Source organism: Lactuca sativa, chromosome 1 (assembly GCF_002870075.4).
Source record: "Lactuca sativa cultivar Salinas chromosome 1, Lsat_Salinas_v11, whole genome shotgun sequence".
In the NCBI taxonomy this organism is placed as follows: Eukaryota; Viridiplantae; Streptophyta; class Magnoliopsida; order Asterales; family Asteraceae; genus Lactuca; species Lactuca sativa.
The window spans coordinates 81,590,420-81,662,508 of NC_056623.2; the positions used below are offsets into that span (position 1 = coordinate 81,590,420).

Below are 72,089 nucleotides of genomic sequence, written 5' to 3' on the forward strand. Positions count from 1 at the left end.
TGTTTGACACGGAGCTTTTGGAAGCGTTTGGGAGCTTCTAGCTTTTAGCTTTTAACAGAACGCTCTATTTTAAACAAAAAAATTTCGTTTGTAGTACGAACGTTTAGCTTTTAGTTTAAACAAAACGCTCCAAATCTAAAAGCTACTTCATGTAGCGTTTTATCAAAACGCTACTAAGCTTTTGAAATCAATTTTCATAATTACCTTTAAAAATATATTTATTTATTTTTAATCAATTTTCCTTTTATGTAATTTTATATATTTCAAAAGCTTCCAGCTATTTTTGCCAAACACTCATATAAAAAATAAAAGTTACAGCTTCTTGCTACCAGCTACCTGCTATACGCTACCCGCTACCCGCTTCCAGATAACAACTACTTTTTCCAAGCACGCCCTATATCTGCAGAAGTTTATAAATTAATGTTTGGATACAATTGATACCAACGATTTTCGAAATTGTGCAACTCATTTGTTGTTTTTAATCTGATGCAACTTATTTGCTATCTTAAAGTGCTTCTATTTTTATTCCCTTTGCGTTAATTATTCATTTTGTATATTGAGGGCTTGCGAATCTTTCAGTTATATGTAAGTGTTTGTCCTTTGTTATTAGTTATTTTACATCTCCTAGACCCGAAGTTTCTTTACTAATATATACATTGCACTTGTTGCTTGCTACAACGTTTCACAAGGAAATGGTAATATGTATGTATGATTATTCTTTATTTCTCTTATTCTTCTTGTAGATAATGAAAATCGAAGGAACCTTAGAAGCGATATATTCTCAAAGGTATCAACCAGATACTGTCCTTCCAGTCTATATTCCTCTAATCACTAGTACCAACAATAAGTTTTTTTATTTATTACTTGTACATAATGTATTTGATCTTTACTAATTCTTAAGTTTGTAACAGACCCATCTCCATCAAACATGTTTTATAATGTAGATGGATCTTAAACAACAAACAACAATTAGAGAAACCGAATAAGAAAAACTTCTAAGAGGAGAATGTTCAGTATCTTGATTATGTAGCTACTTATAACTTGTTTTTCTTTTGTTAGTTTTATGAGCTGTAGTTTTCATATGTAGTTTGAATTATTATGTTAAATAGTTATAAATAAAAATGACATTTTGGTATCATATGTTCCTATTTACACCCACGTATTTTTCATTTCTTGGATATTTGAATATTATTACATATATTTATCAAGGTTAATACCAACACATAAATATATTTGACCAACAAATATACCAATCTTATCTACACATAAAAGTATTTATACCCACACATATTTTATGACATGTGTCACCAACATTTTGTAGGAACATGGCATGTCATTTGACACGTCATCCATGTAGTCCATGTCATTATCCATGTTAGCAGTCACGTCATCGATCATCCAAAGAAATCGGATTACTTCTAGCCATACATACTTAGGAGTTTTAGCCACACATACATGTGTAGGTATAACTAGAACTATACCCACACATAATGAATGTGTGGATAATGATCTATATCTACACCTAAGCCAACACATAGCGACACTTAATTTATGTGTGGGTAAACACAACTACCAACACATAAGATGCTTAAATGCCTAAATTTCTTGTAGTGGTTGATGTTTGAGCTTGACCTTGTAAGAATGGTGAGAGTGGTGAGTGTGGAAAGGGGGTGGGCGATCTGTTTAGCGGCTCTTATAGATGTTTTATCCGTTATATTTTCCATTGAAGACTTCAATTAATTCTCTCAACAAATCCTCTTTTATTACTTTTTCTTTGTATGTTTCTTTAACTAAGATCATGAAACGGTTTTTTTTCCAAAATAATACAAATTTGTAGCTTCCTACCAAGTGTTTGTTGAATTACCTGTCAGCCTAAAATGGTATATAAACTTGTCATTTGCATTTTTCACCATAAGCATTTCAAATATTATCTTTCACGTATGTGAATTAACACAAGTATTAGTACAAAATTGGTTTTATCCACATAAAAAACTCTTCATTATAGACATTTTATGTCGGTTTTTTTTTATTCAACATGCAATGAAATGTCGTGTGTCATTGATGATAATATATATTGTTTAATTGTGGTTATTGATGATGCATGTTATTCTTGTGTTGGTTTCATCATTTTAGTAAAAATTATGTTCGCTTCACATCTGGAAACATGTATCAATAGATGTACGAGTTGCACACTTGGTCAGGACCGTGTCAAACATATTTTGGGCTCAGGGCGAAAAAAAAAAATAGGTCTTTAAAATACATAAATTTCATTAAGTTTTTTATAATAACTTAATAATTGAAAAAAAAAAATTATTTGTACTATCTTCTAAATGTAACAATTTTCATAAAAAATTTGGACTCCTATAAAAGATGGGCCCTAAATGGTCGTCCCTATCGCCCACCCTCTGGGTAGGCCTGTGTTGACCTGCTGTTAATTTGACATGTGCTTCCAAACTCAAATTTCACCTGCCAAAACCGAGGAAGAAATCTATTAAAAAACAATTAGACACAAAAAGTTCCAAGTCTTTTACAAGAATTAAATATGGTGTTTTGCCAATATCAAACTCCCGTTTCTTCAAACTCACACGCTCCTCTTGACCCACCCGACCTATTAATCTCCCTCTATATATACATACATACGCAAAGATCGATAATTTATATCCAATAACCTGAAAAGATTTCACGTAACAACTAAGAAATGGATAACAAACACTTACAATATTCTTCAATCTTGATTGTTCTTATCATCGTCTTTTGTGCACCTTTTGCTATCTCTCAAGAAGTTGGTAAGTTCTTGCTAATTTTAATATCAATGCTACACCCTTTCTCTCGGTTGTTTAAAAATATCCATGTTCTTGAAACATGATGTTAATTGATGGTGGTGTAGATGATGAAAGTGAGTTCACTTACGATATGAATAGTCCAAACGGGCCAGATCATTGGGGAGAGATCCATCCTGAATGGAGATTGTGTAAAAAAGGAAAGTTGCAGTCTCCGATTGATCTCACACATAAAAGGGTTCATACGACCTCTAAACTTGGAAAAATTAATAGAGATTATAAACCTGCAAACACAACTCTTATTAATAGAGGCCATGATTTGATGGTATAACTATATGCATGGTTTTTAACGTTTTTATTATTATTAAAATTATAAAGAAACATTTTTATTATAGTTAGATCATATATAGATGGTAATTTTGTAAATTTATTATTTTATTAATAGTTTACTATGAATATATAATAGTTGAGATGGGTCCGAGGAGCAGGACATATTCATATAAACAAAACTAAGTATCAACTTAACCAGCTTCATTGGCACACTCCTACAGAACACACCATCAATGGTCGAAGGTACTTAATTTACTCTTAAAAAAACAAAACAAATATTTTAGTAAGTTGGAAAATATAAAAAAGTATGTATATGTTTCATACAGGTTCAATCTAGAGCTACACTTAGTTCATCAAAGCAAAAATAGAAGAATTGCAGTGGTTGGAATCTTGTATAAGATCGGTCGTCGTGATTCGTTTCTATCAAAGGTATGTAATAAACATATTTTCCTTGCCACTATAAAATTTCGTCTAGTTTTTTGTTCGGTATAAAATCTTGAAATTCGTGTTTTTGAAATATGTGATCAGTTGGAACCATATCTTAAAGCATTATGTTCTAAGAGAAAGGTTGAAAAAAGAGTGGGAATAATTGACCCTCGAAAAATAAAGATTGGAAGCAAAAAATATTACCGATACATTGGCTCGCTTACGACTCCTCCATGCACCGAAAATGTTGTTTGGACCATTGCTAAAAAGGTATAAGAAGTAATTTTTATTTAGTTTTAAATCATTTAATTATGTTTTTTGATCAATATATTTCGTATCATAAGGAATTAAATTACTATACATTGTTTAATATCAGGTTAGAACAGTTTCACGAGCACAAGTTCGTTTAATCCGCAAAGCTGTTCATGATGTAAGTGGTCACATAGTTTAATTATTTTATACCGGGAAAATAACAAAAATGTCCTACGAACTTTCTAGGGTTTTCCCGTTAAGTCCTTAAACTTTTTGTCGGGTTTTATGGGTCCCTAAACTAGGATATGACATGTTCTTTTAGTCCCTATCAACCTATAATAGCCGGTTCAGTGACGTTTTAGACCAAAAAAACGCACCTTGTGCCCCTATAAAGTCAAAAAAATAAGTTCGATGACATTTTAGACCAAAAAAACTCAATTTGTACCCTCTCAAGAAATCGATCGGTGCTCTTCTTTCCGTCTTCACCCTTGATCGTCACACACCCTCACCGAAGATCACAACCCTCTTCCCATTCTAATTGATCCTCGATCACAACCCCCTTCCACTATTTTCTTTGATTCGATTTCAGTTCTTCAAGGAATTGACCCATCCTTCCTTCTTCTTTGTTCAAAATCGCACAAGCTACCTCTCCTTCTCCCTCTGAGTTGCAGGTTTGATGGATGCGATGTGAAGAAGGATGTGTGGGTTTGATGAGGTTCATAGAGAAAACGATATTTAATCTCTTTTTTTCTTCGAATTGAGGATTTAAAAGAAAAGGAGATTTTTTTGGTTCGAATTGGTCCTTGATCTTATTTTTTTGACTTTATAGGGGCACAATGTGAGTTTTTTTGGTTTAAAAGGTCACTTGAACCGGCTATTACAAGTTGATAGGGACTAAAAGAGCAGGTCATATCCTAGTTTAGGGACCCATAAAGGCCGACAAAAACTTTAGGGACTCAATGGGTAAACTCTAAAAAGTTCGTAGGGCATTTTTGTTATTTCCCCTTTTATACTCTTTATATGAATATATGCTATGTGTGCGCTATTATTATTATTATTATTTTTTTGATGGTGTAACAGGATGCTGGGGCTAATGCGAGGCCTCTTCAACCACTGAATAACCGTTTGTTGAAGCTTTATAGACCAGACGACCATTAAAAATATTAAGCGGATTGGCGAATTTTAATTTAATTTATTGTTCAATGTTCATATATGATTTTATTATTTTGTTGTGATATTGTATATGTATAATAAGATTATGGTCGACATAAATCAGTAATAATTCGGTATGTTTCGTTTCCATACGCATCCAATTTAGTTTCCATATATATCATGTGCCACTATACACACACATCACCTAATTATCTTCGTTGAAATCTTGACCGTCATCTGGGATTATTATTATTTTTTAACAAAAATAAATTTAATGATATTTTAGTATAATAACGTGACGTGTATATGTTAAAATATTATTTTGATCTTAATTTATATATGAATTTCTTCCTCTTCCTATGTTTTTTATTTTAGACAAAACTGTAAAATTTGTATTTATGGTATGCAAAAAACTTTGGATAAGATCCAAAAAGTTTATGACTATTGACTAACATGAAAGGTTCAAAATCAAGAATTTCATATAATTTTAGTTCATTTTTGTCCCTGATAAACTTGAAATGACGATTTTACCCTTTTCATTTACTTTTCGTATTTTTTTTCATATAATTGTAAACACTTTATTAAAACAAAAATAAAAAATAAAAACATTGTACCCAAGGTTGTCAAGATCGGGATCCTACATAGGATCGTTTTTGGGTTTGCAAGATCGGGATCGTAAGATCAGGATCGGGATCCTGAGATCCCACAAAATAAAATATAATTTTAATTTATAATTTTCAATCATGAAAAATAGTTCAAACATTCAATTTTTTGTTTAAAAGTTATAAAAACTTCAAAATATTAATCATAAGTTGCAACACAAAATGATAAATACTAAATTGGTAAAGGTAAAATAAAAAAAAAATAAAAAAAAAAAAAGGAGGTAGGATCGGATCGGATCTCGATCCTACGGTCCTACCCCAAATACGATATTTTAACGATCTGGATAATTTTTCATACCTAGGATCGTACGATCCTATGATCAGGATCGCGATTTTGACAACCATGATTGTGCCTATCTACCCCACCCCAGCGGTGACCTCTCTCTCTCTCATACGTCTAGTCTAAAAAACTTTATTAACGATACCATATCCATCAACAGCACCGACCCAACCCTACTCTCTTTAAGAAATCAACTCCATCTTCCTTTCATCTCTCTCGCTCATCTTCATCAAGCACAGATCTGTTAATCGATGATGCTACCAGAGAAGACGAAGCAACGATGGCCACCACTGTAACTAGAGTTTTCAGAGTCGCCACTACTAGGGTCTTGTTTGAAGATGTGTTGTTAGGTGAGGGTTTGATCAACGTTTGAGACGCCGATAGTTGGTCGTTCATCCTCATCAGATCATTCAACAACTATGAGTGTTTCACGGTCGAACCTGCAATTGTTTGTAAGTCTCAACACCAGAATCAAGGTGCAATTGTTTGTGAGTCTCAACTGTAAACATGTGTGTTGAATTTGAAATCAAGGTGCACTAACTTTTTGAGATAATGTCACAACTAACATTTTCAGCTAGGAGATTCTATTTTTATGTAAATATCAAATATTGCAAGGCTTGTACTTCAAGTGAATGTCATGCTATATGCTAAGATAAAAATCAACTATTTGAATACAAACCCTGAGTAAAGTTCAAAATCTAATACAGTACATCTCACATATTCAACTATGGGTCGGAAACCCTAAAAATCCTGGTTCAAGTTATTATGGACTAAGATCCTCTTATTAGGCCTAATGGACCAGTAAATTTTCAACTTGACTATTTTGTGCCAAGAAATTCTACATGGGGACTAATTGGGACCCACGTTCATGAAACTAAATTATTTTGGGCCATATGGGCCAAGAATGATTTATCTTATCTCTAATGGGCCATGATGGGCCATAAATGGTTTCATAAGCCCTAATGGGTCGTAAACTATAATCATGGGCTTCTTTGGGTCGTGAACTCTCATAAGGGCCCAATAGGCCGAAATTTTTTTATTTTGGGCCTCATGACTTCGAACTAGGTCAAGAGAGGGCCCAAACTATCTCATTCCTTTTTTTTCCTTGCCACATTCTCGACCCAATTAAAACAAAAAAAATTCAAAAAAATGGAAAATCCTTAAGAAGACACCTCATTATTAGCTAAAGGACTGTAACACCCGTAGATCTGAGCTAGTCAATTTAGAGACGTTAAGCGTCAAAAATGACTTTCTGATAGAAGATTATTTAGAATGAATAATCTTAACTAAGTTGTAGTATATGTTACAAGGATTCCGTACATATAAAGAACGTTGAAATCCGAGTTATAATGAAGAAGTTATGACCTGTCGAAGTTTCGCGACGGAATCGGCATAACGTTGTGTGACGTAAAAAGTGAAATTACAATAAAGTGCTTTTTAGCCTTAGTGATCTAAACGAAAATTGTAGAGTTCGTTAAACCGAGAGCATGCATAAAAAGAACGCCCAAATCTGACTTCGTATGAGTAAGTTATGATTTTTCTAAGTTTCAGCTTAGCGGTATGCAACCCGAAACTCGAATATGAGATCGAGCGATTTCTAGCCAAAACAATCTAAACGAGAATTGAAGGTCTCGTTGATAGTAGTGCAACGGTAAAAATATAGACGAAAACGGACGTCGGATGAAGGAGTTATGAATTTCTAACGGACATTTCCTGTCCCGGCCTGTTAAAAATATAACTTTAAAATAAAATTCAAAATTAGTTGACGAAGTCTAAATGAAAGTTATAGATCATAGTATCACCTACGCATGCATATAAAGAACATCGAAAACAGAGTTCGTATGAGGAAGATATGAATTTTTGAAGTTTTTAAATAATTAATATATATTTATTTAATTATAAAATCGGATAATACCAAACCCGTGACTCATCCGGCCCCATCCACCCGGTACGCCCAGCGTACATGTTGACGGAGGATTACACCCAGCGTAATTTGGGGTTACACCCAGCGTAACTCGGGGTTTCATCCCTTATAAATAGAAGTCGAGGGCAGCCGAGTTCTTTGCTCATTTTCTTTCCTTCTCTCTCGTTTTTGCATTGTTTTACATGCAAGAAATATCCCGAAGCCCCGAAGCGAGTCTCGAAGCCCAAATATCCTGAGAAGTAAAATTCTCGAGTGAAGCTCTGCCCGCGTGAAGCCCGGCTTTTGGAGAAAACATCCCGGTTTCGTCGGAAAAGAGTATTTCAAGAGACGAGGCGTTGTCCGATCATCTTCTAATCAAGTGAGTGTATAGTCCCTTTTATAACACGATTTTAATACAAGTATTGTTTGAATGTATTAAGTATATGTATTTTATATCTACAAATATGTTGGGTAGAACATGGGTAGATGAGATAGTTGGTGTGTGATAAAAGGATGAGTTGGATAATGAGATAAGAGGTAATATAGATATTGAGATGAGGGTGACAAGTGGAAAATGAGTGAAACCTTTACCCAAACGATGGCCCCCGTCATTCAACAGAGTAGGGATAATGTAATGTTGTTGATTCTGATGGCATGTGCGGAATTTGAAAGATCTAGTGATTCATCATACAAATTCAAGAACACAAGGAGTAAATAAATCTTTGTAAGCTCTTATTAGATCTAGAAAGATTATACAAATAGGTTTGTATACAAATTCTCTCTCTAGTCTAACACTCCAAAATGGACTCTTACATAATGGGAGTCACTCACTTCCTATTTATAGGAAAGACTCAACCCATTTACACATACAAAGAGGAAAGCCTAAAACATTACATCCAAGCATGACTTTGCACCCTAACATTCTCTCCCTCAAAGTTAGGATTGGATGTCCGGATTTAATCTCCAACGAGCTAGCGCGATCAAGACCAAACTCCCCCTCGAAGTAACACCAGTCTTCAAATCCGCAAATGAATATTCAACAAACCCGAGAAGCTTCGAATACCCATCATTCTCCCCCTTTTTATAATCAAAAAATGATTATAAAACCCACTAAGGATGAGAAGCGCCCGAGGAATAAACTTCACGATACTCCCCCTTGATGTGTACCAAAAATGAATCACCAAAAATCTTGCACGGAAAAACAATCATGAAAAAACCACAAAAAATTTCCAATTTATGAAAATTTTTGACTTTTTGGGTGAAAGTTGCAAGATTTTTCAAAATCCGGGTAAATATTGTCACTTTCTGAAACTTGCAGGGACCCGTTGCGCCAAAAACAGTCAAATATGTAAAACTCTATCCCATTTGCGAAACCGGGCATAAAGCGTAAATTCGCACAAACTGCAAGGACCAAAACTGAAAATATTCCAATTTCTCAAAAAATTTACCCCAAATGTGAAACTGGGTAAAATTTGCCATCTTGCGAATACTGCAGGGATGCGAAATGAAAATTCTGCACTTTTGTCTTTTTATTACTCCATTTTGCGAAGTTGGACCACTTATATTATTTCTTAAAAAGAGCAGGGACCAAATGCGAAACTCTTAGCTTTCTTCCCCAATTCGCATTCACCAGTCAAATTCTTCGCATCTTCGCACGTGAAACATGGATGCGAACCATGGATAAGAAAATACTTCGCATCTTAACTCCAAAATTGAACAAAATGCGAACTCACGTGATCTCTGTAACCAAATGCGAACTCAAAATTACCAAATTCAAACTCCATTCACACAAATGCGAATTGAACAAACATTTCAGATGCGAACCCAAACAAGATCAAATGCGAATCCAATGAAGATCCAGATGCGAACTCAAGATTTCAAATGCGAACATTATTCTTGAGATCAGATGCGAACTTGATACAGATCTTGGGCTCCAAACGTGCGAAACCAAACCATCAACATCATTCAGTTTGTTCATCCAAATCCATCCAAACCATCGACAATCAAAATCATTACAACTCCAAACATCTGTTCTTCTCTTTTTAATCTAACCCAAAACGAACGAAATCGATTCTTCGTTTCTTACAGTTCTTCGTCCCAATATCAACCCTTCGTACATTAACGGATCAAAATCATCTTCTCAAAATCAAAATTATCGATCATCACACCAAAGGCTTCGATCGATCGACTCCAACTCATCGAACATTAAATCCAAACAGTCTCCATACATAGAAATCATCGACGTTGAACATCGATTTTGACTTTTCTCAGTTTGACTTTTAGAAATTAACAGTCAATAAACAGCAAATTGATGTTTCTAGTAACAAAATCCAGATTAAAACATGATTGTTTTGCTGTTCTTCATCACTTTCAAGTGTTCTTGAGCAAGATTTAAAAGAACAAAGAATCAATTTCCGATTTCTCAAATACAACTTGAACAAAATTGATTTCGTCATATTCAAAATCGATTTTCAATCTCATATTAACAATCAACAACAAATGATTACTAGAGATAAAGGAATGAAATCGGAAATCAAGAACAGCCAATTAATAAACAATCGATGAATGAGCAACCGACGAAGAACGGACATAGACTTGGAACAAATGTACAACTCCTTTATGCGTATGATGCTGAACTAACAACTGTAAGTAAGTCAAAAGGTTTATAGACTCAATATTGATCAGTTATTGGACTCAAGAAATGAATAGTGATCGAATAAGTCGGACTCAACAAACATTAGATTTTCGATATAATGGGCTAAAAATTAATTGATGAACAGTACAAAAAAAATTGAATTTGATTTTTATTTTTGAACTTTTGATCTAAGAAAAATAATTGGATCAACTATGGGGTTGAAATGAATTAGATCCAATGAAGCAAATCGATCAAAAATTGAAAAACGCAAAGCACGAATCGAAATCATGGACGTTTTGGAATCCATTTGAGAATTTGTGATACCTTTTTGACGAATCGAGATCCATTTTCAACGAACGAATCAAATTTGGAAGATCTTGGTTCTTTTGTCGGAATGAGAAAATCTCCAAATCGAACATTGTACCACCCACCATGCGAGATGTACAACTCGTTCTTTGTGTTCTTCGTGTTCTTCAACGATCCAAGAACATCTTCAAAAGAACCACCAACACTTTTGGGTTTTGACTTCAAATTTAATGCAACCTTTGGAGATTGTTGCTTTGGAACCCAAATTTGCTTCACGGATTTTGGCTTCACAACATATGACGATTTTTGTGAGTAAACCCGCTTATTCTTCCAATTCATCTTCTTCTTCTTTTTCTTTCTCATCTTTTTGCATCTTGAAGATTTGACTTCATAAACAAACCCACTTTCAACAACATGAACATTTTGAGTTTGAATCAAATCTTTTGGAGTTTGATATTTGTGAATTTCTTGAACCACCGGCTTCCGATAAGGAATCATTCCTTCAAACGAATCACAATAACACAAAATATCATCAGTTTGAACTCCAATTGAGCAAAAAACTTTTTCATCTTGAGAATCAACTTGAACTCCTTTTTCTTGAACATCAAGAACATCACATTGAACTCCATTGTCAAGAACTTCAACTACCTTAAGAGCACGAAGATCATTTGGGTCTTCAATAAGAGAAACATATTTCTTATCGAACAAATTTTTTCTTCTCCTCTCTTATCACTACTACGTGATATTATGGAACATGTAATATCAGCCAACCATTTGATCTCACAAAGCGGTTGAAATATCAAGCTTCCATGATCATCCTTCAATCCTCCATAAGAAACCATAGTTCCCCAATATATCTTCTTGTTTAATACAAACCCATAATATTGATCTTTATTGACTTTGTATTTGATACCTTCAATGATCATAATCCAAGAATTGTAAGGCAAATTCACCATGATCACAAAAACTTGAAGAATTCTAGAGAGAGAAAGTGATTTTGAATGGGTTTTCTAGAGAGAGAAAGTAACACAAAGAAGTATTCTAGAGAGAGAAAGTCGAATTATGGATCAAATCAAGAAAAAATTCGACTTCTAGAACATACAACACTCTCTAATCACGAAGATCCATGATCAAAAATTGAATCACTAAATCAAGATCGTCATCAAGGATCAATTCTTGATGAAATCAAGAACACCCGCTCTGATACCAATTGTTGTTGTGTTGATTCTGATGGCATGTGCGGAATTAGAAAGATCTAGTGATTCATCATACAAATTCAAGAACACAAGGAGTAAATAAATCTTTGTAAGCTCTTATTAGATCTAGAAAGATTATACAAATAGGTTTGTATACAAATTCTCTCTCTAGTCTAACACTCCAAAATGGACTCTTACATAATGGGAGTCACTCACTTCCTATTTATAGGAAAGACTCAACCCATTTACACATACAAAGAGGAAAGCCTAAAACATTACATCCAAGCATGTCTTTGCACCCTAACAGATGATGTAACGCCAGTGTTTCCGGGCTTGCCATTTTTAGCAATGTAATAGTCTAGGTTAACCTTTGCAACCCGTTTTGAAATAATAGAAGTATATTATTTGTGTATTATGTGTTTTGTGCTTAATTGCTTAATTATGTGGTTTGATTAATTAAGAATAAAAATAAGCGTCAAAATTTAAGTGTAAAATAAACTTGATATCTTTGGATAATGTTGTAGTAGTTGAAACGAGGTTTCCGAATATATATAGAACGCCCAAATCTGACTTCGTATGAGGAAGTTATGATTTATCGAAGTTTCGGCTTAGCGGTATGCAGCCTGAAATACTCGATTTGAGATCGAGTGGTTTTTAGCCGAAACAATCTAAACGAGAATCGAAGATCTCATTGTTGGTATCGAAGCGATGAAAAGTTAGGCGAGAACGGACGTCAAACGAAGAAGTTATGAATTTATAATGAAGTTTTTCTGTCCCGGCCTATTAAAAATAAATAATAAAAATAAAGTTAAAATTAGCCGACGGATTCTAAATGAAAGTTGTAAAGCGTAGTCTCACCTTCGCGTGGATATAAAGAACATCGAAAACGGAGTTCGTATGAAGAAGATATGAATTTCCGAAGTTTATTAAATAATTTGTATTTAAATTTAATTATAAAATTCGGTATTATCTGAAGGGGAGTCACCGGGCATATCTGAAGTACGCCCAGCATACTGCTGTACGCCCCGCGTACAGCGAAGCATGACGACCTTCACACTCGAGTTCTTCGGATGACGAACGCCATGACGATTTCGGACGAGTACGCCCCGCATACAAGCGTACGCCCAGCATACTCCGAGGCTCCAACCCCCTATAAATAGGATGCGAGGGCAGCCGACTCAATTGCTATTTTTCTCTCTTCTCTCTCCCATTTTACCTCGATTTGCGTGCCAGAAGTACCCCGAAGCCCCGGTAATATTCTCGAGCCCCGAAGCAAGTCCCGAGATCCCAAAGATCCCGAGAAGTGCAATTCCCGAGCCGAAGCTCTGCCCGCGAGAAGTTCGATTTTTGTAGAGATCTTCCAGATCTGCTGAGGATTACTACTTCTGCAAGTTGTAGTGTTGTCCGATCATCTTCTGATCAAGTGAGTGTATACTACCTTTCACAAACACGATAATAATACAAGTATGGTTTGAGTGTATTAAGTATATTGTTGTTTATACGGGTGAGTGTGTAGTTACTTTCTTCTAACGCATAATTATGAAGTATTTTATACGAAATACGTGTTATGTGTATAATTTTGTTGTTATGTGCGTGAATGTATATTCACTCTCTTCTATCTCATAGATCTGATTTATTTTCTATGAAATTCGTGTTAGGTGGGTGTGCCTCGTCTGTTATGTGGAATATGTATTGAATGAAAATGATATGCAGGTTTTAAACTATGTATGAAAATATATATTTTTATCTACTAATATGTTGGGTAGAACATGGGTAGATATTTGGTGTGTAATAAACAGATGAGAGACCTCGATGTTGTTGTTGTTGTTGATCTAGTTATTCAGCGGAGTATGGATAACGACCACAGACTCTTTCTAGATAGTCCTGTGGAACGCTAGCAGGTTCATAACCTGTAGGTGTTGTGAACGATGTGTTCACCGATGTACTCTATCCCCCTCATGGTTGCCTTTAGGATATCTATTGTTGAGGAAACCCCTTAGCAGTAATGTCCGTCCCGATGAAAATCCTAGATTAGGTCCCTTGAGATAGATGTTGTTTTAGGGACGTAAAGTGAGGATAACGGGAATGGGTAATCGGGATAGTGATTGGTTGGTGAAATTAAATATAATTTATTTATTGTGGGTTGAAAACCATATACGCTCACCAGGCTCCCAAGCCTGACCCACTCAGTTTTATTTGTATTACAGGAAGTGGCGCAAGGGCGTAAGATGGATGAATCATCGAGTTGTTTTGTTTACAAGTCTGTATATGTATATATTTGTTGAATGACTTGTAATGTTATCGTTTATGCTTTATAGTCTGTATCGGAACATGACATCCCGAGTTTTGGTTATATAATGAAAATGCATCTCTTGATGAAATGCTTCGATAAATATTATTTTATCATGTTTGGTTTTGGGAACAAATTCCGCAACACTTTTAAATCAAAAGGATTTACTCTGAAATTATTTTAAAAAGCATAAATGAAATCAGTCTTTTCTGACCGTGATTTTGGGGATGTCACAGATGATAACCACGGACTATTCTAGACAGTCAGTAGAACACTAGCAGGCTCGCGACTTCTAGGTGTTTGTGAACGATGTGTTCATCGGTGTACTCTAAAACCCATTGACATGTATTGCGAGAGGGATCTCGAGAATGATACTGTCAATAAACAAGATAAACTTGTTATTAAATTCGGGAGTATGGATCAGATCAAGATTTAGGTATAGTAAATTGTCCTTAGTCCGGGAGTATGGATTGGGCGTAGTTTTAGATCCGAGAGTATGGATCAGACCAAGAGGTTAGTTTTAGATCTGAGAATATGGATCAGGTGAAGAGATTAGTTTTAGATCCATGAGTAGGGATCAAGTAAAGAGGAAAGTTTTAGATACGAGAGTTTAGATCATTTCGTTGTGAGGATCGATGGGGTAGGATAAGAGTTGTTTTTATATGGTGAAATTATATAAGTTTGTAAGTTCTATGTGTGTGTGTGTGTGTATATATATATATATATATATATATATAACATTGTGGGTTGAAAACCCTATATGCTCACCAGGCTCCCAAGCCTGACCCACTCAGTTTTCTTTGTATTACAGGTTATGGCACAAGAGCATAAGTTGGCTGACATAACGAGAGATTTTGGATTATAGGTGTAATGACCCAAATTTCACGTCCAAAATTTTCATTTTTAATCAATACTTTGGAAAACATTTGTAAATAAAACATTGTCTTATCAAATCATTTCATATTCATACATCGTGTTTGAAAACCAAATTACGAATTCAACCAAATGTCAGAGTACAAATCCCAGAACAATCTCGTAAGGCGGAAAATAGTGTGTGTGTGTGTGTGTGTATGATGTGCCACTACTGCGCCAGCTCCTTCCCCTTTGATGAAGAGGTATCTGAAACCAAAACTAAAAACTGTAAGCACGAAACTTAGTGAGTTCCCCCATCGTACCACATACCATACAATCACACAACATACATATATTGTCAGGCATATCTGGGTGCCCGACCTACCCCTTCGGTCCTCTCGACCAGATACTGGCTAACATATCTGGGTGCTGGCCTCACCTTTGGTCATGTCGACCGGATACTGACTAGCATATATGGGTGCTGGTCTCCCCTTCGGTCCTCTCGACCGGATACCGGGGACTATTTCACCCCCTTACTACTACCACATAACACATATCACATAATCTATCTAGCATGGCTGGGCATGACTACCCCTTCGGCCCTATCGACCGGTACTCTAGGGACTATCTCCCCTATTGTCACTAGCACATAGCATCATATCATACTAGCACATAAACATATTGATAGTAGCAAACCTAGATGAATATCACATAGACAATCATCTAATCGTACAACTCCTACTGACGGGCCGGCATTGTAACCGTAGACCCACCGCTACTGGAAGGTAACTCACCTCGAAGTAGTTGTTGATCTGTGCGGGAACTGACTATCTGTTGCTGCTGCTCCGGAAATCCTCCAGTTGTAACTCCCACAAAACACTCAATCAAACACTGCTAACTGTCCTTAGGGTAAAATGACCATCTTACCCCCGACCAAGTCAAAGTCAAAGTCAACTACCAGTTGAACTGACTCGTCGAGTTGGCTCGCCAACTCGTCGAGTCCCTATCCTTCCATTTATCCTTATGCCCATCTCTACTCGTCGAGTTAGGCGATGACTCGACGAGTTTTCCTTCCAAATGAACATCGACTGAATCTTCATCCGACTCGCCGAGTTGTATGAACAACTCGTTGAGTTCATTTTCAACTGATAAACAGGTCCTGTCCTTGACTCGCCGAGTTGTATGAACAAATCGTCAAGTTCATCTTCATCCATATGAAGATTGCCTTGGACTCGCCGAGTCTGCTCATGCAGTCGCCGAGTCCCATGAATATCCCGAACAATGGCTTAGTCCAAATCATTGGGTCACTCCCCGGGACTCCCTAAAACCTTTCCACACTCAACTGGGTCATTTTGACCCTCAACTGATTTGGGGACTCAATCTTGGACTCACCGAGTCCAATGATAGACTCGCCGAGTCTGTCGCATATTCACACTAGATCTTCGATTTCTGATGTACAACTCTTGATCAAAGGATAGATCTATGCTCCTAGGACCGTTCTAGCACGTAAAGTTACAACCTTTACGTGCTTGCATGGGACTTTAAGCTCAAAAGGTCCTAAAACAAGCCCTTGAGTTACATGGAGCCTTTCTTGGGTGGAAAAGCACCCCCTTTCTGTTTAGTGACCCCTCAAGGGTCCTAGATTCGTACCCTCATCCCCAACCATGCTTACATTCATGGTTGGCTAGCTAAAATGGCTCATAAATCCCTAAAACTACACAAAATGGGATCTAACATTTGGAAGAAGAAGGTACAGACTTTTTACCTTGAATGAGCTGCAAATGATGCACAAATTCGGATCCCCTTTAGTCCCTTCTTGCTCCTTCAAGCTTCTCTTCCTTCCTTGGATCACAAGAACACCAAACTCACTTCAAATGCTCTATTTTGCTTCAACAACGACTAGGGTTTGCTATGGGGGTCCTCTGGGAGTAAATGGGATGAAGGAGGTCAGGTTAAAGTGTTTAAATAGGGTGCAAACCCTCGGATTAGGGTTTTTGTCCAGACAAGGTCTACTCGCCGAGTCCACAGCTTAGACCCTGCGTCTTATCCCGCTTCTACTCGGCGATTTGGTCCTTCAACTCGCCGAGTCCAAGGCCAAAAATTCAAATATATATAAAGAGTTAATTACAAGAATACGTACCAAGAACCATATGCTACCATAGGCCAGTAGTTATGAATAACTGTTGTAAGGTCTATTTGTTCTGTTTATGTTTTTGGTCTGTATTGAACATGACATCCCGAGATTTTGTTATATAATGAAAATACATTTTATAAAGAAATGCTTTGATAAATTCTTATCATATTTTGTTTTGGGAACAAATTCCGCAACAGATTTCTTTAAAAGATTACTCTGATTTTAAAAACAAAGCATAAACAAATCGGTCTTTTCTGGCCGTGAAATTGGGGATGTCACAAGGACTCCCAAGTTAATTACATCCCATATAACCAAGTTCATACCCTTTAATCTCTCATGCAATAACCAATCTTCTCTCTCCCCCTCTCTTCTTCCAGTCTCGGCCGAAACCACCACCTCCCCACCATCACTTTTTCTCTCTAACTCACCCAATAAATTCTCTCTAGGGCTCTCAAGAAAAATCTCACTTCCCTCTCCAAGTTAGTGTGTGTGCCTGTGTAGTGTTCAAGAACTTTTCATCAAAGCTCATCATTTTGGTAAGTTTTGTTTGACTCCATAGTTTTAACTTCAATTTTACACCAAAAACTTCTTCTTAACCCACCTCATTTCATGGTCTATGTTCTTACAACAACTTAAAGCTCGAAAATCATCTCAAGAACACATCTAGGGCCGAGATCTCTTCATTTCTTCATCAAAAACAGAAATCTTCAAACAAAGGTGAGTTCATACCCTTTATTTTCGGTTTTTACTTTGTTTTGAGGGAGAATACTAATGGGTTTTAGGTAAAACAAATAACCTAGAAAACAATTCCTAAGTTCACATGCAACCTACTTTGGATCTATGTTTTAACTATTGAACATACAACTTTGAATTGCAAAACAAGAACCCTAGAGGAGGTCACTATTTTCGAAAATAATAAACTAGGGTTAGGAGTTATATACCTTTCAATTGTTATAGCAAACAATTGACAATTCCCTTGATCTTGATCTTGATCTTCTTGTAAGCTTAGCACCACAAGTGTAATGCCTCTAATGGAATCACACCCAAACTAGCAAGAAGGAAAGTAGAAGAGAGAGGGGAGAGGGAGTATGCAAGATCTTGGCCTTAGGTTTTCTTCAAAAGAAAGAGTGACCAAAATATGAACCAGGAGGCTCCTTATATAGCTGAGGGATCTAGGGTTTAGGGGGAACCCTAGTTATCCTTTGCTTAGGGCCTAAGCAAGCCAAAGGGCCTTATCCAAGCCCCTATGGACGAAATCATTAGGGTTTCCCCTATAGATTTCGTCCACCCTCTTCCAAGGGGGTTCTAGAGCCTTCCACTCAATTATTAGATAATTGCAAACTAGTCCCTGCACCTTACAATTAATACTTTTAACCCCAAAATTAATTCTGATTAATTTATGGCTAACTATTAATTAAACTTAATGATTTCTAATTAATATATTAATCTTTTAACATATTAATAAATTCATTTATATTAATTTATTAATCTTATAATAAATTAATATCTCTCCTTTCATAATTTCCTTTTTGGTTGCTAGGTTTGAGGGCAACCCAAAAGGACTGTGCTGCTATCAATTCAAGCACATATCAATTATAGTTATGGGCTTAGACACCTAATCCAACAAATACAAGTTGTTTTGTGTAGATCTATGTGTGTATGCATGATTTTGTGTGTTTTCTTTAGTTACATGTGTGTTTATGTGTTGTAACTTCATAAAGTTAAACATCTACTAAAAGATGATGATATTGGTATAACATAATACTTATTTCAACATATCACACAAGAAAAAGGATTAAAACACTCTTGTGATACTTAAATCTAAGAAAAACTTCATGAAAGGGGCTAAAATCAACAAAATAACAAAGTTTGGGCTAATTATGTAACTTATGGCTAGTATGGGGTTCAAAAGGAAATTTTATTAAAACAATGGCTAAACTCGACATTTGAGACCTTATAGGGATCAAAAATGTAAATATTTTCATAAATGGGCCTTATTGGGCTTCTCACGGTTTTGGGACAAAAAATTGTAATTTTTGACTTTTTTGGGTTTAATTGTCATTTTCAATAAAGTTGTGTCAAAAATATAAGTTTTTGATAAAAAGGGGTTAAATTTGCGAAAATTATGAACATTTGGGTAAAAAGATGAAATTTTCTATAAATGGGCCGAAAATGTATATTTTCACAAAAACCAAGCCAAAAATGATATTTTTGACAAGAATGAGTTAAAAATGTTATTTTTATAAATACTAGCCTTAAATACAAGTTGTGTCCAAAAGATGGCCTAAAATGTTAGTTTTACTAAACTTGGGCCTTAATTGTAAATTTTTGGCTTAATGGGCCAAGAATGTCAATTTTTATAAAAGTGGGCTTTTTATGCCGTTTTAGTAAATAATTGAGCCACTACTAGCAAAATAATAACAAATGGGCTAATTTTGATGATCTCAAGTTATTGGGCCTTAGTGGCCCATTTATATGTTTGATAGGTCTTGAATATTATTTATATGTTTATTGGGTCTCATTGACCCACTAATATGCACGACGGACCTTGGATACTATTTACATGCTATTTGGGCCCGTAAATACCTTACATGTGAAATGGGCATCGGTTGTCCTTTTACATATATTTTGGGCCCATGTTATATAATCGTGTTCCTTTCGGGCCTGGAAATGACTTATATGTTTAGCGAGCCTCCGTGGTTCGTTTACATGGTTTAATGAGCCAAGAATGAGTTTTATATGTTTCTTTTCATGTAAATTCGATTAAGGATCTAGTGAGACATGTCCGTTGACACCTATTGAGTGTACGATCGTAGCCTGTAGTTATAACCAGAGTCTCTTGGAATGAGAGCGGAGGGTTTGTGTATAGATCTATACGGGGATGACACCCCACACCTGAGTTGTTCGCTACAGTTAGACTACACCAGTCTAGGATGACGAAAACCTTATTCTATTTTCCATCGGCATTTAACGACGCCAAGACATGCGAAATTGTCATTAATTAGTATGGTTATAACGACTCACTTAGAGGAATTAATGTTATGAAATTTATGGAAGACCATTCTTTTTTCTCTGTGGATTACTTAAGAACATACTCACACTGGTACTCGACCTCGGGGGTTGATGTACCGACATTCTATTTTACAGGCAACATAGGGTTGTCTGGGGACATTCTCTTTACAATCTCTTCATTTACTTTTGGAATTCTTTCAAACAAAACACACATGCATTAATACAGGATCGGACACAAACATACTAAACTATTTTAATAAAATACAGGATTTTCTTGTGATTACAAAGCTATACAAATCATTTTCTCAAACATACTTATGAACTCACCAACATTTTTATGTTGACCTTTTTAAATTGACTTGTATTCTCAGGAAACCGTTGAAACAGGTTGGGCTGAATATTCTAACGGATGTTTTGCTATATTTTGTTTCATCACACTTTAATCATTTTGGCATGTAATATTCAAACACAATACTTAATGCAAACAATGTATGTTGTATTATTACATGTGTGATGATGATGATGTTATGTTTCATTTATATACTATATGATGATACTACAAGGATGAAGTCACGCGCAATCCCCCGGACGTTTCCACCATCTGGTTCGAGGGTGTGACAAATAATCTTTTCCTTCTTCAACACATAAACAAATATACACACTCAAACATTGTTGATTTCGTAAGTATGTGAGGAAGGGAGACAAATCGAGATTCAAGATCAACAATATAGATGTTTTTTGTTGATGATTTGTTATCATTACGAAGTTTGTTTAAGTTTATATTTCTAACGAACAATTCACTGGTGGTTTGATTTTAATTAAAATGTCAATTTGATTTGGTGGCAAAATGAAATGAAAGATTGAAGATCTCTTGTTTTTGTATGATTCTTTATCAGAAGTGGATATGCAACTTTGAATATTTATAACGATTATTTTATCAACAAGTTTTATCAAATATTGATTTGTATTTTGATCAAGTTTATCGATCAAATGAATAAGTCACCATGAAGCTGAATCGAAAGTGTGTATGTGTGAGAGTATGTGTTTATTGTGGTGGCCAGAGAGAGATGCATGGGTCAATTATTATTTTTTTAATTAATTAAAGATTAAAAAAATATGAAAAATACAAAAAAGAAATTAAAATGGCAAAATGGCCATTTCAAGTATTTTTAGACCTAAACCACAAGAAATTCTTGATTTTGAACCTATCCAAAGTTTTTTACATACCACACAGTTATATCTCTATTTTACTTTCATACCTAATTCATATAGACATATACATATACATTATTTTAGTTTTATGCAACGGCTTACCAAATATTTGGCATGTTTGTTATTCCACCATACAAACAAACGTATTAAAACTCAAATTTTTGTAATTGAAAACGAAATAAAACCACAACAAACAAAACCTTTATTTTTGGAAATATAATAATGGCATGTTGGATTATTAAAATTTCTTTTAAGTTTAGACAAGGACATGAGCTTTTTATACATATATCAATAATAGTAAAACCGAATATTTAGTAAACACACAACTTACCGTACAAAACAAGCATTTCAAACAAAGTAGTATCCGTGACTAAGATGATATCTTCAATCACCCATACACATATACATATGCATATACGTATGTAAACATAACATGTATATATACCAAAAGGGGTTATGTCTAAAATACCCCTCCAAAGTCCAAATCATACCATTCTAGCAAGGACTTTAAGGATATCCTCCACAGATGTGATTGCATAAAGTTGGATGATTGGGACTCTTTGGACCTCTCAAGGTCTAGATCTAAGGTTTATTCCTCAATGGGACTTCACATGCTCCATATTCCAACTAAAGAAAGGGGGTAAAGAAACCCTAGATTCATGAGATCTACTATATACACGAAAATAGGCATGGATTCATACATCAAACAGCAACCTTTGATGAAGTGATAGTAGATCTGAGCTCCTTAATCAGCCTAGCTTGAATCCCCTCCTTCCTTCTTGCAAGAATGCACTAATGGTGATGAAATTAGCTCCTTCCCTCACTCTCTATGCTCTCTGGTTCGTTAGGGTTTCTCAGGTGTGTGTGTGGCCGCAAATGAAGGCCATAAGGACCCTTAAATAGGGCGCAGGCCCAAAGATTTATGGTTTTTGTCCACAGCGCGGACTCGTCGACTCGACTTGCCGACTCGTTGAGTCCACTCATTAATCCGAGTCATCAGTCGCAATCCTACTCGACAAGTTTAGGCGTCAACTTGTCTAGTCCTTCTTCTTAACTCAAAAATAAATACTTAAATTATGATATCTGGAAATCTGGATGTTACATCAAAATTACTAGGTTTTTAACTGTGAGTATTATTTTCCACAATAAAATGCTTTAATTCAAATCCTTATTATGATAAAGTTTCAACTAGTAAAATATCAATCCTCAATGGTAGTCTCAGGTTCGAACTTTCAGTTTCCTTACTTCATACATCATGTCAATCTTCATTTTTAAACGATAATTTAGTCATAAACTACACATTTACTTTAAAGGTTAATGACTTAAAAGGGTAACATAATTTGTTTTGTGTTCATATTTAATTAGCAATGTTTTTATACATATTCGACCATTGAACAACGATTACCCCAACTTAACTCAGAATGTTTACCATTGAACAGTGACCGCACCAACTTTAATCATAAATCAAACTTAAAATGGTTACATATTTTGTTTCGTGTTCACATTTAACCAACGATATTTTTTGTACACATTTGTTATAGGTAATATTACCTTTTTTGAAAATGTGAAACAAGTTCAATTGTCAAATGTATATAAAAAAAAATATTGTTTACTAAATGTGAACACGAACAAAATATGTTATCATTTTTAGTCATTAACACTTATTTCAAAAGAGACTTGAACCCTTAAATATTATATTTGATGATACATTTAATACCCGTTTTTTGTAACAAGTATGATCTAAAAGAGTATAATTTGTTTATAAGACTAGCAAGTGAAATAAAGCATGGAGTTTATTTAAGTTGTGTATTTGTATTTAGCGAAATATTGTTGAAGAAAGTTTCAGAACACCCGAAGACAATTATGTGGATATAAATTTTGTCAAAAACGGATTTTGTATGAAGAAGTTATGGTCATTCGAAAAGTATGTTGCTATTTATGGAAAGGTGCAAAGCAACTATGCAGATGGCATGGTGCGAGGGAGGATTTGTGCTCAACGGTCAGGTCATGACACGAGTATTAGTTATCACGACCTGGTGAAGTGTACGGTGTTAGACACATGTTGAGTGGGTGAGACACATATCAAGAGGATGGGACACATGGCAAATCGTCGAGCCGTGCAACATTTATCACGACAGGATAGCCTATTGGTCACGACTCGATTCTCAAAATTATTGGAGTATATAAACAGGTTTGTGTTGTTCATTTAAAGAGTTTTGGAACTGAAATCAGAGAGAGAACTAAAGAGAGATGGTTCTCGGGAAAGTGATTGGTGAGTCGGTGCTAGAATATGAGGGTACGAACCATCGATCGGGTTGAGATATCTTCTTGTTATGTTATTACGTTGTCGTGTTTTATAGCATAATTATAATGAATTATTAGAACCCAATCTAGTTTTTAGAAGTCATAATATGGTGTTGTTGGATTAGTGTCTAAGTCCATAACTATTTTGGTATGTACTTGACCCGATGGTGCATGGTCCTTTTGGGTTGCCTTCACCAAAGCAACTTGATTGGAGAAATAAATAGAAAGAGAGGATAATATGATTTATTAATATGTTATAAGGATAATATATTAAAGGAGAAATCATATTTGTTTAATTAATATTGGTCAATAATTAATTGAGAATTAATTTTGTGATCAAGTGTAATTAATTAAACTAGAGGGGCTGAATTGTAATTATGTGATAGTTACAAAATAAGGTAAGAATTATCTTATAAGTATGGTGAACGAATTTAAGGTTGGAAAGCCTTAGAATTCGAGTATGATAAGGATACAAGGATTATCTTATTGGTTGCTTAATGGATAATCAACTAGATAAGGATAATGACTGAAACCCTATCTCTACACCTATATAAACACCCCTAGGGTTATGAATTCGTGTATCCCTTCCCAAGAAGTCCTAAACACGAATTCTAACCTCCCTCCTCTCTCTATATATCTTCTCCACTTGCTTATGGTGTTTGTGAGCCATTAGAGGAGTGACACTTGTGACTCTCTGCTTTCCAAGGTCAATTCAAGGAGGAATTGGATTGTTATTGCTATATAACAATCAAGGTATGTTCTTAAACCTATTTACATGTGAATTCTGATTTCCATATGCTAGAATTAGGGTTCAAGTCTTGGATTCAAAGTATGTACAATAGAGAAACCTAGATCCGAGCTTTAGGGTTTGTATGAGCACATAGGATGTCTTATGACCAAAACCCATCAGTGGTATCAGAGCCTTGATTGGTTTCTATTGTATTGATGCTTGTTGTAACTGAAAAATTCGATTTTTTGCATTCTGGAGGCTGGACTCGCCGAGTCCATGGCTGAACTCGCCGAGTCCAAGGTGACTCGACGAGTCCAAGGCTGACTCGACGAGTCAACTCGTCAGAAGGAGGGTACTTCGGGATTTCTTGCTGTTTTTGCTTATGGATAATTACCTTATCATGTTAGATTAATATTAATCCGATTATATGATATATTTGACTATATTTTTAATCTAATTGAAGATATTTATCAATTAATAGGATAATTGTTTCCTTATAAGATAATTGATTAATTATTTTAAGTAAATTGATAAATTATTTTGCAAGAAATCATCAAATATGGATAATTATGTGATTAAATGTTAATTTGAATTATTTGTTATTTGATCCTTGTTGTTGTGAAAAGTTTCATATTTGTCCCTTTAGGTTTTATAGTTTAAATTTGAACCCCAAAAGTTTTGTTGTTTTGAAATTTAAATAGTTGAAACCCTAATGTTTTGAAAAAGGTTTCAAAACTTGCCCTCAAGTTTTGGAATTTAAATTTTGATTAAATAGTTTAATTTTGATGCATATTTAAATTCTAAACCCTTATGGTTTGAAATGTTTCAAAACTTACCCTCAAGTTTTGGAATTTAAAAGTTGATTAAAAGTTTAATTAGGAATGTTAAATTCTAAAACATCTAAGTAATTTTGAAAAGGTTCAAATCACACCCTTATGGTTTTATTAATTAATTAAGGTGTATAATTAAAAGAGATTTAATAAATCCATTAAAGTTTAGGTTAACCATTTAATAGAATTAAAAGTGTAATTGTTAGAGTTAACCACATAGTATTTTAAAAGTTATAAAATACACCCTATACTATATATAACATTAAAAGTCTAACATTATATATATGTATAACTAAAAGTCAGTCTTACCGTTAGTAGGCCTCATTCACGAAGCTGGTCTATAAGGGGTGTTTAAGGAAATTGCCTATAAAATGGCGATTGAATGGGTATCCACTCTTACCCACCGCACTCTTGACTAGTGGAGGGTCGTTAGCCGAAAGGGTAGGATAGGACGAAACCTTCCATTATAAGTATAATGAATTATTAAAGTAACTAAATGTTTTCATAAAATTCCCAATCTTAGTTACTTAGGCAAAAGTGAATTGATGCAATTCCATGAAATTACACTTTGTGCCCTTGCGAAGACGTTAGTGGAGCGTGTGTGGTTAACCGGCACACTAAATAGGTCTAAGCAAAGGTAGCAAAGGGTGACTCAATGTTTGTCATAGTTTGGTGGAGCGTGTGTGGTTTACCGGCACATCGAATAGGTGACTGTAACATGTGAGGGCACCATGTAGTTTGCATGGTTATTCACACCCGCTTTGTGATCCTCGGCATCCCAGTCACAAACAAGAGGGGCATATCGAGATATAAACATGCCATTGAAAGTTCAATGTATCTCAAAGGATCTAGGAGTTTTCATAGATTTAAAACTTAAATTTCTTTTTCGTTTTTCATGGTGGAAATTAGTGAATCGTCATTCACTTACCTTCAAATATTCTGCAACTAGATTACGGCATCCCTTTTCTAGGTTGTAGCGTATTGTGTTGGGTCCTAGCCTTGGAATTTCATTTGGGTGATCTACCAAGGACTCAATCTATCAACTAACTTGAATTCGTTTTTCTCCCGTTTTGTAGATGTCAAAGTTCGACAACTATGGTATTCCCAAATCCTGTGGAACAAGCATTCCACATGAAGATGATATTCCACGATCAAGAAATCATGCTTCACTTCCTCCTCCTCCTCCAATTATTCTCCCTAACCCACAAGATTGTAAAATTGAAAGGTTCAATATCACTAAAGCCCTATTGGAAATGAAACATGAAGATGGTAAACCCGTGTGTGCCCACGTTCTAGGAATGAAATCACACATTGATAGGTTGAAAATGTTGGGTGTGTCATTCCCGAATGAGTTGGCTGTGAATTGGGTTTTGCAGTCACTTCCAGAATCGTATAATGAATTCAAAAGAAAGTATTATATGATGAATCATGATGACAACCTCATTGACCTAACTTACATGCTCATTGCTACTGAATCAGAAATGATTTGGCGAAGCAATGGAGCGTATTTGTTGGGAGAGTCAACCAACCATACTTCCGAGGACGTTCTAGGAGAACCGACCTACGTTTGCTGCCAAAAGAAAGGGCGTTGGATACAAGTCTGCCCAAAAAGCCTGAAGAGTCCAGAAGCTGGGAGAGTCAAAGAGTATGGCTGCGCTTCAGGTAAAATCCACTATCTAACTCCATTAAGTTCCTATTCATTAATTCTTAATACATAATGTAATAAGATTGCATTTGAATGTTTTACAGGATCGGTGAAAAGAAAGGAAGCTTGGTGAAAGAGCAAGATGAATCTAATCACAAGAAATGGATCTTGATCGCATGGACTTGAAGATTAGATTTTGATCTTAGATAGTTATGATAGAGTTGTTAGAAAATTTTCTTTTGAAATACATAGTTTTCAATGGATTTTGCATTGTAAGGACATATGTTTTCCGCTGCTTTTATAAATAAAAATAAATTTTGTTTGACTTATTTATTTATTTGTTTATTTCCTTACAATGAAATTGTTATGAAAATTGATGTTCGAATATTTCTACAACGAATGGATATGATTCTTAGTTATGTTATTTATGGAAATGTCAAGAATTTACCAAATAGGGAGAGTTTCTCATCGCCCAAAGTTTCAATTGGACAGAAATTTGGAATCATGCAACTTGGTTGCATGATGAATGAGAAATTCATATTTGGAAATTAGACCAATTCGTTGACAAAGTGTCAAGTGAAGGACTAGGAGATCGAATACACAAAGTTGCGTGTTGATCAAGACCACCATAAGAGTAACAATTATATTCGTCATGATTTACTAAAGATTTAGTAAATATGATTATACTTACAAGATTAAGTGTAATTTTGAATTGATTAAAGGGTTTAGATCAATAGCAGAACGAATAAGAAGAATCAAGTAGGCAGAAAGATAAAAGTTTCTCCATTCTAAGAAGATGGGAGAGTACCTTTTATGCTTTATGATAGGTCTTAATGATTAAGAACCATATCTCAATTGATCCTCTAAGTGAGTCTTAATACAATTGTATGTCTAAGAAGAGGAATCAAGAATTGAAGAAATGGTTAAATCAAGAAGTCAATCATACTTCGTTCCAATGATAAATCTTAAAGTTAAGATTGTGACAATGAGTGATAAGTATTAAGAAGGTTTGTAACTTTCATTAAATGTGGTAAGATTGTGATGTCTTGGATAAGACAAAGACCAACTAGGACCAATTTATGAAGTGTTTTGATAAGAGCTACACTAACTCTTGAATATTTGTTTGTCAAGAAATGGTTTTTGACAAGAGAATCATATATGTCAAGGAGTCAGTGGGAGTCTTAATAGTCTTGAAAGGGTTCAAGAACAAATCAAATAAGCCTTATCGATCATCACTAGCACACGAGTTGAGGTTTGCAACCTATCGTATTGACATTATTTGATTATGAGCTGTTCCAATTGAGTTAATTATGCATATGAGTTCTATGAGTTCTCATCTTGAATGCATAAAAGGCAAGGCACCTTAATCAATGAAAGGTACATTGATAAGAAAGGGTGAGATGCTTAACTACTTGGAAGACGTGGTGGGCAGCTGTGCTACCATGAGGCAAGAAATCAAGATTAAGAAAGTTCGATCCATATGAGTTTGAATTTGTCGTAAACGTTGGTTTTGACAAATTCACATGGATAGGAACATTTACACCGTTTAAAATCTAAGTGTCATAAGATTTCCTCCTTCATGAAAATGATTGTGAGGAAATGCTTTCACTAAGAAAGATTTTAAGAAGATAGTGAAATTGCATTCTCGAATTCAATTATGGTTACGGCATCCCTTTCCATAATTTGAATTGTGAGGTTTGGCAATTAGTCTTAATTGTTTAGACACACATATGAACTATCGAAGGCAAAGGTGTATAAAGAATACTTGATAAAAGATTATCAAAGCACTAAGTATTAGAAACATGAACTTAAGAAATTCAATAAGCATTGTTTTCTGAAAGTTAAGATGTTTATGAATACATGTCGAAGCTAGTGGGAGCATAAGTGTTATGTTTTATAATAATCATCAAAGATAGTGGGAGCATAAAAGTTATGATTGTATGATTATTAAGGAAAGTATTGCAAGGTTAGCAATATTAATTATAGAAAACAAGAGTCATACTTTGCAAAGTCGCAATAGTTGAAGAGTTGTTTTGCTATAATTAAGGGAGAGAATATTATGCTTCATTTCAAATCTAAAGGATTAGGTTGAGAAATGTTAATAAATTTAGTCAAAGGTACATAGTGTGTTCTTAAAATTTCGATTATGATTACGGCATCCCTCTTCACAATTCGAATTTTGAGAACATAGCAAATAAAACATTATGCGTCGTGTCCCATACGCTTCGGGTATAGGATCGATTGCAAATGCTTTAATGTTTGACCATTCTAAAATTTTCCAAATGTATAGCGCATTTTGAGGGAAAAAGGACAAGAATTGGTTTTGACTAAAACAATTAAACAACTATCAAAGGACAATCCAAAGTTCGACGAGGATTAGTCGCTTGTGAGTAGTTGGAAGTATAGTATTGGAAGATATGGAAATGTTCTTATATTGAATGGACCATATCGACATCATTACGAATAGATAAGATTCTATTAAAAATGAGTTGTCATATGGAACATATGGAAGTGTGTCTATATTGGAAATTGATTATTGAGAAATCTATGACTAGATTAGAAACTTCTATGCAAAAGGATGTTCAAAGAATGTACTTTGAGTGAGAGACATCACATCTATGGAATTGTCTTGTAACAATCTCCGATAGAAGACTTTGTAATATCATTGGCAATGTCTTTGTGACTTTGGTGCAGTGACATTACGAAAGGATAGTTGCATAGAATGTTAGAATCTAGCATATTCTATAAGTAGCAAGAATTTGATATTCTTTCACTTATGAAAAGGATTTGGAGTTGTGAAATGAGAATGATTGGAAATGTGTTCAATGTGATCTATTTCACAAAGTAAGAACCATAGGTAAACATTGTGTGCATGCTAGGAGCATGGGATAAGTGTGTAATTCAAGTAAGAAGTTGATTACCCGAAACGACAAATAATGAGTAATCGATATGGTGATAAATAAAAGGAGTTTTATTTATGCTCAAAGGGTTGAGGCCATATGGGATTAGTATTATTCTTGTGTTTCACATTTGCATGTTTTGACTTCCAGAATAATTGAGTTTATTAAGAATAATCGAATTATTCAAACGGGCCACAGTCGTTCATATGTTGGAAGTAGGTATGAATGAAGACTGTCGTGAATTGGTGTGTGGAATGTCTAGAAAAGTATTAGACATAAGCAAATGTTTGCTGCAACGTTCATGAGTGCTTATGAATATGATTTGAGCATTGGATTAAACCCACGCTCACTTGGATCACCCCATGAATTGTATCACGAGTGATTGGTGAGACGATAACATCTTATATTCTTGAAACCGAGATGTGTGAGTTGTATCTTGCGAATCGGTTGCACATTGATAATATGTAAACGCACCAGTAACTTGGTGTTATAAAACGTATTGTTGTGTGTAATTCGGTGCGTGAGTACAAGCGAGCATTGTATCAAAGTTTATCCGTTCCTTTTATTCAAAGTAGGATAAAAGCGATATCTTTGGGCCCCTCGATGGTTTAGTGATGACAAACGTAAATGCTCGGCCGGGCTAGGGCTAATTTGATTTGTTCAATTAGTCAGTCGTCATAAATCGGGAATCGAGATATAGTACAAAGAGAATGATTTGAAATCATTTCTCATATGATATCTAGAATGGAGGAATATGTGATCCCTTATCTAAGGACACGCGTATTTGATATGATCAGAGTTGACAGCGGCTTTGGAAAGCTACGATTGCAGATCGGGATCCGAAGTCATACTCATAATAGTTATTAGACTTATCCAAGTGGGAGACTGTTGGATTAGTGTCTAAGTCCATAACTATTTTGGTATGTACTTGACCCGATGGTGCATGGTCCTTTTGGGTTGCCTTCACCAAAGCAACTTGATTGGAGAAATAAATAGAAAGAGAGGATAATATGATTTATTAATATGTTATAAGGATAATATATTAAAGGAGAAATCATATTTGTTTAATTAATATTGGTCAATAATTAATTGAGAATTAATTTTGTAATCAAGTGTAATTAATTAAACTAGAGGGGCTGAATTGTAATTATGTGATAGTTACAAAATAAGGTAAGAATTATCTTATAAGTATGGTGAACGAATTTAAGGTTGGAAAGCCTTAGAATTCGAGTATGATAAGGATACAAGGATTATCTTATTGGTTGCTTAATGGATAATCAACTAGATAAGGATAATGACTGAAACCCTATCTCTACACCTATATAAACACCCCTAGGGTTATGAATTCGTGTATCCCTTCCCAAGAAGTCCTAAACACGAATTCTAACCTCCCTCCTCTCTCTATATATCTTCTCCACTTGCTTATGGTGTTTGTGAGCCATTAGAGGAGTGACACTTGTGACTCTCTGCTTTCCAAGGTCAATTCAAGGAGGAATTGGATTGTTATTGCTATATAACAATCAAGGTATGTTCTTAAACCTATTTACATGTGAATTCTGATTTCCATATGCTAGAATTAGGGTTCAAGTCTTGGATTCAAAGTATGTACAATAGAGAAACCTAGATCCGAGCTTTAGGGTTTGTATGAGCACATAGGATGTCTTATGACCAAAACCCATCAGGTGTAATTATGAACTTCATTGTAAACCTAACATGTGAATTATATGGATTGGTTGATATAGGTTATAAACTCTAATTAGTAGAATTGTTAGAAATATAAGATTTAGATAATAGCTTGTGGGTTTAAGTTATTTAGCAGTTTTATTATAGAGTTTAATTAGTCTGGTGATAATTAGTCACGGAGTTTAGCTCGTAGTGATAGGTTTTGACGAACTTCTTAATTGTTGAATAGGTGTTATTATGTGGCAAGTTGAAAGGCAACGAACATCAGGAACCAAAATTAGAGTTAGTCTACTACCTAACCCGGTGAGTAACTCTACTCTAACACTTATTGTTGTTAGTGTGTGTTGTTACATAATATGTGGATTAGTTGTATTGTAATGATTTTATATTGCATTTCAGTGAGAGGTGATAATATACAGTGATGTGGTGTATTTACTTTAGACGGAGTATATCTGTAGGTATGTATATATATATTTTAGTGGTGAATTATTGGCTAGCTACAAAGGTGTTATAAGGCAATAACCAATTAATTTATATACCAATTCATGTACTTTAATTAGTATATTTGATGTAGCGTACTTTACTTTGTTGACGATAAGTTGATTTATATATGACGATAATTGTTGTTATGTTATTGTAGTAGCTATTTACTAAGCTTTATAGTTTATGATGTTTATTGATGTTGTGTTGCAGGTTAGATTGATTGTAACCCCTATTTCGGATCTTATATTTGATGTCAGTATGGTTCCTCCGGGTGATAATTTATTGTATTCTAGTATGCTAGTGTATACCAAAATCTTTTATATGGTTGTAAATAAATAATTTTTTAGGATGTATCTAGTGTAAAATATATGGACGTTAATACACCCTTCCAAGTTTTGATTTTATTAGGTTGCAAGTCTTGGGTTATCAGGTACGTCAATCTTCTTTTGGAAAGAGTTTTTCCTAATTCGAGTGTACTTGGTGTCATAAACGTAATTGGACAAAATATTGGATAGTGATGTCACTAAGTAAAAGTAGCATTAATTATTATAAGGTAGAGTCAAGATCAAATAAGAAGTAAAATTTTTGTAGAAAGATAAGAAGTGTTTTTTTCTACATATTTTTTTAGCGAACAAACAAAATGAATCATTAGATGATCCACAAGAAAATTTTCTCAAAAAAACATGTTCATGATTCATTTATAAGTAAATTAAGAAAAATTCACGTTTATGACAATTTTAGTGAATAACAACAAAATTGCTATATAAATGAATCATCGAGATGTTTTTTGAGATTTTTTTTTTTGTGAATCATGTTATTTTTGATTCATCTAGTGATTCATTTGTTTTATTCATCAAAAAAATATGTAGAAAAAAAAATTATACCTTCCTACCAAAAAAATTCGTACCATATCTATATCTTTACAAGATAAGCAATGTATTTTAAAAGCTAAAGCCATCTAAAAACGTATAATATAAAATATTGTTTCAATCTTAATTTATATGTGAATTTCTTCCTCTTCCTTTTCTATTTTATTATCATACCTAATTCATATACATTCTTTTAGTTTTATGCAACGGCTTACCAAATATTTGGCATGTTTGTTATTCCACCATACAAACAAACGTATTAAAACTCTAAATTTTATAACTGAAAATGAAATAAAACCACAACAAACAAAATCTTTATTTTGGAAATATAATAATAGCACGTTGGAATATTAAAAGTTCTTTTAAGTTTAGACAAGGACATGACATGACCTTTTTTATACATATATCAATAATAATAAAATTGAATATTTAGTAAACAAACAACTTATCGTAACAAAACAAGCATTTCAAACAAAATAATATACATGACTATGATGATATCTTCAATCACTCATACACATATACATACGTAAATATAACATGTATATATACCAAAAAGGGTTATGTCTAAAATACCCCTCGAAATCATACCATTCTAGCAAGGACTTTAAGGATATCCTCCACAGATGGCCTATGCAAAGGGTCAAATTCCACACAAGCTTTAGCCAAGACCCCTAAACATAATGCCTCAGCCAAAGGGTAATCCTCGTTCAAGCAAGGGTCCATAAAACCTCTTAAATGCTCAAAACAACCTCCTCCACTACCCTCTCCTCCCAAAAACCCGATGGAATCTCGTAACGATTTCTTGTCAGTGTTCACTTTCCCTGATAAAATTTCAAGCAAAATCATCCCGAATTCCAAAATATTTTCATACTCTGAACCAGATGACCCCACGTTGCATGGATTCGTGTTCCCTGACAAAACTGCCAATTTCGCCCTCCATGTTGATGTCACAAATATACTTTCATTACAAAGTCCTGTTTGCATGTAAGGATTAGCTATGCAATAATGTAGGTAGTGCAACCCCATTGCGACATCAAACGCGATTTGAGTTCTTCGAGTCCAAGTCAAACTCGAGGAATTAATCAAACAATCCCTTAAACTCCCATTTGATGGATGCTCCAAAACAAGATATGACCATGAAGACTCATTGTAACATACACCAAGCAATTTCATGATGTTGACATGGTTAATTTTCGAATGGAGATCAATGACATGGCGTATTTCGGAGAATTCAATCTCTTTGATTAGTACTTGAACATCATCGAATGACCCTCTATAAATATCTTCACTCACAATACAATCTTCACTAAAATCTCTTGTCGCTCTTCTAATTTCCTCGATTTTGAAATTATACAAAGAATATTTTATTCCCGCAAGCAAATCAGGTGACAAACATGAACTCGGTGAGCTTCTTGTGATCGGGCTTTTTGGTGAGCTAATTGGAGGTGTTGAAAACGAGTTAAAAGAGCTTCTAAGGGTTGATGGTATTATAAAAATATCGCGTCTGCATTTATTTAACGCATTTATATACAAACATGTCACAATTAGTATGGCCACCACCAAACCCGACCCGATGACCGAAACAACAATGTACACTTTCTTTAGTTTCATGGATTTGACATTTCCTTCTGTCGGATTTGTCGGGTAAAATCCGGGTGTCGGTGGTTGAAAACTAGGGACATTAAAGTTAATCATAGGTTTTGAATGCAATGGTACCAAAATTGTTGTTTCAGGATAAACAGTCGTATCACTATTTAAATTGTTAACTGCGAAAATGTCATCTTTAGAAATACCAAATTTTGTACTTATCGGCTTTACAGAATCTCTTGAAACCAAAGGATACGCGACCAAATATTTATAACCATTATTAGGACAAGCACATTTTAAAGGCACATTAAGAACAAAACCAACCTTATAAACTTCTTGATTTTGATTTTCCTCAAGAAGCGTGACTGTTTTCACCAAACCTTCAAAGACCCCACATGCAATATCTGAAAGTGTCGTGTTTTCCATGATTGTATAATTTATTTTTGCTTGAAAAAAGTTATCAGAGCAAGAACATCTAAGAGGAACAAGTACTTCTCTATCCATAAGGAGAACTTCTGAACTAGAATCTATGTGGTTTAATTCAAGCAAGGTGTTGGGTGGCAATCCAAACAAGGTGGCTATGGTGGAAATGGTCGGAAACTGACGGTTTGACCGGAAAATCAAGAAAGTTTGGCATGACATCTTGGTCAACGTCGTGTTGGTGCAAGTGTACCTTGTCCCTGGAGCATTGCCATCTTTGCGACAAGATGTTGCGTCATAGAATGCTTGTTCGTGGCTTGAGATGATCGAGCTCATGAGAATTAGCAACAAGATATAAATCATAGTATTGTTGCTATTTAATATTTTATTATCTTTGCATCGAAAAAACAAGTAACAAAAAACATAAAAGTTTGAAATTTATAAGAAGTGATAAATGGTTAGAGGGATGATAGTCAATGGAGTTATGCTTTTTCAAATGAATAATTTTAATGTAAATATAAACTAGAAATAATTGATTAGCTTTATGGTAGCATCAATAGCCGGCTGGTGAACTAAAATACAAAAACATTTGCAATTATTCTTGGGATACTATGTGTTTGTATTTTACTGATGAGAATTTTTTAAATTTTAATTACTTTCTTTATTGGGTTAAATGTATACATGTAGTAATGCATTTCATATTAAAGTTTATTATTACCAAATATATTATTGATTTACTGTACTAGTTCTATGTAAAATAAGAACAAAATCTATTTTATGCATTTTTGCTATAAAAGGAAGCTAATACGACTAACTTGACTATGAAATTGTAATACAACACAATAGTTTTTTTCTAGTATTTTTTTTAACAAGAGAGTTAGTATATGCCTAGAATTAAACATATAGATTCCTTCTCAGAAAACTTTTAGTTAGACAGTTAGTCAAAGCTAAACCCAACTTGTACAACACAAGCGCTAAAAAGTCGTTATCAATAAGAGAAATTAGAAGTATGTTGAAATTGCATTATTAAAAGTAATAATGATATGTAATAACAAATTTTGTTTTATGTATATATTTAATCATTTAAGTTTTTTTATATGTTTACCATTCAACTTAGAGGGTGTTTTGTGTTCATTTAAAAACTTTTTACTTAACTTATTTACTTTTGGAAAAGTCAATAAACTTAAAAAAAAATATTTGGATGTTCGTGTGTTCATCTAATACTAAAAGTTATTAACTTATGGACCTTCTTTTTTTTTTTTTTTGTCATGTCAACCCAATATACACCCAATATACAGTTTAAAAGTTTGGTTAATATTCATTGTTCTTTAATAACCGGGAAAAATACAATAAAATTAAATCAAAAGACCAATATACCCAAATTGCCCATGTAGCTTCCATTTATGTTTACTTTAAAATTTTAATATTGAGGTCACAAAAAGTTTGAATTTTTTTAAATACGTCTCATTTTGCTTCCTAAACTCTTAAGTTGAAGAAATTTGGAGTCAAAATAACCTTATTTTGATTCAAAAATACATTTTCATAATTTGTCAACTTAAACATAAAAATAAAAGTACATTGATATGAAATATATATATATATATATATATATATATATATATATATATATATATATATATATATATATATATATATATATATATATATATATATATATATATTGCTCAAAATTGTCATTTTGACCCTTTCATTTCCCCTTTAATTCATGTCAACCCAATGTAAATTTAAAAGTTAGCCTAATGTTTGTTGTTCTTTAATAACATGAAAAATAGGATTAAATAAAAACAATATACCAATATACCTAAATTGCCCCTGTATTCTCCATTTTCGTTTATTTTAAAATTTAATATTGAGAGTACGTTGCTATTTCTTGACAGCACCGGTTATAGCGGCCATCTGTGATAAAATCAAATGGTATTTCAGATAACCACCAACTCAAATAGGAACATAGATTACAAAAATGTAGAAGAATGTGAGATAGAAAACTTGAAGGCTTTGTCACACTACCTAGCCAAAGCATACACAAACATACGGTCACATCAGATGTACACCAATTCACTATTTTCTTCTAAATGACCATTATACCCCTCCACCCTCCAATTCATAAAAAGTTATTATGATTAAAAACTGAAATAACATTGTACTTATGTTTCTTTGACAATATTTGCAACCGATTAAAGTACAATGCTATAATCTAAGGAAACCTCATAAAAATGCTTTATGTTTCTTCTTGTCCCGAAGTTTATATTTCTTTGTCTTTCTTTTAGTCATTATGATCCATCATTAATTTATAAGTAATGAATTTATATTTACAAAAGCAGTAAACGTGATAGAAGTTGATTAAAACCCAAATAAGATTATAATGAAATTATAAAAAATAATAAATTATCCAATGCATTTATTGCTACTGCCCATTATTACCTCGCCAATATACATGTATAAACATTAACATCATTCACTCACTAATCTTGTAACTTTTAATAAAAGTAAAATCGTTACCCTTCACAAAAATTTATCTAGTTGCAAGATTCGTTTATTATCGACCCTTGATACACAAAACTTCTTCTTGGTGCATCATCAGCTTCTAACTGAACTGAATCTCATATATCACTAACCATCAATCTGTAAACGAAAACATAAATCCAAAAAATCAAAAGTAAGCTTTCATGAGAATCAGAATCTAATCAATTTCACTCAAAGCGAGTTGGGTGAAAGCCACAACGTGTGGGAGAACTTCAACATGGAGACAAAAGCTTCAAGTGGATTGGAAACACAAAACACAATCATACCTGATGCCAGAAAGAGGATTGGAGGTCTGATGATAAGCATATCTAAAAATATTAAGGATTAGAGAAGAGAAAGCAAGTCTGATGATGATATTGAGCAAAATAGTAGATTCGAAACACGAAACATAATCACCCCTGATGTCAGATAGAGGATTGGAGAAGAGAAAGGAGGTCTAATGATAAGCATATCTAAAAATTAGGGTTGAAACCTGTAGGATTACTTTCAGCAAATCGACCAAATAGGGAAATTGACAAAAAAAATTGGAATGAATTACCTTTATAATGCTAATTTATTCAGGAGCTTCGGTGATCCCTCCTTGATTTCTCCTTCCCTGAAGTTCATTGTGACAGAATCTACACCTTGTTACAATGAATAATATAACCATTTGGGAAAAAAATAACTTGAGTAGTGTGACATCCCCAATTTCTCGGCCAGAAAAGACCGGTTTGTTTATGCTTTATTTTAAAATCAGAGTAATCGTTTAAAGAAAACGGTTGCGGAATTTGTTCCCAAACAAAATATGATAAAATTTATCAAAACGTTCTTCAAAGAGAATGTATTTTCATTAAATAATAAAACCTCGGGATGTCATGTTCCGATACAGACCAAAAGCATAAACAATATAAAATAGACCTTACAACAGTTATTTGTAACTACTGATCTATAATCCAAAATCTCTCATCAAGTCCACCAATTTATACTCTTGTGCCATTACCTGTAATGCAAAGAAAACTGAGTGGGTCAGGCTTGGGAGCCTGGTGAGCATGTAGGGTTTTCAACCCACAATAATACATTTATTATATTGAATTATCAAACAATCAACCCAAATACTCATTCCCATTATCTCCTTTATTTCTTAAGGATTTACCCTAAGAATCAACTATCCTTTAACCATTTATTCCTAAGGATTGACCTAAGGAATTGACACAAAGTCCACCACTGCCAAGGTCCACAAATTACGATTGGTAAACACTTAGTTCAACATACTTAACAAACACCTAGTTCTAACACTCCTAGTGAACCATTAATTCAAAACATCTGGTGAATACTTAGTTCTAAAACACTTAGTGAACACACTCAGTTCAACAACACCAAGTGAACACATCTAGTTCAAAAAGACTTAATGAACACATTGAGTCCAAAAATACCAAGTGAACACATAGTGTTCGGAAATAACTAATGAACACATTGAGTTCAAACACCAAGTGAACACGTAGAGTTCAAAAATACCTAATGAACACACTGAGTTCTAAAATACTTAATGAACACATATAGTTCAAAATACCTAATGAACACATTGAGTTCAAGGACACCAAGTGAACACATATAGTTCAAAATACCTAATGAACACATTAAGTTCAAAACACCTATTATTTCGTCTCACATCAACTATTTCATCTACCCATGTTCTACCCAACATATTTGTAGATGCAAACACATATAAAGTTTAAATCTTTTAAAACATGTATAACACATTATTTCAACATTTATCTCAAGTAAACAAACAATGTATAAACACCTAGCACATACTTCATAGCAAATACTTCATATCTATGCGGTAGAAGAAAGTGAATATACATTCACACATATAACAGCAAAATATACACATAACACGTATTTCGTATAAAATACTTCGTATTTATGCGTTAGAAGAAAGTAACCACACACTCACTTGATCTGAAGATGATCGGACAGCACTACAACTTGCAGAAGTAGTAATCCACAGCAGATCTGGAAGATCTCCACAAAAATCGAACTTCTTGCGGGCAGAGCTTCGGCTCGGGAACCGCACTTCTCGGGATCTTCGGGATCTCGGGACTTGCCTCGGGGCTAGAGAATAATACCGGGGCTTCGGGGTATTTCTGGCACGCAAAACGATGCAAAACGGGAGAGAGAAGAGAAGAAATTGGCAACCCTAAACGGCTGGCCCTTCAAATCTATTTATAGGGCAAATTTGGCCCTTGCCACGTCGTGGCAACCTTGTTCCACGTCGTGGGCTTGGTCGTCACTGCATGCGTCATCCCAAGTTGCATCTAGGGGCCTCCCGGAGGTGTCAGGACACTTGCCACGTCGTGGCAACCTTGTTCCACGTCGTGGGCTCTGACAGTTTTGGGGTTTCGCGCCCCGAACTTCAGAAATTCATAACTTTCACATACGAACTCCGTTTTCGATGTTCTTTATATCGACGCGAAGGTGAGATTATGATCTACAACTCTCGTTTAGACTCCATTGGCTAGTTTTGAATTTATTTTTAATATATTATAAGTATATTAGTTATATATTATCTTTAGTAGATCAGGACAGGAAAACTCCGCTCGAAATTCATAACTCCTTCATCTGAACTCCGTTTTCGTCTGTCTTTTTATCGATGGACTACTATCGAATAAATCTTCAACTCTTGTTTAGATCACTAAGGATAAATATCTATCTACATTAAGTTCACTATTTACATCGCGCTGGGTCGCGCTGGGTCGTGCCGGTTCTGTCGCAAAACTTCGACAGGTCATAACTTCTTCGTTATAACTCGGATTTTGGCGTTCTTTATATGCACGGAAACCTTGTGACATATACTACAACTTGGTTAAGATTAATCCTTCTAAATAATATTCCATCAAAAAGTCATTTTTGATGCTTATCGTCTCTAAATTGACTAGCCCTGATCTACGGGCGTTACAAGTAGAGGTAAATGAATTAAACCCGGTGTGGATCTTCCGACTGTTCTTTGATCCTGAGAATTTTGGTATGCTTATATACGAATAACCCTTCGTATGGATCTACTTCTTCGTCATATTGAGGAATCAGACTGTGTAGGTAAAGCACAAAACGACGACTGAATAATTGAAAAACCCCCAAACATCCAGTCCTGAAATCGAAAAAATTGACCAAAATTCATCCAAACCCATTCTATGTTCTCTAAAACCACGCACACATACACACATCTACAATACCCCCTGAAGCTTCCGATCGTTAAAAAAATCAAACAGAGATAAAGAGAGGAGCATCACCGGTTATTGTGATTTAATTGTTGATTTGGAGATGATACTGTTTCCTGATTTGTTGCTATGTAATTGTTGATTCTTTGGAATGTTAGGTTTTTAGAATTAATGATTTCTTGATATAAATCACGTAGTTGATTCCCAAAAAAATTGAATTTCAAAAGAGAATAAGAGGAATTAACAATACATGCAATTATATAGTGGCACAAGGGTAGAATTGGAATTTCAGATTGATAATATGGGTGGGAAAAAAAGCTGGAGGAGAGCTAAGAAAATGCCACGTGGCGAAAATGTATTGTTTTATTAGAATAGAGGATGTCTTTAGATGTGCTTAGTAATCACATTTCGGTCTCCTCGTTAGTCAATGCTTGCCTACATGTTCTCTTCCTCTGCTATGGATTTTACTCTTTTGGACACGATGTGCTCCTCCCATCGATTCATCACCTCATCTTCCAATCAAACGCACTCACCTCCTCTAAACTGACCTCTAGACTCCACAAAGCAAGATTGATCCAGCCGCCACAAATGCTAATTACTTTCAACCATCGTCTCTTTCCCCCTTCAATCTCCTTCTTCTGTGTGTTCTTCCCAATCTCACTCACTGACGATTGCGACAAATGTGACATCCCCAAAATCACAGCTAGAAAAGACCGGTTTCATTTATGCTTTTAAAATAATTTCAGAGTAAATCCATTGATTTTAAAGAGTTATGGAATTTGTCCCCAAAACAATACATGATAAAATAAGGTTTATCAAAGCATTTCTTAAAGAAATGTATTTTCATTATATATCAAAAATCGGTATGTCATGTTCCGATACAGACACAAAAGCACAAACAATAAAACATAGACCTTACACAGTTATATACAACTACTGGTCTATAAAAAAAACATCTTCATAATTTCTCCAGCTTATGCTCTTGTGCCACTACCTGTAATACAAAGAAACTGAGTGGGTCAGGCTTGGGAGCATGGTGAGCATATAGGGTTTTCAACCCACAATAAATAGTTATATTTAATTTCACCAACCAACAATAACCCGATTTCCCATTCCTGTTATCCTCACTTTACGTCCCTATGACAACAACTATTACAAGGGACCTAATCTAGGATTTTCATCGAGACGGACACTACTGCAAAGGGGTTTCCTCAGCAATGAATGTCCCAAGGCAACCATGCGGGAGATAGAATACAACAAATGAACACCCAAGTTCACTACACCTACAGGTTATGAGTCTGCCAACGTTCCACTGAACTGTCTAGAAAAGTCTGTGGCCATCATCCATATTTTGTTGGATGACTAGATCACAATCACATCAAGGCCTCTCATCATTTTTATTTCATCACACATCGCTATCTACCCATGTTCTACCCAACATATTTGTAGATAAAATGTACTTGTTTATATACAGCTTAAAACCTGTATAACATATTCATTCAATACTCATAGTACCACATAACAAATAGTATATAGTCACATAGCACGTATTTCATAGAGTATAATTCATATATGTGTATTATCAGAAAGCAACTACATACTTACTCATATCATATATCTAATACAGTCATCAATACTTGTATTAAAATCGTGTATGTGAAAGGGACTATGCACTTACTTGATAAGATGATTATCGGACAGAACTACGGCTCTAAAAGCAGTAACTCTTCGATAAATCTGTGATATCTTCACACACCGGGCTTCTCGCGAGCAGAGCTTCGGCTCGGAAACTCTTTTCTTCTCGGGATCTTCGGAGCTTTGAAACTTGCTTCGGGTTTCGAGATGATACCAGGGCTTCGGGGGTATAACTTGCACGTAAATCGAGGTAATATGGAGTGAGAGAGAAGAGATTTGGCAACCCTAAACGGATGACCTTGCTTTCTATTTGTAACAGCGTAAATTTCAAAACAAATTTTTCATTTTTTATCAACCAAGTTCATATAAAAACATTCTCAAATATTTCCAACAGTAGTTTTTGAAACATAACATATCCCAAGATCATAAAAATCAAACTCTCTCTAGTGTGTACGAGTCACGTCGGTGCCTTCCCACGGTCCTCGCTAGTACCTGAAACACATAACACAACAACTATAAGCATAAATGCTTAGTGAGTTCCCCAAAATACCACATACAACACATACACCACTCGAGGCTATAATACGACCATCCGGTCGACGTGTCTCAACGGGACCCTCCAGTCCCGTAGCTCGTTGGACCCTCTAGTCCGGTCATAGCTCGTTGGACCCTCCGGTCCGGTCTATAATATCATACAACATACATATATCACATAGCACATAATCTCATACGTAACACATAAGACCCTCTGGTCAACACATAATACCACTCTAGGTAATGTATAGTGAGAAGACTTACCTCAGGTGTCCCAATAAGTCTCTGACTCGGTAGAAATGTGATCTAGCCTCCGCTTAATCACGTAAAATAAATACTCTCATAAATATAACTATACTCAAACCTTTCTTAACACCCTCAGAAGGGTAAAAAACCATTTTACCCCTCTCTTGGCTCAAAGGCCTCACTGTTGACCAAACCCTAAAAGTCAACCACAAGTCAACAGTCAAACTTTGACCCGACTCGTTGAGTGCACTTGGGCGACTCGGTGAGTCTACACGTGTCTACTGACTCTCTTAGTCCCTTTTGGCACGTCGAGTCCTTCTCCTTACTCGACGAGTCACTCCTGGCAACTGGCATGAATCGCGGAGCCACCCCGACTCAACTCGCCGAGTCTCAAGAACAACTCGGCGAGTTCCACTTTGAACTCCAGTCCCCTAGCTCTCCCTGACTCACCAAGTTATTTCCCCAACTCGGCAAGTCTACTCACTGAGTGATTTACGGGAAACCCTCATCCTACTCGCCGAGTCTGATCTTCGGACTCGGCGAGTTCATGCCATGCACAAACTCCATAGACCTCCTGAGGTCAGATCTGTTTTAATCCATAGATCTGACCTTCCCAAGCATGATAATCACGTAAAAGTTCAGACCTTGACACTCAAATAGCATCAAGATGGTCTTACTTGGTGATTTAGTCTCAAAATAACATCCTAAATTCATGACTCCCAAAATAACTCCAAAAATCCCCAAGGGTTAAGGTCTCTGGACTCCTTTGAGTCCAGATCCAAAGCATGAACTCGAGAAGGGACCAATTGCTCCATAATCTATCCCCTAAAAGGGGTTAGAAAACCCTAACTCTAGGAAATCAACACCACAACTGAAGAAGGTCTGAAAAATACCTCAAGATGAAGTCTATGAGCTCTAAAATCACCAGAATCACACCTCCTTCAGCCTCCTCTTGGCTTGGTTTCCTCCTTCTTGCAATTTCACCAACAAAATGATCACAAATGGCCTCTCCTTCCTCACAAATGCTCTAGATCTCTTAGGGTTTCTCTCTGGGGTTTGGTAGCCGCAAATGACGGCCCTAAGGTCCTTTAAATAGGTCCCAAACACAGGAAATTAGGGTTTCATTAAACAGCGTGGACTCGCCGAGTCTGGCTGTGAACCCGGATACGAATCCGCGACCATACTCGGCGAGTTTAAACACCAACTCGCCGAGTCCCCTCACAACTTCCAAAAATAATAAATAAAATATTATACCTGGGAATCCGGATGTTACACTATTTATAGGAGGCTGAAAAACCATGCTCACGTCGTGAGCTCGAATATGTCATTGCGTTCGCCATGGCCATTATCCCTAGAAGACGTCCATCACCTGCTCACGTCGTGAACACTGTGCTCACGTCGTGAGCTTTGACACAAGTGGAAGTTCGTGCCCCAAACTGCAGAAATTCATATCTTTCGCATACGAGTTTGGTTTTCGATGTTCTTTATATTTACGCGTAGGTGAAATTATGCTCTACAACTCTCATTTAGACTCCGTCGACTAATTTTGACTTTAACTTTTATTATATTATTTTTAGTAGGCCGGGACAGAAAAACTCCGTTAGAAATTCATAACTCCTTCATCTGACGTCCGTTTTCGTCTGTCTTTTTACCTTTGCATTACTATCAACGAGATCTTCGATTCTCGTTTAGATTGTTTCAGCTATTCGAACTTTGGGTTGCATACTGCTAAGTCGAAACTTCAAAAAATCATAACTTCCTCATACGACGTAAGATTTAGACGTTCTTCTTATGCACGCTCTCAGTTTAACGTATTCTACGACTTTCATTTAGATCACTAAGGCTAAATATTGCTCTATCGTAAACTCGCTATTTACATCATGTAGTGTCGTACCGCTTCTGTCGCAAAACTTTGACAGGTCATAACTTCTTCGTTATAACTCGGATTTCGGCATTCTTTATATATCTGGAACCCTTGCCACGACCACTACAACTTCCTTCATAGATATTGGGCTTATCTAATATTTCATTATTACGCTTATTTTTATTCTTAATTCATTTAAGCCACACAATTAAGCATAAAACACATAATACTCAAATAATACATTTCTATTATTTCAAAATGAGTTACAAAGGTTAACCTACACTATTACATCAATATTAATGCCTAGCCTATAAACACAGGCGTTACAACAAAACACCACAAATGGTTCGATTCCTTATACCCCTTTTCTTAATTTCACACCCCGACTCTTCTTTTGTAATGGTATGTAGTCAATCGGGTGAGAAACAATAATTCCCTATCCTTCTACCATTTTTTGTTTCACTGTCATCGACCATAGTGTTTTCGAATCCACTATCCAACTATCTCTCTAGGAAAACAACATAGATGAAGCTTGGAAGTGTTTTAAATCTCTTTCATCGCCATCTTCATTACTACCAAGTAGGCCTCTCATTAACTCATTGATTACTCATTTGTGTTCGGTCAGGAACGACACTTACAATCTCAAAAGGGCATTTGTTACTTTGATGTTTATGTTAGAGACAAAACCATATGTATTAGAGCATAAATCGGTCGAGTCATTCTTAATTTCAATCAAGGGTACAAATGGTGGATTGTCGGACCACTCACCACCACCATCGAATCAAGAGAGCTGATGTTCAGCTTTGACGGTAATTTCTCTCCTATTTTCTATCGCATCAAATTCCTTGCAAAACTCAAAATTAATAAGGTTCTTGCTTTCAAGGTTTGTTAATAGCCCTAATTTCCATCATCAATTATTTTTCTCGTGATTCTTTATGTGTGACAAAAGAAATCAATTCTTTGAAGGTTTGGCATTAACGTTATTTTCAAGGTATCAGTTCTTTTATTTTTTAAATACTTCGTATAAAAAAAAGTTTGTTGATTTCTAGATGAATTTTATGTTGTAAAAAGGGAACTTTACTAGTGGAATAATGAACATACCACAAACGGATAAATGAGTAATATCAAAAGTTGGACTTCCTGCTGTATAGTTTACAATGCTTATATTTGAGACAAATTGAACAAGATTTTTCTATTTCATGAAGGTTCCATCGGAATTCGCAAAATCCATTTACAAGTAGATTTCAAAATCAATCAAAAAATATGTACGTCTGCTTTCTCTCTTCCACTCATGAGCGCTCACAAATTCTAGTTTATTTCCACAACCAGATGTGTGATAAAATTCTATTTCTTTAAATAATGTACCAACTTCATTTTGTTCATTTATTTTTTATTTTTTCAAATCATGTAATTTTTGAGTATACATGATCTAATATGTGTTGTTTCTATAGGAAAAGTATCACACATTAAGTGGATGTTTTCGGAACTATTTTAGTATGGATTAGCATTTTAAATTTCTCTATTTTCACCCCCATTAGCTCTTTCTTTTAAAAAATTCTAATGAACTTTTATATACATTAGATGTTTGGTCCATGAGTGTGGCATGTTTGTATTTATTTATCACTACATTACAACTTTGCATTTATGTTGGAGACACTAGGCTACTACTACGAGTTATACCATCCATGTAAACTTGGTCTCTGAACATGAATCTCCATATGATATGTTACTCTAACATCCTTTCTTGCAAATTCGTTATACTTTTTGGGAGGCCGAAGGTAATCATGCTCGGAGTTTTGGGTTTTCTATCTAATGGATTTGCCACCACAAGCTTTGGATTGAAGGTGATGGAAGAATGAGGAGTAGACGTGAACGGATTCTGGAAGACATTAGACGGGCTACAAGGTGTGTGTTTTAAACCACTTTTCTTCTCCACCTTCTTTTTTTGTTCTTTTAGCTAAATGATTAATTATGTAGCAAATGGGTTATAGATCTCATAAACCTTTATTGTGTTTAGTAGTTATTTTTGTTTTTCAATTATTCTTGATGCTTTAATCTTCAATTTTATACAGGATGCCGAGGATAATGATGTATACTTCAATATTTACTAGGGAAAGGTTTTACTTATTATTAATGTTGCCTCCAAATGTCTACAATTGTTTTATGCTTTTATGAGTTTTGGGTAATAATTTCAGTTTATTTATGTTTTTATCAACTTTATATACCAAAAAATGACAAAGAATTGGACGGTTTATACCGATGGAAAAACGACATTACTTCACTTTGTACTCCAAGAAATCATAAGATCCGAAGGCAACGAACCGAAGGGCATGTTAAGAAACTGATGTGTTTTACATGTAATAATACAGAAAAATCCTTATACTCGTAAAGGTACATGTAACCTAATAGATTTGTGTCATAACACTATTGAATAAACATATTGTTGAACAACAAAACTTATAAACCCCAGATGAAATCGAAATTCACATTAAATGGAGGGTTACATACCTTTTGTAGATCCCAATGAAGCTGATCAAAATCTTCATGTCTCTTGGAAAACCTAGCTCCAATAGTATGCGAGCCACTAATGGTTCACACTCAAAACGCAAGAAACCCTCGGATTGAAGGAGAGGGAAGAGATGAGGAGAATTTCGCTCTCCCCCTTAAGGTATGAGAGAGCCACAGATTTTGGATGCCTAAGGGATCTATGTATAATCCAAGGTAACTTACACCCCGTTCCCAAGTTCAACTTAACGAGAGAAAGGAAAGGAAATGAGTAGAAATGAGAAGAAAATAAAAGAAATTGCTGTTCCCGGGTTTCATTAAAGGAGGGAAATGGAAAGAAGTGGAGGGAAATGGGAGGATCACTTTCCCTCCTAACTTTCCTTCCAATTTGGGAGGATTTGGAAAGAAAGAACAAAGTGATTCATTTTCCTTCCACTTCTCTCCAACTCGGGAACACAAAAGAAAATTTTGTTTTCCATTCCTTTCTCTTCTTTTCTCTCATGAATTTCCTTTCTCTTCTCTTCTTTTCTTTTGTTAAACTCAGGAACGAGGCGTTAGAGACAAAGAGAGATCTAAATGATTAAATAATATATTAATCCCAATCTAAATCATTTCCTTATTTACCATTAGGAGGCTTTTGAAACCCTAAGAATGGATCCAAAACCATCATGATATGGACCATTATAGAATTGTCTCTTTTGTTCAACTATTGAACAATTACCATTCATCCCTTGCACCTTTAATTAATTCTAATTAATCCCGAATTAATTTCAGATTAATTCTGATTAATAATTAATCAATTATTACCTTTTTCTAATTAATTTATTATTCATATAATAAATTAACAAATCATCAACTAACAATTTCTAATTAATATGTAAACACAGAATTATTAACAAATCATTTTATCTCTCTCTCTTTTGATCAATCCAAGCCATTTCTTGGTAATGAGGGCAACCCAAAAGGACTTTACTTTTATTCATCAAAATTATACCAATTTAGTTAGGATCATAGACACTTAATCCAACGGTCTCCCAATTGGATAAGTTGCTAACTATAATTACAAGTACAACTCCGAATAACCAGTAAAGAGTGTTTTCCAAAGACACTTCCAAACTCTGATTAGACATTGGTCCTAAGATAAGTGATCATCTATTCCTTCGTTCTACAAGATATTGTATAGACACGAGACATGGATTATGTGACATCCCCAAATTCACGGCCAGAAAAGACCGGTTTAATTTATGCTTTTAAAATAATTTCAGAGTAATCCTTTGATTAAAAGAGTTGCGGAATTTGTTCCCAAAACGAAATATGATAAAAATAAGATTTACCAAAGCATTTCTTAAAGAAATGTATTTTCATTATATAACAAAACTCGGGATGTCATATTCCGATACAGACCAAAAGCATAAACGGCACATTATAAGCCTTACAACAGTTATTTACAACTACTGGCCTATAATCCAAAATATCATGATAAGTCATCCAACTTATGCTCTGGTGCCACTACCTGTAATACAATGAAAATCTGAGTGGTTCAGGCTTGGGAGCTTGGTGAGCATATAGGGATTTCAACCCACAATAAAAAATTATATAAATTTCATCAACCAACAATAACCCAATTACCCATTCCCGTTATCCTCACTTTACGTCCCTAAAACAACTATCACAAGGGACCTAGCCTAAGGATTTTCATCGGGGCGACAACACATGCTTCGAGGGTTCCTCAGCAATATATGTCAAACAAGGCAACCATGTGGAGGATGGAGTACAGTAAATGAACACTCAAGTTCATTAACACCTATAGGTGGCGAGCCTGCCAGCGTTCCACTAGACTGTCTAGAAAAGTTTGTGGTCGTCATTTAAACTCCACTAGATGACTGAATCAGCAACAACATCGAGGCCTCTCATTGTTTTATCACAAGCCAACTATCTACCCATGTTTTACCCAACATTTTAGTAGATAACAATATACTTATACATTCATATACAGCTTAAAACCTGTACAAAATATTCATTCAATACTCACTCCAAATACACAGATAATATATATACACATAGCACGTATTCTATAGAGGATACTTTATACCTATGTGTTAGAAGAAAGGGATTATACACTCTCTCAAACATATACTTAATACATTCAAACAATACTTGTATTAAAATCGTGTTTATGAAAGAGACTATGCTATCACATGATAAGATGATTGTCGGACAGCACTACGAATCTTCAAGTAGTAATTCTTCGATGAATCTGGGATATCTTCACACACCGGGCTTCTCGCGAGCAGAGCTTCGGGTCGAAAACTATTTTCTTCTCGGGATCTTAGGAGCATCGGGACTTGCCTCGTGTGTCGGGATGATACCGGGGCTTCAGGGGTGCTTCAAGAGGGCTAGAGAGAGTATTGGGAGTGAGAGAGTAAGAAAGTAGCAACCAAAATCGGTTGTCCTTCGATTTCTATTTATAGGGCTGATTTTCTGGATTCACGTCGTGAATCTCAAAACTTCACGTCATGAATCTCAAAAATTCACGTCGTGAGTTTGATCTGGCATAGGTCATTGCGTTCGTCATTAGTCCACTTGCTCTGGAATATGTCTAGCACCTGTTCACGTCGTGAACTCTGACACAGTGTTGGGGTTCGTGCCCCAAACTTTAGAAATTCATATCTCTCGCATACGAGTTCCGTTTTCGACGTTCTTTATATCCATGCGTAGGTGAGATTATGCTCTACAATTCTCATTTAGACTCCATTGGCTAATTTTGATTTTAACTTTTATTATATTATTTTTAGTAGGTCGGGACAGGAAAACTCAGTTAGAAATTCATAACTTCTTCATCTGATGTCCATTTTCGTCTGTCTTTTTACCGTTGGACTACTATCGACGAGATCTTTGATTCTTGTTTAGATTGTTTTTGCTAGAAATCACTTGATCTCATATTCGAACTTTGGGTTGCATATTACTAAGTCGAAACTTAGAAAAATCATAACTTCCTCATACGAAGTCAGATTTAGACGTTCTTTTTATGTACGTTCTCAGTTTAACGTATTCTATGATTTTTGTTTAGATCCCTAAGACTTAATATCATTCTATTGTAAACTCACTATTTACATCACGTAATGTCGTATCGGTTCTGTCGTGAAACTTCGACAAGTCATAACTTCTTCGTTATAACTCGGATTTCGGCATTCGTTATATATATCTGGAACCCTTGTCACAACCACTACAACTTCCTTCACAGATATTGGGTTTATCTAATATTTTACTTTAATGCTTATTTTATTCTTAATTCATTTAAGCCACACAATTATGCATAAAACAAAAAAATACTCAAATAATACATTTCTATTATTTCAAAATGAGTTACAAAGGTTAACCTAGACTATTACATCAATATTAATGCTTAGCCTAGAAACACGGGCGTTACAATTCTCTCCCTTGTAGGATGATTCCGTCCCCGAAATCACACGTCAACAAACAAATGCGGGTAGTGACTCATTCAGCTCTCTGTAATCAATGCACATTCTCATACTCCCGTCCTTTTTCTTCACGAATAACACCGGAGCTCCCCAGGGTGATGAACTAGGTCTAATGAAACCTTTGTCCAATAACTCCTGAAGTTGCATCATCAGTTCCTTCATATCCGTTGGTGCTAGTCGATACGGTGCTTTTGCTATTGGCGTGCTTCCTGGTAATAAGTATATTCTGAACTCCACTTGTCTATCAGACGGTAATCCAGGAAGATCTTTGGGAAATACTTCCAGATAATCACACACCACAAGAATGCTCTTCATCTCTTTTTTCTCCTTCTTTGCATCAATTACGAATGCCAAATATGATGTACATCCTTGGACCAAACATTTTCTAGCTTTCATTAGAGAAATGATTCCAGAATTTACCCTGCGTTTGTCCCCATACACCATAAATGACTCTTTCCCTGGTGGGTTTACTTTTACTATCTTCTTCTTGCATGATATCTTGGCATCCTTGGCGCTAAGCCAATCCATTCCCAGCACGATGTCAAAACCGTTTAGCTCGATAGGCAATAATTCCTTGTGGAACTTATTCCCATTCAAATCAATGAAGATGTTTTTCATAAGATGGCTGATAGGTATAAACTTGCCACTAGCAACCTCGACTATTAAAGCATTATCTAGTATATCAACAGGCAAAGCTAGTTTCCTACCAAATTCATGCGAAATAAAAGGAGTAGTTGGCTCCAGAATCAAATAAAGTTTGGGCAGACAATTCGTTTACTAGAAAGGTACCTAAAGCGACATCAGCTTCATCTTTCATAGCTTCAAGTGTCATCTGAAAGGCTCTCGCCTTCGGTTTTGGTGGAATATTGGGTTTTGCTGCCTCCTTCTTTTTAGGACAGTCTTTCAAAATGTGCCCCTCTTCGTTACATCCAAAGCACATCCTCTTGTTGGACGGACACTCATTGGCATAATGCCCATTTTTTCCACATTTGTAGCAGGTCGCCTCCTCACTACACTTCCCAGAGTGCTTTTTCTTGCACTTTTCACACCATTTCACTTCGCCTCCAAACTTCTTCGAATTAGACTTCGAAATTTTGTTTTTCTTGCTACAACCCGAAGTTCCTTTAAACTTTCTCTTATCACCAACTTTAACCTTGTTGGCAGTTCTTCCCTTGATCATGTCCTCAACAGACTTGGCAACCCAAATAGTTGCCTCCAGAGTAGGTGTCTGACGTACTAGCACCGCGTACTCCCATGGGAGTCCCTTTGCGTACCGGTCGACCTTTGTCAGCTCGTCTAGGACGATGTGCAAGGCAAACTCCATTATTTCGGTGAAGAAATTTGTGTATTCATCAACTGACATGTTGTCTTTTGTCAATGTCAGAAACTTGTTCTCCAACTCCAATAGATTTTGGGCCGAGAAGAACTTGCGCTTGAATTGCACCAAGAACTCTACCCAAGTCAGTTGCACTGGCTCATCAGGGCTTAGGGTCTTCCCCAGAGTGTTCAACCGATGAACAGCACCACCCATGAACTGACGTTCTGCGAATGTGGTCTGCAACTTGCCTCTGCAACCACACGTCATGAAGGCTAGCTCCATTTCTGAGATCCAATCCATAACTCCGATCGGATCCTCCTTTCCAGTGAAGGTCGATGGTTTGGAAGTCAAAAAGTCTTTGTACTTGCGTCCAAGTCCATCAATTCCTCCCTCTTGGTTGTTTTGTCTAACCAACGGTGGGTTGGCTTGACCATCAATCCCACTGATGTTACCTTCTTCTGAATGCCCTTCATTCAACTCAGGCTGTTCAATCGACATTGAAAGTTCTTCACGATTCTGCTGAAACAGGCGTCTCGTTTCTTCCATCTGATGATCCAACATCGTTTGAATCATCAATTTTACCCCAGCCATTGTCATTGGCTCAGGTGTTGCTGCTGCAATAACCACTTGTTCAATCACAGGTGGTTGATTATTGTTTTCATTCACGTTTCCAACTCCACTTCTGGTTCTTACCATTTTTTGATCTACACACTGAATAAAGTGAATTTAGATCCTCAATCACGATAGATAATTAAATCATCCTTATCACTCTGAAATGTTTACATGCTAGTTCTAATACCGTAATCATGAGCTTAGAATCCTAAACACATAAGGTTTCCAGATCCGGTTGGCAACAAATCGTAGATCCGAACAAATAATATCATATATGGAAAACATATAACATTTAGCACATAAAACCATTTTAGGCAACTTTCCTAAAATAAACTAGTGCTCGTGTATTAAATATAACAGACACTCATCTCACAATCTTCACTTAGCATTCTAAGTTTAAGTCTAGAAATCCTACAAATTCCTAGTTCGCTTAAACTAATGCTCTGATACCAACTGTGACATCCCCAAAATCACGACCAGAAAAGACCGGTTTAATTTATGCTTTTAAAATAGTTTTAGAGTAATCATTTGATTAAAAGAGTTGCATAATTTGTTCCCAAAATGAGATATGATAAAATAATATTTACCAAAGCATTTCTTAAAGAAATGTATTTTCATTATATAACAAAACTCGAGATGTCATGTTCCGATACATACAAAAGCATAAACGGCACATTATAAGCCTTACAACAGTTATATACACTACAGGCCTATAATCAAAATATCTTAATAAGTCGTCCAACTTATGCTCTCGCGCCACTACCTGTAATACAAAGAAAACTTTAATACATCGATCCTTCGACATGTGAGTTGTTGAATTGATGATCTGTCTGTTCCGATTAAGAGTTATAGTTCTATGCCATGAGCCGAGTGGCTTAAGGATTTGGAGTTGTATCAAGGGAAGCACTTGGTATTATTGAGCTCATTGAGAATTCGGGAAGTGTTCATTTGGTTTTGGAATATGCGTGAATGGATATTCACTTTATTCTATCTCATAGATCTGATTTGTTTTCTATGAAATACGTGTTATGTGGTATGCCTCATCTGTTATGTGGAATATATATTGAATGAAAATGATATACAGGTTTTAAACTATGTATGAAAATATATATTCTTATCTACTAATATGTTGGGTAGAACATGGGTAGATAGTTGGTGTGTAATAAACAGATGAGAGGCCTCGATGTTGTTGTTGTTGTTGATCTAGTTATTCAGCAGAGTATGGATAACGACCACGGACTCTTTCTAGACAGTCCAGTGGAACGCTAGCAGGTTCATAACCTGTAGGTGTTGTGAACGATGTGTTCACCTGTGTACTCTATCCCCCTCATGGTTGCCTTTAGGATATCTATTATTGAGGAAACCCCTTAGCAGTAATATCTGTCCCGATGAAAATCCTAGGTTAGGTCCCTTGAGATAGATGTTGTTTTAGGGACATAAAGTGAGGATAACGGGAATGGGTAATCGGGATAGTGATTGGTTAGTGAAATTAAATATAACTTATTTATTGTGGGTTGAAAACCCTATATGCTCACCAGGCTCCCAAGCTTGACCCACTCAGTTTTATTTGTATTACAGGAAGTGGCGCAAGGGCGTAAGATGGATGAATCATCTTGTTGTTTTGTTTACAAGTCTGTATATGTAAATATTTGTTGAATGACTTGTAATGTTTATCGTTTATGCTTTATGGTCTGTATCGGAACATGACATCCCGAGTTTTGATTATATAATGAAAATGCATCTCTTGATGAAATGCTTTGATAAATATTATTTTATCATGTTTTGTTTTGGGAACAAATTCCGCAACTCTTTCAAATCAAAAGGATTTACTCTGAAATTATTTAAAAGCATAAATGAAAATCGGTCTTTTCTGGCCGTGATTTTGGGGATGTCACAACAGCCTTTTACGACGCACAATTTATGATACGCATGGATTTACGATACGCAAAAGCGTGTGACCTAAAAATAATGTCATCTCTCTATAAATTTTAAGGATTTAGGACGTGCATTTTTGCGTGCCCTTAAATTAGTGTCTAAAAAAAGAAAAAAACATGGACGGCGCCTATAGTAAAATGTGTGTCGTCTGAAGATGTCGCTTTATAAATTTTAATGGAAACGCGCGTTCCATCATTTAATAGTTGGGGGAAATCCTTTAATAGTTGTATGTCACCAGTCGGCAACCTTCACTCTCTCCTTTTCCTTTTCTCTGTAAACCCTAATCCGCCTCCACCACTACCGAATCTACCTCAACTTACCTCTGACCTTGGCTCATCTCTTTCCAATCGCTGCTAATGAACTTATTTTGTGTTTAATTTGGGATCAAATCGCGATTTTGTACACCGGAAGCCTAGATGACAGGTCCGACGCGGCGGCGGCGCTTGAGCTTGAAAATGGATTGTAGATATTTTCATGTTTCTTTTGGATAAAATAAGATACCTTACCATGTCAACCACAGCTTGACTAGAGAGAAATTCAAACACTCCATCACTAGCAATCACAAAGAAATTAAAGATGATCTGGAGTAAGATCCAATGCAACAATTTCTGGATTTGCTACAACACCAATTATCTCAGCAATTGAATCACCAATGCTTCTTGTAAAAGTTGTTCCAGGGTACATCCATTTGGGACCCACAACCTGGGAGGATCACCATCATCACCTTCTTCAGTGTCCCAACATTGCACATCTGGATTCTTTAAACCTTCAATCTGATCCAATGTAAGAACTCTTGCCCCACATAATCTAACGCTTTCAAGCTCATCTTCTCTAAATGGAGTTTGATCTATTGACAAATCAATTGCCACAATTTCTGTGCCCCCTTTTTTCAGCTATAATAGCTCTTGAATCACCTGAATTAACAACATTTTCCAGTGGAACAAAATCATAAATGACAAGGTTAACCAATTTTTAAACAACCTAAAGAAAGAAAACCTAATATGATTCTTGTTAATGATATCCAATTTGAAGCTAACTTTTATGTTTGGATGGAACAGGTGACTAAGCATCCTATGGCCAGCAAGGATGATGAAGTGGCATTTATATATTCTGAACCAGATCCTCCTAGTTTCCTTTGGCAGGTAGTAATTAATTAACACTCTTAATTTTTAAGACCTTAATTTATGAATCTCATCATTATTTGATTCTCTTAAAAACAGGCTTCTACAATGTTTAATGAGTGGTGTCGGATACGTGATCGCCATGGTGTCAACGATGTAGCTAGTGCTCATTTTGTTCATCAAAATGTATTGACAAGAGCTGATGATATGCCAAACTGCTTTTTTCGCCGCCTTATGGTGATTCTGATAACTCATGTCCCTTGTCCTTTACTCTCAAACACACACGCAATTATAAGGAAAAAAACCATATCTTGATCACTTGTGATATTATTAGGAGCTTGGCATGTCACACTATCTATCTTCTTAAGGGACCAATGAAGAAGCAAATTTATCATCTTTCCTTACGACAACCAAATGGCAGCTAGATCTGGTGATGCTAAAGTGTTGCAGCTTCATCATCGCCTTTAAAAAAGCCATCAAATCAATCATTACATCCTCCATCATCCAACACCATAAGACCAATTAGTCAAGACCAAGTAGTACCCAATTCTAGTGGTCATTTAAACACAATGTTACCCCATAATCAATATCAGATGCCACCTATCCGCCAGTCAGCTTCACCCCCTGCTCAGATGCTAACTTAGCAAAAACAAACTATACATGCAGGTTACCAGTCGTCTCAATAAGCCTTCTCACAGCTTCAACAACAACTGCAACTGCAAGTGCAACTTATCGCACCTCAGAAGAATCTTCAACCTACTGTTCCTGCCATCCTTGAAATGTAACTAGACTGAGCAGACGTCACCTGATGGATATAGGTACTACAACAATAGTACAACTAGCGAAAGCAAGGTAAGTTTTATCTATTTATTTATTTATTTTAAATAGATTGATATGTTGAAATACATACATACATACATACATACATACATACATACATACATACATACATACATACATAGCAGTGGGAGAAATCGGAGGAATTGGCTTTGTTTGAACAACAACATATGCCTCAAGAACAACAACAACAACAACAAAAGAAACAAAAACAACACAAAACTCAGAGTCTTTCACACAGTCAAGGACATCAGCAAACACAAACTCTCACTCAAGGTGTGCCACATCAGCAAACTCAGATTCCACAGTTTCGGAATCATATGCAACTCCAAGCACATGGGTGACACCCTCAACACTTGCAAAATCTCGTTTAAGTTATTTTTAAGATCATTTGATTTGAGTTTGTTTGTCTGAACATGTGTACTATTAATAGGGCCACCTCTTGAAATTAAGCTCAGACCTTAAAGCAAGTGAAATCGAATAGCATTAACAGGGTCACCTCTTCAAAATAAACTCCATTATGTTGTTTATTAATATATGATTTTGAAGATATCCTTTACTAAAAGGAAACAACAAGTAAGATCATGATTAATACATATATACACAGTAAAAACATCAAAACTTTCAAAGTTATCACATTCTAGTTTGTTTTTAGTTAGTTTTTCTCATCGGCACAGTAATGGAAGAGAAAATTAATACAATGTTACTATGTATATATGTATTAATCATGATCTTACTTGTTGTTTCCTTTCAGTAACAGATATGAGTTTCAATTTGGTTTCTCCTGAGTTGGGAACTACTTTCCCTTCATGTAGCCAAAGAATTATACCCTTCGTAGTGGGAATTTTGAGATCCAATCCAGCACAGAGCCTCAAATTTTTTGTATTAATCATGATCTTACTTGTTGTTTCCTTTCAGTAACAGATATGCATGGCAGACAGCACTCCAACAGGTTTGACTATATTCTTATACGTTTTGACGTTCACATTCCCATATTGATCTTGATATTATTGTTTCTACTTCCATGCTAAGTTGGCTTTTATTTGTAATATAGGAGGTCCAAAATCTTGAGAAAAAGGCTGCAGAAACTGTAGTGTTGGTAATTGATGATGAATGGACTGAGTATTTGATATCAGAACTTCTCAAGTTGCTTCTATTTCCATGTTGAGTTGGCTTTTTATTTATCTTACTGTTTATTATCATTTTTATATAAAACCTAATCATTTATATTATATATAATACATTACAGGATGCCTAGGAAGCACTGTCTATATTTGTTAATTGTTACAAGATATAATTCAAAATTCAATTTCCACATTCTGTTGCTGAAATGACCAATTAGTTTTGGCCTACCAAAGAATGCATTCGCTGCTCTAATGAAGAACGTGAGTGTTTATTTTTCTTTTCTGTTTGGTGAAAATCATCAAATGACAATCTCATTATATATCTTAGGATCTTATCAATTAATGAACTTGATCGTGGGTTTGATCAAGCACAAGTTTACATTTCTACCCCTGCTTTTATCTTTTATCTATTGTGTTATACAATTGTATTTCCCCTTTTTTATAAGGTTAATTTGGTGGTTAATTATGATATCCCTATAAGACATGATCATCAATCTCAACCTGACCATGAAGTGTACTTGCATTGAATCAGAAGAGCAGGGTGATTTGGGCGTAAAGGTAATTGTTTTTTTAATATATTTTTTTGGAAAGAGGATTCTCCCATAACGGGTGTTGTCTGGGCCAGCTTTGAAGCTAAATGGCCACAAGAGTGTAGTAATAAATGACTATATAAATAGTTTATAATGTATGTGACAGGAGCTGTATTCAACTTGCTATCTGGTGAAAGGTACAACATGATCATGGAAAGAATTGAGACACATTTCAACCATTATGTCACTGAGGTAAAAAAAATTATACACATTCCATGGAAATATATCTAAATAATTTGCAGAATGTGTAGTTAATTTGATTACATAATTGTAGGTGACATCATGGACACATGATGAATAGTTTGAGGATGCGTTAAGAAAAGTTGGTTAGATGTAAAGTTTTAAATTTTGGACCTTTTATGAAGTTGGTTTAAGTTATTTACTAAACTGCAATGGTTTTTGTGTTGTTTGGGTGGGATTTATATTTGTTGCAAAAGTTGGGAGTTATAAAGAGTCAATTATGCTTCATTTCTATCAAAAGCTAAAAATCAGAATTTATCATTTAAAAGGAAATTAAACAATTTCATTGATTTATATTCCAATTTAAAGGTTGAGTTGTGTTTTGTTGCAAGATACCATCTTCATGGTCTAAAGGTTAGTGCACTACTAAAAATGTTTTTAATTTAAAATATTGATTTAGTAAATCACTAAATTGGTGATTTATACCTTTTAATCTATACTTTTTTATAAAATTCAAAACCCTAAAACTGGTATTGGATGTATTTAGGATCATTTTGGATGTTGATTATATATTCCATTATGTACTTGCATATCACATCTCTGAATCCTATGTAGAAGAAGTGTCAATTTTATATGTGGTGTTTATCTCCACATAAAAACCCTAAAATATGGATGTGCTAAAGCTAAAGAAATTACAATGCACATACTGGATTTTAGCAAGTCGGATAAGTTTAAAATTATCTTAATAGGATATTGATTAGATTACACTACATGTAGTGTAGAAAATATGATGAATATTTATGATCAATATTCAACTTTTGAAAATGTATCCAGTTTGATATTTATCTGTTTGACATTTTTTTTGACAGAAAATAAGAACACTGGAGAAGACGAACCACAAATTGACACTGGAATGATCAATGGAATTATTGAAGCCCTTCAGGTATCATCTCATATCACTTGCTTATGAAATTTCTTCATCTATACTTGAAAAGATATATTGATTTTTGTGTTGTCTCCAGGCCATCCCTGATGTAGTTCTCAGCACAACAGTTATGATTTTGTGATGTTAGGCTAAACTATACAGAAAATCATTATTTGTTTTCGGAAACGTTTCAGCGTTTCTTCAGACAGCTTAATGATGAGTTACTGAAACAAGAAGGTGCCTCTTTATAGCAATGTAGTATTAGGTTATACAGTTAGGGAAAACCAATTAGTAACAATGTACAATTAGATCCCCTTAATATCAATGTATTATAATTTTTTGTCATGATGTTATTATATGAAATTGATTGCTTTGGTATATATTTGTTTACATATTTTTGTATTATGCGTAAATGAGTATTGTAAAGACGCATCGTAAATGCATATTGAAAATGGTTACTGAAGTTTATGACACGCAAATGTGTGTCATCTTCATTTATGACAGGTAAGGATGAGCGTAGGCAGGTACCCACCTCATTTGGCGAGAACCGGAACCGGCGGTTCCTAGAAAGTTAGAACCAAAACCGGAACCGCACTAGGCAATTCTTAAATGTTTGGAACCAGTCCCAGAACTGGCGGTTCCGGTTCCGGGAGCGGGTAACCCGGTCGCATTAATTTTGTTAATTTTTTGACAAAACCGCAATTTAGTTCGATCCAAATCAAAACAATTCAGACCAAAGACAGACAAAATTGAACCAATATATTTTAAACTGGTCTAAGAAATACACATTTATATGAAATTATATATATATATATATATATATATATATATATATATATATAAACCGCTTCCGGCGGCTAACCAGCGGGTAGCGATTCCGAAAAAACGAGAACCGGAACCGCTTAAGGCGGTTCCATAACTTTAGGAACCGGAACTGGAACCGTTTAAGGCGGTTCCAGTTCCAAAACCGGCAGTTCCGAGGTGGTTCCGGTTCCAAAAGTGGGTACCCGATTCCGATGCTCATCCCTAATGACAGGGGCCTCCTTGATACGCATTGCGTGTCATAAACACGCGCGTCATCTTCCTTTATGACAAGGCCTTCCTTGATATGCATTGTGTGTCATAACTGCGCGTCGTAAATGCATGTCATAAATGCGCGTCGTAAATGTGCGTCGTAAATAGACGACGCGCAAAAGCGTGTCGTCTCTCGTTATGATAGGGCCTTCCTTGACACGCATTTGCGCGTCGTCTGAGCGTTTTACGACATGCATTGCACGTCGTAAAAGGCTGTTTTTCTAGTAGTGCAGGAGTATGTTGGGCATACTCCATCCATATACAAACCCTAATTTAGGGTCTTGGACTCTATTTAATGGCCTTAAATCAACTCCAAACCCTATTACCTTCAACCTCCATCCCACGAAACCCTAGCCTCCATTGGTGTGATTCTTGAGTTCTTGGGGTGATTTTATGTGTTTTGGTGCTCATTTAAGAAGAAGCAGCTTCTTCAAGGAGTATTAGATTGCTTGAAGCTTGTGGATCCAGACTTTGTGCATCTTGATCTATCTTCTGGAGGTATAAAGCTTCAAACTTTATGGTTCTTTAGTGTAGATCTAGTGATGGGAATGGTTATAAGCATGTTTGGTCCCAAGATTGTGGTTCTTGTGAGTGGAAGCTACTCCAGGACCTTTGACCCTTATATTTGGTCTTGTTAAGGTTATTAAGTCATCAAAATGTCATCTTGATGAGTTATCTTGGCCCATGCATGAGTTAGAGTTATTCTTATGGTTATTTTTTGGGTCTTGGGCCCCATTAAGTCATTAAATGGTGTAAATTTGCCAACTTTACGTGTTAAGACACCATTTAGGATCAGATATGATAGTTTAGCTTAGTGGCTTAACCGATTAAGTGCGTAATGGAAAGTTTGGTTGTCTGTAGGGTATGCTGGGCGTACTGGCCCCAAAAGAAGTATGTTGGGCGTAAGTTTGAGTATGATGGGGGTACTCATCAGCTTGAATTTTGTTGACTTTTACATTTTGGGCCATTTCTGGACTATTAGGGTTTTGGGTCTTGGTGGTCCAATAGTCTTTCCGACTTTGGGACATTATTAGGCTTTGGAACTTCTTCGATTTAGATCCATAATGGGTTTTGGGCCTCAGTTAGGAGTTTGGGGTATATTGGGATTTTGGGAGCTATTGGATTGGGCCTTGGTTTTTGCCAAGTGAGGAAAGGGTCAATGGTCTTTTACCCTGGGAGTGGACAAATGAATCAGATTCCTAGTTATGGTTAAGGCCTAATTATTAATTGGGTTTTATTTTATTGATTAGCGCGGGGATTATCCGGATCAGCAGTGCTGATCCGGGAGGTTATCAGGTTTTTCAGCGGTTTGAGGTGAGTTTCATCACTGTGATTGGCGAATCGAAGGCACCAATGTAGGCCCATGGTTTATTATGATTAGGATGCTAGTTGTCTGCGTGACTCTTGCATGTATGATATTTGATATGTATATCGGACGGGGCCCGATGCTATGCGGGGCCTGATGAGTATATTGTATGTTATTTATCTTTGTGATTCGTGCATGTGTTTATATGTTTATATGTTTGTATGTATATCAGGTGGGGGCCGTTTCCAAGCGGGACCTGGTGAATGTGTTGAGGCGGGACCCATCTCATGTTATCGACAGATCTGTTCCGAGCGGGGCCCGATGTTGGGTGGGGCCAAATGGTTGTTGGGCATGGCCCATTGTATGTTTGATATTTATGGTATGTGGTTTTTTGGGAAATTCACTAAACTTTGTGCTTACGGTTTTATGTTTATGGTTTCAGGTACTTGCGATACAAAATGGAAGGGTCGGTGTGACCGCACTACATCCACCCATCTTTCCGCAACTTAATTTATGATTCTAGGATTTTACTCTGATAACCATTTTTACTTTGATATATTTTTGAATGATTGAAAAGGCCAAATGGTATTTATATGTTGAATTTAAAACAAAATTTTTACCTTACAATTTTTGCGATTGTTATATAATGTATACAAATAAACTTAAATGGTCAATTATATACATTGTTGAAATTTTGTTACACTTACAAATCATTACCCCTTCTTAAAATGGACAAAAGTAGTTCTTGTTTTTTTTAAATAACAATTTTTTATTTGACTAATAAGTAACACCCTTATATTGGTCTTATAGTTTTTGGCCATTTAAATAAAAAATAAAAGTTTTAAAAATAAAATAAATATAAGCAGATAATAAGTTTTATAAAAATAAAATAAAGAATATGTATATGAAGTTTAAATGATATATAAGATGGAATAATGATAGAAGAATAAATAATTGGATTTTTGAAGAAAATATGGATCAATGGACTAAAGTTTTCATAATGCCAAACTTGCAAGGGTTAGTGTTGACTTGATCAATGATCGTTAATTTATAAAGTATGAGTTTTGGGTCTTAAGTGTGAGTCTTAAGACTTTCACTAAAAGTCTTAAGTATAATGGTGATCGAAGTATGAGGGAAGGAACTTAATAGTTAATTGTGACAAATGATGAAAGATAAGATGCTATACACCCTCCTCAATTCAACAATATTCAACAACGAGAGTGGCTATTGAGATAATTGGCGATTTAGAGGGTTAAATGAAGATATAAGATAAACTTGATGAATATCATACTAAGGTATCAAAATGGATCTTATAAGGTATAACCTTTTACCTTGCCATCTAATTTTCGATCTAGGGTTTGGTTATTAGTCAAATCCGAATTTTTTTGATCAAAAATGTTTTAATTTTCATTGTGATGTTTGTTTAGTTAGTGGAAGTTATTGGCATGTACAATGCCACAGGGAGAAGCCTCGAGGATGTCTTGGGAAGCATTTATGGAGCAGTTGAAAATGTAGTACTGCTCGGAGGTAGGTATGATTGACCTAAACAACGAGTTTCAAAACCTGAAGAAAGGGAATATGAATGTTGATGATTATGCCAGGGCATTCACCAAGAATATGAAATTATTCCCCTACTTGGTGCCTAATTAACTCTCCAAGATAAAGAGGTTTGCTAACGGATTGCTAGCGGACTTTGGCCCAACGGTCAAAATGGAAACTACTTTGAAGATAGTCGTTAGAGCAGCCAATAATGTAGAGACCCAACTTCGGGAGAAGGGTATGGAGAGGAAGGAGGCAAGAGAGAAAAGGAAGTTTGATGGATCTTTAAGGACCAACAATAAAAATAGGTTCTCGAATTCTGGTTCCAAGAAGTTTGGAGGAGGAAGAGGTGAAGCAAAATGGTGTATGAAGTGAAAAAAGAAGCACTCTAGGAAATATGGTGAGGAGCTAACTTGTTTCAAATGGGGGGAAATTGGTCATTACGCCAATGAATGTACATCCACACACAAGATGGAATTCTGTGTGGAACTTATGGGGGTCTTCATTTTCTAGCCCTCTAAAGGTTGGGAGTAAATGGATGAGGCTGGATTTTAGTTCAAGATTGGTTGCAACAGGATATGTGATATAAAGAGATTGTTGAGTAATCTCATGCCTCGCCTATTGGCGAAGGGTTTTCTTGGGTGGGTTTGGTGGACCATGGTTTTTAATGTTACCTCCTTGGTCTCCCATGGTAGGAGTATTACTTAAGGTTTCGGTGGATGTATGTTATTCGTTATTGTGAGTGGGTGAGGAAGGTGGTGTGATATTTGTAGGTGAGGATGTTTGTGGTGAGAGTGAGAGAGTTTCTGTTTCGGACGCGGATATACTTAAGAGGGTTATATCCTCCTAAATGTTGATGATTGGTGGGGTGGATGACGAATAAGTCCCGAAACCTGGTTGCCTCTTACGAAGCTTGTCTTGCTTCCGTAACTTTTTTGCAATTTTCTCTATCTCCGTGTCAATTGGCAATGGTGTACCTGTACGAAAAAATATAGGCGTAAACAATTAGTAACACCGTGTCCCCGGAAACGACGTTAATATTTTTGGGTGTGTCAAACCCAACAAATAAAGGGGTACAAAATGACTCCAAAAACACTGTTACTTTGCACTAAAAGAATAGTACAAGATAAGAAAGGTTGATCCACAGAGACACAAGATTAACGTCTATACCTCTTGGCGTAAGGTACTTTAGTCACAAAAAATGGGAGAGTTTTGTATGCAGTAATCCAAACAAATGATTAGAGAAATATGTAAATGTTTAATGCTAAATTCATTCATTGAAACTCAGTTTAGTGTTTGTTACTTAGTCTAATTCACAAAACAATTCAGCTGGGTTTTGCAATTTAGATAACTTGATTGACCTAACCCCAATTCATACGGCCAATAAGAAATAAAATTAGAATGAAACATTCGGTTGAAACAAAAACAAATTCACTATATATAAATTGAAATAAAACATCAAGTCACATGATTGAAATCATAACTAAAAATTCAAGACATGAAGTTGGAGAAACTAGGGTTCTAGCCACACATGACTAGAACAAAATCACACGTCTATAAAACGAAATTAAAGTGCTTACAAAATGAAATCAAATGTTCCTAAGTGTTAATCAACTCCAAAATTCTCCATAAAATCACCCAAATTACTCCCAAAGTTAATAAATGGAAAAATGAAGTCGACTGTCACTTTTTAGAAAAGATGAGAAACTACCACTAAACCCACGTCTTCTTTTCCACGACCCGTGGAAATTTACACAGACGTTTCCACGACCTTTGGAAATACAGAAAGTTGGATGCTGAGTTGGGTCGAGGCTTCAAAGTATGTTGTTGGAATAGGTTCATTTCCACGGCCCAAGGAAATTCGAGGCTAAAATTTCCACGACCGTGAAAGTCTCTAACTACGGGGTTTCTTCAATTTTATGCAACTCCTTCCTCTTTGATCTGAAAGTCATGGAATCTTGTCCGCACCTTCTAGTTACCTCCCTAAGTGAGATCCCACCTCTAAGATTCCCTAAAATATCACAAAAGTGTGTGAGTGAAATAATATCATGAAATATCCTAAAAACATGTAAAAAAATGTATGGACTTAAGCCTAAATGCAATGTAATGATATGAAATAAAAGTGCAAAATAGTTGCATAAAATTCACCTAACAATACTCATATTGCTATAGTATTTAGTATGATCCAAAGACATATCAAAAGGCCATGGAGTCTCGAGATGTCGTCTTTTGGAAGGAAGAGGTTGATGACGAAATGTCATAAATACTTGAGAACAATACATGGGTGTTGTCAAATTTGTGTCCAGGTTTTAAACCACTTGGTTGGAAATGGAATTTCAAAAAGAAAATGAATATTAATGGGACTACTTACAAGTACAAAGCTCGGTTGGTCACTCAAGGTTTTAAACAAAACTCGATGTTGACTATTTTGATACGTATGCTCCAGTTGTACCTATTTCTACTATTAGATTATTAATTTATTTGGCAAGAATTCATAATATGGTTATCCATCAAATGGATGTCAAAACAACCTTTTTAAATGGTAAATTTATGAATAAGTTCACATGAAACAACTAGAAGGTTTTGTTATGCCCGGTAAAGAGCATATGGTATGTAAATTGGTAAAATCTTTGTATGGGTTGAAACAAGCACCCAAACAATGAAATCAAAAGTTTGATGGGGTTATTTTGTCTTTTGGTTTGAAGTTAAACTAGTGTGACAAATGTGTTTACAGAAGATTCAATGATGATACTGGTGCAAGAGTGATCATTTGCTTGTGTGAAGATGATAAGCTGATTTTTGGTACTAACCAAGAACAAGTAGATGAAACAAAACAATTTTTATCATCTAAGTTTTCCATGAAAGATTTGGGAAAGGCGGATGTGATTCTTGGCACGAGAATTAAAATGGTGAATAAAGGTTTAGTGATGACTCAAATTCACCATATTGAGAAAATTCTCAAACGGTTTAATTTCAGTTGTTGTTCTCCTGTGAGTACTCCCATGGATTCAAGCATGAATTTAATGCTTAATAATGGCATTCTTATTTCACAATTGGAATATTCTAAGCTTATTGGTAGCTTGATGTATACAATGACAAGTACGAGGCCTATTATTGCTTATGCAGTGGGAAAGTTGAGCAAGTACACTAGTAATCCTAGTGCTCAACATTGGCAAGCGGTGTAACACCTCGAATTCAGAAGACCTAAAAAGGAAAGAAAAACCTCAAAATCAGGAAGTGACTCGTCGAGTTGATGGGATGACTCGACGAGTAGGAGCGTGTTTTGGGTCGCGGGTAAAGTGACCTACTCAACGAGTTAGAGGACTGACTCGGCGAGTTGGTCAAGGTTTGGGAAACCCTAAATACGGTCCTTGTACTCTATTTAAAGGACATTATAACACTCAATCAACCTCCTTAATGCTCTCTCAAGACCAAAATGGAACCCTAGTGCCTTCCATGAGTTTGTGAGCCATTGTGAGCATTTTTGAGTGTTGTGAAGCTTGAAGAAGAAGGTGAAGCCTTGGGGATATAAGAAGAGATTAGTAGATCCAAAAACCTCTTGCATTCTCCTCCATTTTCTGGTAAGAAAGCTTCCACCTTGATCATTATGCATGTAGATCTCTTCTTTGTCACTTTTGGGGTTTTTTGGTTCAAGAACCCTAGCATGAGAGGAATGGACGTCCCAAGGGTTTGAGTTTTTAGATCTAACACCACTAAGGGTTGTTATGGCATAAAGGTGCAAGCTTTATGCCATAGGAATTCCCATGCAGGTATATGAGGTGTTCTTTTGGCCTTTTTAGCTCAAAAGGCCATGAATGGAGGAAAAAGGCAGTAACTTTGCATGGTTATGAGGTGGTTGGGTCCAGATCTATGTTTTGGATGCTTTGAGACCCTCAGAAATCATCTGAATAGATTGGGACGTAGAGGGACTCGGCGAGTCACTTATGGGACTCGGCGAGTCAGACCGTTTTCTTGCCCCAAAACCCTTCTGTTAAAGCATATGAATTGAGTTGGTAAGGACTCAGCCAATCTGGGTCCATAGTGGACATGAAAATCATCATACTCGACGAGTTCAAGGAGGAACTCGGCGAGTCTAAGGAAATCTCCTTAATTTATGAAGGTGGACTCAACAAGTTCAAAGAGGAACTCAACGAGTCAGATGAAGGAGGGTCCCGATGTGCTGAAGGTGCACTCGACGAGTTCATGGAGAACTCGACGCGTAGGATCGAAGTCCAGAGCTTTGTGTGGATTGCGGGACTCGGCGAGTTGGTGGGTCAACTCGGCGAGTTGGGTTAACTCGGAGCATTGACTTTGACCAAGTTTAATATGGTTTGACTTTTGAGGGTATTGTGGTCTAAGTGTTATTTTGGGTATTGACAGTTCGGGAAGCTGAAGGATCAATAGTTCAGGAGTTGTCGGATAGCAGTCAGAAGTGCTCAACTAGTCTTCAACAGTGCAAGGTGAATCTCCTCACTATTTGTATGGGTCTAAGGCACCAATTGATGGGTTTTGGTCATAAGACATCCTATGTGCTCATACAAACCCTAAAGCTCGGATCTAGGTTTCTCTATTGTACATGCTTTGAATCCAAGACTATAAACCCTAATTCTAGCATATGGAAATCAGAATTCACATGTAAATAGGTTTAAGAACATACGTTGATTGTTATATAGCAATAACAATCCAATTCCTCCTTGAATTGACCTTGGAAAGCTAAGAGTCACAAGTGTCACTCCTCTAATGGCTTACAAACACCATAAGCAAGTGGAGAAGGTATAAAGAGAGAGGAGGGAGGTTAGAATTCGTCCTTAGATCCTCTTGGGAAGAAGTACACGAATTCTAAGGCCTTGGGGGTCTTTATATAGGGTTAGAATTAGGTTTTCAGTCCTTATCCTTATCTAGTTGCTTGTCCACCAAGCAACCATAAGATAACTCTTAGAAACCCTTATCCTAGTCGAATTCTAAGTGATTATCACCTCAAATTCGTTCACCATATATATAAGATAATCCTTACCTTATTTTGTAACTATCACATAATTACAATTCAGCCCCTCTAGTTTAATTAATTACACTTGATCACAAAATTAATTCTTAATTAATTATTGACCAATATTAATTAAACAAATATGATTTCTCCTTTAATATATTATTATTATAACATATTAATAAATCATAATAACCTCTCTCTCTTTATTTATTTCTCCAATCAAGTTGCTTTGGTGAAGGCAACCCAAAAGGACCATACACCATCGGGTCAAGTACATACCAAAATAGTTATGGACTTAGACACTAATCCAACAGTCTCCCACTTGGATAAGTCTAATAACTATTCTGCGTATGACTTCGGATCCCGATCTGCAATCGTAGCTTTCCAAAGCCGCTGTCAACTCTGATCATATCAAATACGCGTGTCCTTAGATAAGGGATCATATATTCCTCCATTCTAGATATCGTATGAGATATGATTTCAAATCATTCTCTTTGTACTATATCTCGATTTCCGATTTATGACGACTGACTAATTGAACAAATCAAATTAGCCCTACCCCGGCCGAGCATTTACGTTTGTCATCACTAAACCATCGAGGGGCCCAAAGATATCGCTTTTATCCTACTTTGAATAAAAGGAATGGATAAACTTTGATACAATGCTCGCTTGCACTCACGCACCAAATCACACACAACAATATGTTTTATAACACCAAGTTACTAGTGCGTTTACATATTATCAATGTGCAACCGATTCGCAAGATACAACTTACACATCTCGGTTTCAAGAATATAAGATGTTATCGTCTCACCAATCACTTGTGATACAATTTCATGGAGTGATCCAAGTGAGCGTGGGTTTAATCCAATGCTCAAATCATATTCATAAGCACTCATGAACGTTGCAGCAAACATTTGCTTATGTCTAATGCTCTTTAGACAATCCACACACCAATTCACGACAGTCTTCATTCATATCTACTTCCAACATATGAACGACTGCGGCCTGTTCGAATAATTCAATTATTCTTAGTAAACTCAATTATTCTGGAAGTCAAAACATGCAAAGTGAAACACAAGAATAATACTAATCCCATATGGCCTCAAACCTTTGAGTATAAATAAAATACCTTTTATTTATCACCATATCGATTACTCATTATTTGTCGTTTCGGTTAATCAACTTCTTACTTGAATTCCAACACTTGTCCCATGCTCCTAGCATGCACACAATGTTTACCTATGGTTCTTACTTTGTGAAATAGATCACATTGAACACATTTCCAATCCTTCTCATTTCACAACTCCAAATCCGTTTTTCATAAGTCAAAGAATATCAAATTCTTGCTACTTATAGAATATGCTAGATTCTAACATTCTATGCAACTATCCTTTCGTAATGTCACTGCACCAAAGTCACAAAGACTATTTCCAATGATATTACAAAGTCCTCTATCGGAGATTGTTACAAGACAATTCCATAGACGTGATGTCTCTCACTCAAAGTACATTCTTTGAACATCCTTTTGCATAGAAGTTTCTAATCTAGTCATAGATTTCTCAATATTCAATTCCCAATATGGACACACTTCCATATGTTCCATATGTCAACTCATTCTTAATAGAATCTTATCTATTCGTAATGATGTCGATACGGTCCATCCAATATAGAAACATTTCCATATTTTCCAATACTATACTTCCAACTACTCACAAGCGAGCAATCCTCGTCGAACTTTGGGTTGTCCTTTGATAGTTGTTTAATTGTTTTAGTCAAAACCAATTCTAGTCCCTTTTCCCTCTAAATGCGCTCGACATTTGGAAAATTTTAGAATGGTCAAACATTAAAGCATTTGCAATCGATCCTATACCCGAAGCGTATGGGACACGACGCATAATGTTTTATTTGCTATGTTCTCAAAATTCGAATTGTGAAGAGGGATGCCATAATCATAATCGAAATTTTAAGAACACACTATGTACCTTTGACTAAATTTATTGACATTTCTCAACCTAATCCTTTAGATTTGAAATGAAGCATAATATTCTCTCCCTTAATTATAGCAAAACAACCTTTCAACTCTTACAACTTTGCAAAGTATGACTCTTGTTTTCTATAATTAATATTGCTAACCTTGCAATACTTTCCTTAATAATCATACAATCATAACTTTTATGCTCCCACTATCTTGATGATTATTATAAAAACATAACACTTATGCTCCCACTAGCTTCGACATGTATTCTTAAACATCTTAACTTTCAGAAAACCAATGCTTATTGAATTTCTTAAGTTCATGTTCCTAATACTTAGTGCTTTGATAATCTTTTATCGAGGCTTTTTGAACTTATACACCTTTGCCTTCGATAGTTCATATGTGTGTCTAAACAATTAAGACTAATTGCCAAACCTCACAATTCAAATTATGGAAAGGGATGCCGTAACCATGATTGAATTTGAGAATGCAATTTTACAATCACTATCTTCTTAAAATCTCTCTTAGTGAAAGCATTTCTTCACAATCATTTTCATGAAGGAGGAAATCTTATGACACTTAGATTTGAGCGGTGTATGTGTTCTTATCCATGTGAATTTGTTAAAACTAAAGTTTACGACAAATTCAAACTCATATAGACCGAGCTTTCTTAATCTTGATTTCTTGCCTTATGGTAGCACAGCTGCCCACCATGTCTTCCAAGTAGTTAAGCAGCTCACCTTTTCTTATCAATGTACCTTTCATTGATTAAGGTGCTTTGCCTTTTATGCGTTCAAAATGAGAACTCATAGAACTCTCATGCATAATTAACTCGATTGGATTGACACAGAATCAAAATAATGTCATCACGATAGCTGTAAACCTTAACTCGTGTGCTAGTGATGATCGATAAGGTTTATTTGATTTGTTCTTGAGACCTTTCAAGACCATTAAGACTCCCACTGACTCCTTGACATATAAGGTTCTCTTGTCAATAACCATTTCTTGACAAACAAATATTCAAGAGTTAGTGTAGTTTTTATCAAAACTCCTCATAAATTGGTCCTAGTTGATCTTTGTTTTATCTAAGACATCACAACTTACCACATTTAATGAATGTTTTAAACCTTCTTAATACTTTTCACTCATTGTCACAATCTTAACTCTAAGACTTGTTTTGGAACGAAGTATGATTGACTTCTTGATTTGACCATTTCTTCAATCTTTGATTCCTCTTCTTTGACATACAATTGTACCAAGACTCACTTAGAGGATCAATTGAAATATGGTTCTTAATCATTAAGACCTATCATAAAGCATAAAAGGCACTCTCCCTTCTTCTTAGAATGGAAAAACTTTTATCTTTTTGCCTAATTGATTCTTCTTATTCGTTTGCAATTGATTTAAACCTTTTTAATCAATTCCGAATTACACTTAATCTTATAAGTATGATCATATTTACTAAACCTTTAGTAAATCATGACGAATATCTCGTTACTCTTATGGTGGACTTTGATCAACACACAACTTTGTGTACTCGATCTCCTAGTCCTTCACTTGACACTTTGTCAATGAATTAGTCTAATTTCCAAATACGAAATTTCTCATTCATCATGCATCCACGTTGCATGATTCCAAGTTTCTGTCCAATTGAAACTTGGGCGATGAGAAACTCTCCCT

The 72,089-nt window shown here is 35.5% G+C and overlaps 2 protein-coding genes and 2 long non-coding RNA genes across 5 annotated transcripts; 2 read left to right on the plus strand and 2 right to left on the minus strand.

Moving 5' to 3' along the window:
- The first annotated feature begins 2,629 nt into the window (after positions 1 to 2,629).
- On the plus strand, positions 2,630 to 5,088 carry LOC111886090 (alpha carbonic anhydrase 7). The gene is made up of 7 exons (XM_023882326.3): positions 2,630 to 2,786; positions 2,888 to 3,105; positions 3,247 to 3,353; positions 3,437 to 3,539; positions 3,639 to 3,806; positions 3,913 to 3,966; positions 4,869 to 5,088. Exons 1-7 carry the CDS (start codon positions 2,699 to 2,701, stop codon positions 4,944 to 4,946), a joined length of 816 nt encoding a protein of 271 aa, XP_023738094.1. The 5' UTR covers positions 2,630 to 2,698; the 3' UTR covers positions 4,947 to 5,088.
- Positions 5,089 to 23,421: 18,333 nt separating this feature from the next.
- On the plus strand, positions 23,422 to 31,572 carry LOC128126716 (uncharacterized). Its single transcript, XR_008224815.1, has 2 exons — positions 23,422 to 23,836; positions 31,514 to 31,572. It is a non-coding gene; the product is annotated as an uncharacterized LOC128126716 (long non-coding RNA).
- A 1,879-nt stretch (positions 31,573 to 33,451) lies between these two features.
- Positions 33,452 to 35,212, minus strand: LOC111886097 (lysM domain receptor-like kinase 4). Its single transcript, XM_023882334.2, has one exon. The coding sequence runs from the start codon at positions 35,210 to 35,212 to the stop codon at positions 33,452 to 33,454; it is 1,761 nt and encodes a 586-aa protein (XP_023738102.2).
- A 1,377-nt stretch (positions 35,213 to 36,589) lies between these two features.
- Positions 36,590 to 40,825, minus strand: LOC122196036 (uncharacterized). Of its 2 annotated transcripts, none has more exons than XR_006187312.1 (3): positions 40,382 to 40,825; positions 37,397 to 38,015; positions 36,590 to 36,793 (listed from the first exon to the last, which is right to left on the minus strand). It is a non-coding gene; the product is annotated as an uncharacterized LOC122196036 (long non-coding RNA). The 2 variants fall into 2 exon arrangements; XR_006187311.2 differs by lacking the exon at positions 36,590 to 36,793 and having other exon boundaries at positions 37,265 to 37,519; positions 37,959 to 38,015.
- Positions 40,826 to 72,089: the final 31,264 nt, after the last annotated feature.

Coding starts and splice junctions, on each gene's coding strand:
- LOC111886090 (XM_023882326.3), top strand. CDS start 2,699: ATGGATAACAAACACTTACAATATTCTTCAATCTTGATTGTTCTTATC. Junction 3,540..3,638: donor GTGATTCGTTTCTATCAAAG/GTATGTAATAAA, acceptor ATATGTGATCAG/TTGGAACCATATCTTAAAGC. Junction 3,967..4,868: donor TCCGCAAAGCTGTTCATGAT/GTAAGTGGTCAC, acceptor ATGGTGTAACAG/GATGCTGGGGCTAATGCGAG.
- LOC111886097 (XM_023882334.2), bottom strand. CDS start 35,212: ATGAGCTCGATCATCTCAAGCCACGAACAAGCATTCTATGACGCAACA.